The sequence below is a fragment of the Crinia signifera genome, chromosome 4, assembly GCF_055691185.1.
Source record: "Crinia signifera chromosome 4, ASM5569118v1, whole genome shotgun sequence".
NCBI classification, from domain to species: domain Eukaryota; kingdom Metazoa; phylum Chordata; class Amphibia; order Anura; family Myobatrachidae; genus Crinia; species Crinia signifera.
The window spans coordinates 115,115,224-115,177,631 of NC_139220.1; the positions used below are offsets into that span (position 1 = coordinate 115,115,224).

At 43.9% G+C, this 62,408-nt stretch overlaps 1 protein-coding gene across 1 annotated transcript; it reads left to right on the forward strand.

Moving 5' to 3' along the window:
* The first annotated feature begins 6,913 nt into the window (after positions 1-6,913).
* C4H12orf75 (chromosome 4 C12orf75 homolog) lies at positions 6,914-52,731 on the forward strand. The gene is made up of 5 exons (XM_083179657.1): positions 6,914-7,206; positions 45,200-45,224; positions 46,681-46,716; positions 50,202-50,278; positions 51,949-52,731. The coding sequence occupies exons 1-5, from the start codon at positions 7,176-7,178 to the stop codon at positions 52,011-52,013; spliced, it is 234 nt and encodes a 77-aa protein (XP_083035783.1). The 5' UTR covers positions 6,914-7,175; the 3' UTR covers positions 52,014-52,731.
* Positions 52,732-62,408: the final 9,677 nt, after the last annotated feature.

Sequence of the window (62,408 nt, forward strand, 5' to 3'; positions counted from 1 at the left end):
CATCAGAGTCTGAATAACTGTAAAGAGCGCCTGGTGTTAAAGTCACTCGTTGTTGTACAGGCTCCGCCATGGTTGTACGGGAAAAATAACCCGCCAGGGATAACTCGCCTTCTTCTGTTATTTAGGACGCCTCACAGACAAAGTACTATGTGCTGTGCAAAAAACTGGTATATTCAATAAGGTGCTTCCAAGCAGTATAATCCTGGTAATGCAGTTAGCTCTGCAGCATGAGCTGCTGCAGGGAATGTAAAGTGCTGGTGCCGGGTTCAGAAAGTGTCTTGTGCTAGGGTATGTAATTAACCCAATAGTGCAAAGAGTGTCCAGAAGGAAAAGTGCTCTGTGCTTCCGTGCAATAAGAAATGATGCTGCTGTAAAATAACGTGAGACAGCGTCTCACAGACAGGTGCCTTGCCACGGGGTGGGAGGAATCACACTCACTGCTTGATGTGTCTGCGATACAACTCCAACTCCAAATATATAGTGGGATCGGCTGGCACTCCAATCGGGAACAAACTCTTAGGGCCTGGTGCCTTCAGCAGGGATGGCGCCGGAGCGGGGACCCATAAACAAACAGACAATGGCAGCGGCACTCAGGACTTATTCCAATGAACAAACGACTCGTAGCCAAGGACAAGTGACGTTTCAGCCCTTCAGGGCTTTTATCAAAAACAGCTTACACAAATAAACAAGGTGAGCTTACCTCTATTTATGGTGCAGCACCAGTGCTGAAGGCAGGGACCGCGGTCACACGTGTACGCCGAGGGCGCCGTGATGGTGACGTCACTGTCGTTTGCGTCGTTGCCGGAGCAACGCGTGTGTTCATGAAGAAAAGAACATTAAAGTTTTGTTGACACTAAGGAAAAAAAATGGAAATGTGTGCTTTTAAATGAATGTGAATGTAAACCGCTGTCACTGCCTGCAACCAGGGTGAAACCACACTGTAACAAAACAGCAAATAAATGTGAAAAGACAACAATCAAATAAGTAACAGCGGAAAGAATTTCATAAAGTGATAATAATATATGGAAAAAATTTTTTTTTAAAAAAAAGGACAAAAGACAATGTATACCAGAGCTGAAAAATATATAAAAAAGAAAAAAGGAAGACATTATTTGAGAGCCTCATGCATAGCAAAAAATATGATCACTGTTGTAAGCATGGATCTTTACTCAATTCTATGAATACAAAACTGCAATTTAATTAATGCTTATTAATGCTATTGTTATCTCAGAGCCCAGGATATATTGCTTATTCTAAATTGTCATAAATGATTAATAATAAAGGCCACTCGTAGGGCCGATGTTGGGTGGCTTAGCCTTGTAGACGTTCAAATTACCATTGTCAACAATTTCATCAAGACAGGCCTTTACAGAAAACCCACTGACCGGAACAATTTTGTTCTGGCCAGTAGCGCACACCCCACTCACAGTAAGGCTGCATTACCATATAGCCAATATCTCAGAATTCTTAGGATCGTGAGTGAGAGAGAAGAGGCGCTACAGGAACTGTCCATTTTGACAAACAAATTCATGGACCGAGGATACAACTTTAATGATCTTATGCAACAGCAGCGGAAGGCTCCGCTGTTACTTATTTGATTGTTGTCTTTTCACATTTATTTGCTGTTTTGTTACAGTGTGGTTTCACCCTGGTTGCAGGCAGTGACAGCGGTTTACATTCACATTCATTTAAAAGCACACATTTCCATTTTTTTCCTTAGTGTCAACAAAACTTTAATGTTCTTTTCTTCATGAACACACGCGTTGCTCCGGCAACGACGCAAACGACAGTGACGTCACCATCACGGCGCCCTCGGCGTACACGTGTGACCGCGGTCCCTGCCTTCAGCACTGGTGCTGCACCATAAATAGAGGTAAGCTCACCTTGTTTATTTGTGTAAGCTGTTTTTGATAAAAGCCCTGAAGGGCTGAAACGTCACTTGTCCTTGGCTACGAGTCGTTTGTTCATTGGAATAAGTCCTGAGTGCCGCTGCCATTGTCTGTTTATATATATATATATATATATATATATATATGTATTATTTTGTGGCCACGCCCCTTCCCCATGAAGCCACTCCCCTATATTTTTGGCTTTAGCACCCACCAGCAAAAACATAAATCGGCACAGATGGACATTGGTGTTGTTAAGCATCATCGTCCGCTCACCACACTTCGGGCTCAGTGGCTCGCTCCGCTCGCCACAACTTTACTAAAGGTAATAGATGGTGGTGTGGACACAGGAGGGTGGTTTGAACGTACCTTTAGTTGTTGGAGACAGGTGGCCGGACCTCAGCAATTGCTTTCAGAATAGCTGTGAAAGCATCCTCCGCTCCAAAGCATTTGCGAATGTTCCCTCGCCAAAAAACCTTGGTACTTGTGTATTATCTGGGCGCCCGATGTTGAAATTGTATGCCACTACCGAAGGCATGCGATGCGACGTGATGTGACCCGATTTCACCCCATTTTCACCCCATTTTCCCTTGAAATTATCTGGAGGTGCTAGTGAAGACAAAATCTCGTCGCATCGCATGCTATTGTATGGTATGCAATGCGACGCGATGCAATTTTAACCCATCCCGCCCAATTGTAATCCGGCCCTCTGGCACATCTGGCAGAATTTCACTCTGAGGGAGTTTTATGAGGAGATAACAAGTGGTTTGCTGTGGTGGTGTGCACTAGAGGTTTTCTGAGGTGATTTTTTTGGAATTTTGATCGGATTTCTTTGGATATTGGTCCATTTTGTCCCTTTCATCTTATTTTACGATACCTTGAAGTATGACTTCGTCGGGCAGTATATTCAGCTTCCCCAAGACGGAAGAGGATGCTGTACAGTTCCTGCAGGACCAGCGGTGTAGCTAGGTGCCATGGTGCCCGGAGCAAGGGCATATTTCGCGCCCCCCCCCGCTCGGAGACTGACTGACATGTTGGTAAAATAGTGTTGTTTTAATTCAACATGGTTATAGCAGTCTCCAGGAGGAGTCACCATGCTGAATTAAAACAACACTATTTTTACCATGTACTTGATGTCATCACACACCCATTACATATTATACCGCATGCCATAATGCCCATTACACATTATGCCACGCACCATAATACCTATTACACCACATGTCGTAATGCCCATTACACGCTATACCAAACACCATAATGCCCATTACATGTTATACCAAACACCGTAATGCCCAATACACGCTATACCAAACCCCGTACTGCCCAATACACGCTATACCAAACCCCGTAATGCCCAATACACGCTATACCAAACCCCGTAATACCCAATACACATTATACCAAACCCCGTAAAATGCCCAATACACATTATACCAAACCCCGTAAAATGCCCAATACACATTATACCAAACCCCGTAATGCCCATTACACATTATACCAAACCCCGTAATGCCCATTACACATTATACCAAACCCCGTAATGCCCATTACACATTATACCAAACCCCGTAATGCCCATTACACAGTATACCAAACACCATAATGCCCATTACATGTTATACCAAACACTGTAATGCCCATTACACGCTATACCAAACACAGTAATGCCCATTACACCAAACACCGTAATGCCCATTATATAATAGCACACAACGTACTGCCTATTACATATTATGCCACATAAGTGCCACTTACCTGCATGCTCGTTGCTAAGGGTTTCATGCTCGATGCCAGGGGTTTCATGCTTTGTCTGGGGTCTCTGTGACAGGCAGCCAGTGACACCTGTGTGGTGTCAGTGTCACTCAGCCTTCCCGGTGGACAACAGGCCAAATAGGAGGGCCCAGCTAGGGCAGCAGGGGCCATGGGGGCAATTTAGGGCTTCTCAGAGACAGCCACATAGTGGCTGCCACAGGACTCAAGAGGGTGGGCCCACAATCAATGGGCTGGAGCCTGGCCGGGCTTTGCTAGGGCAGCCTGAGCCCTTGGCAGCAGCAGAGGCCAGGGAGGAAAAAACTCCTCAAAGCCTACCAGTGCCACACGGTGGCTTTCAATAGTAAGGGAACATCGGGCAGTCACACTCACACTGACTGGCAGCCCCATCACCCGATTATCCGGCAGCGGCGCAGCCCCAGCGTCCGTGTTGTCCTTCTGCGCATGCGCCGCGGCCAGCCTGTGCTTTACGCTGCTGCTGAGACACATCAGACTCGGCAGAGCGCTGTGTGCGTGCGCACCCTAGAGCTGTAAATCAGCCTGTGCTTTTAAGCACAGGCTGGCCGCGGCGCATGCGCAGAAGGACATCACGGACGCTGGGGCTGCACACAGCGCTGTGCCGCTGCCAGAGAATCGGGTGATGGGGCTGCGGGCTGACAGTCAGTGTGAGTGTGACTGCCCGATGTTCCCTATTAAACGCCACCCGTCGGAACATGCTGCCCGCCGTTAGTACTATTTAGTATAGTACATTTGCGGAGGGGGGGCGGGCCGGCGGCTATTGTCCAATCGGCGCCCGGAGCGTGAGCTCCGGTGGCTCCGCCCTCCCTACGCCTCTGTGCAGGACCATGGGCTTCTTCCAACAACAGCCACCTGTCCAAACGGACACCCGATGCGCCTGTCCATCAAGGAGCATAAATGGCGCTGCTATGTAAAAAGCTGTGGCAAAAAGCAAAGTCTGCGGGCCTCACTGTTTTACCCTGGATGCAGACTTCCATTCATGAAAATTGTCAGGTTAATTTCTGCTGGAGTGAGGAACTAACATCAATAGAGCTCTGCGACAAGCATCTTAATATTTCTAACAAGAAGGCTGTGTTCTACAACGCCTGGATGTGGGAGGTGTGTCATTGCGACCTCTTGTCCTAGCCACAACGCCGCATTGGGGGAACAGGCAGAATTGTGGAGATTGATGAGTCGTTGTTTGTGAGGAGACAAGCAAATGTCTGCAGAGTTCTTCCACAGCAGTGGGTCTTTGGAGGAGTGTGCCGCGAAACAGGGGAATGCTTCATGCTGCCTGTTGAAAAAAAGAGATGCGACAACCCTGATGGCCGCGATTACACAGCATATTGAGGCTGGCACGACAATTGTGAGTGATTGCTGGCGTGCCTACAATATTACGGGTGAATCACAAATATAACTTTGTTGACCCTGAGAATGGAGCACATACCCAAATTATCGAAAGACTATGGGGATGTGCAAAATGGTGGTACAAATGCCAGCGGGGCACAGCCCGCCATCACCTTGATTCTTATATGCAGGAATTTGTGTGGTGAAAGTGCCTGGCGGGTGACAGCCCATTTACACGCATTTTACACGCACTAAGTTTGTTGATGGAGTAATTATGGGTATTTATGATTATTATATTTATTCTTCTTGTTCTTTAATTATTGTTATATTTAATCATTATGTTTGTTTGTAATTTATTTATTGCTGATATATCTTTGCATTAATACAGTTATTCCTTAACTCCTGTTGTCCTTAATGTGTCAGATATGAATGATAGTGGATGTTGTGAATGTGTCCACAAGGCCCACAATCAGGCCACTATCAACGTCAACCCGAGGCGTGGCGAGCGTAGCGAGCCCGCGAGGGGCGGCGGTACGCGTCCTCCGACCTTTTTATACACCCACTATCCACGGCGGCGTGGAGTTGATTTTATATAGTGTGGCGAGCGCAGTGAGCCACCGAGCCCGAAGCGTGGCGAGGGGACGCGTATTACTCCACATACCGTGTTTCCCCGATAATAAGACACTGTCTTATTTTATTTTTTTGCTCAAAAAAGACCATAGGTCTTATTTTCGGGGGAGGGCTTATTTTAATAGACCTTGACAGCTCCACTGCTCCTTTAAAAATATGCCCCACTGCTCCTTTAAAAAAACGCCCCAGTCCACAATTACCATCCCAGTCAACCAATCTTCCACATGCCCCCACCTGCCCCACCTGTTTGTGTACCGGATCTCAGCCCCGCCGGGGCTGTGTGCACTGATCAGCAGCCGTGTGATTTGCGCGGCGTGACGTCACGCCGCGCCTACCGCAATGCATCCCTGGGAACGGGAGCCGCGGTATTACTGAACAGGCGAGGTGAGCGGAGGTGAGCGGAGGTGAGCGGGGGTGAGCGGGGGTGAGCAGGGCTACACTTTGACAAATGCAAAAAAATACATGGGAAATTTCATAGGTCTTAATTTCGGGGGAGGGCTTATTTTGGACAAATGGTCCAAATCTGGGGTAGGGCTTATTATCGGGGTAGGTCTAATTATCAGGGAAACACGGTATATTCCGCGTCCGCTCGCCACGCTTCAGGCTCGGTGGCTCGCCACACTATATAAAATCAACTCCACACCGACATGGATAGTGGGGGTATGAAAAGGTCGGAGGACACGTACCGCCGCCGCTCGCCACGCTTCGGGTTAATGTTGATAGTGGGGTGGCGTTAACAATGGGGGGCATTTACCCATCAGGGAGGGTATACAATTAAAAATCGGGTCTTGGGGGTCATTTCACATAGGAAACAGGCATCTGGGTGCCTGTACAATTAAAAATCTGGTCCAATCGCGTCGCATCGCATTCAATATGATTGTATGCGATGCAACACGATTTTTTAAGGTGCGATGAAAAAACCGGGCGCCCAGATAATACACAAGTACCAAATCCTTACGTATCGGTTAAGTAGCAGCTAACGTAACTGGCGTAGCGGTGGCAGCAAAGATGAGTAAGTACCCAGGTAATTAATTACTGATAATATCTTCCTAGGGTTAGATGTATGAAGAAGTGATGAGTGGAGAAGTGTGCTAGCTTTACATTTATCATGTGCATTCAATAGCTATAGGCAGCAGCTGATTGGTTGCATGGCACGCCACACTCCTCCACTAATAACTGCTTTATCCATCTACCCTACCCTACTGCTCGTGCCGTGCTGTAAGTTATGATGTGACTCTTGCATGTGCCAGTCCCCGGCTCGCTGCTGCCTGTTTGTAAACACCCGCCTGTGCCCGCGAACCAATAGTAAATATGTAGGTATGTGAGATCGTGCCGTGATTGGACGCTGGCTGCCCTCTCCCTGTATTTTGTGCGTTCTGCCCCCTCTTACTTCTCCCCGCCCCGCTCGTCCCTCCAACCCCCTCCGGCTGTCCAAGCACCAGGTCTGGCAGCGGCTCCGGGCAGAAGGGCTCAGCTAGTGTCAGGAGCGCTGATGGTGGTGGCACCGCGCTGCTGCTTCTTCCTCCTCCTCCGGTCAGCATGGGCTGCAGCCAGTCGTCCTTAGCGGGAGGTAAGGCAGTCGTCATGTTACCGCTGTATATGTGTGTCTGTCCCTGTGGCGTGCCCTGTGCCGGGTGTATGCAGGCGGACAGTTAGTTACTCAGTACTAGTAACACAGCCCTTCTCATGGGACAGCGGGGTGTGCGGGGGATGGGAGCAGTACACCAGCCCGGGGAAGGGTAGATGCGGGAAGTTCCCCTGCAGTAACTAGTGTTAGTGCGGCGCTGTCCCGCTCCGACTGTGTCACCGGCTACTGCCCCTCATCCTCCTGTCCCTGCAGCCTCCGCTGTGTGACATGCCCACTGTAGTGTCACTAGTCACCTGAGGGAATATCTCAGGCATGTATGTATCTGTAGTAGGTGCCATGTGCCATCAGTATGCCTTCCCTCTGCTCTGTGTTATGGTAACGGTGCTGACAATCTGTTGTATGCTGTGAGTGACTTGTAGTGCTGGCACCCGCGAGTCTCTGGCTGCTCCCAATGGAGGCTTCCTACAGCAAATTACACCCAGCTTTAAGTTGTTGTTGTATATCGTCATCATCGCTGAGAAATGAATGAAATTTCCTTTTTACAGTTGTGAACAATCATTTAACATAGATTCTTGGAAATTATTTACAATCAGTATTAATACAGAGGCATATATGTGTGTGCGTGTTTTCTTCTTGTCATTCACCTTCTCTAAGCTACCAATTAAGGTGTCTGCTCCCTGGCAATAAATCGTATGCATACAATGTTTCGAAAGAGTTCACTACCCTGGGTCCATTAAATCTTTGCTGCAGCACTGGCAATCTCTGTATTCAATCCAATGCGCACAGTACCGCACATTTTATAGGAATTGTCAGTAAATGACATATGAATGGACATTTTTCACGCGATTTATCGCCCGATGAATGAAAATCATGTAGAAAAGGTCTAAATTGTACTAGTGTATGGCTATTTTGGGTGCGATTTGGACTGGCTCGCTGGGCTGTGAGTATTTGGAGCCCAGCAATTGGGTAAACGCCACCCCCGCCAATGTGCACGGCTGTGAATGCATTGGAAACTGTGCACAAAAAAACCCCAATCACCATCAAATGAATTTCCCCCGCTCGCAGCACTGAGTAAGTGAAGAGCGACCATATTGCCAGCTATTGGAGTGTGTACCAGCGATAAATCGCCGGGTGCACGCTCCCGTTTTCAGCCACTGAATGGTCGCTGGTCACCAGCGACTTCCACTGCCTCTTCTTCTGGCAGTGTGACATTTTCATCTGCTACCATGTCTGGTAGCAGATGAAAACGGGACACTGAGCAATATGATTGCTGAGCAATATATTGCCAGTGATCATATTGCCCCGTGTGTATGCACCTTTACTCAGCACTGCGCAGGCCATGGGGACAAGGAGGCCGCTGGCGATGTCAGCGTCCCTCCCAATGGATGGGGAACATCTGTATTATCTGGTGCAAACGCTGGTGTTACGTCCCCAAACACTGGGAGCCTGTTAATTTCCTTGCAAAGGCTAGCCTTCACATGGTCCATTTGCAAGGTGACCCAGCGCATGCAAACAACATACCATGCATATGTACGGTCTTTCGGTAATCGTCAGGGCAGCAAATTCACAGCACTGTGTACAGATATCAGTCTGGCCCTTTAAACCCTTGAGTGGTGATTGCAGCGAGCCCGCAAGGGGGGACGATCCACGTCCCTGTCCACCCCCCCACCTTGTCGGGATTTCGGCGGTCGGGATTCCATACCAATCCCCTACTGTTAGGCAGCTTTAGTTCTATGGGGTTGCCACAGGGTATGCCTAACACAGAAGAAAGGATGTCTATGAGGAAGACATCCTTGTTGTACTTATTGCAGGTGTTAGACGTGGCACTTCTAAAGTCCACCTCCACACTTTCACTTTAGGGGCAGGAAAGTGGATATTGGTGGGGGAGGGAGTAGGAAAAAGTTTTGCCTAGGGTGCCAAAAAGCTTTACACCAGCCCTGGTAATACCAGGACACTTGCAGTAAGTACGGAACGGTTTACTTATAAAACCACTTGCTTTCGCCGAGTTCCTCCATGTCCTTATTTCTTCATCTATTAACCTAAAGAGATATTAGCAAATGGTATTCATTAGCTTGTGTGACAAAGGCAGCCCTTAATTGAAAAAAATGTCAGCCCCTACTCCAGGCAATAAAAAAAGGACCCATGGAAACGTCTAGTCAGGCTCAACAGCCCTAGCGCTAGTCGCTCATCCAATAATGAGCCACTTTAAGATAAGAACATTAACGTTGTTCAAAATTCAATGTAGACCATTTATGAATAATAATAATTAAACAACTTACAATTCATTTACACCAGACTGTTTGAATTGCATAACAAAATTTGGACTGCAAAGGGTTAAAGCTTTTTTTTTTAAATATAGAGAATCCTTCTTTAAGATGGTAAACAATAATATCCCAAGTGGAAGGGATCTTCTTATACCGACCTACATATTGTAGTTAAGCTACTCTACTTTCTTAGAGATATCTCAAAAGAAACAGAATACTATGAAAATAGCGTAATTCTGATTCAAAATACACAATGATGGTGTCAAATAGGATTCCTAGGAAACAGTCAGTCATACACGTAGGATGAGGACACTGCACACCAGTCTGTAGTCGTTCACCCAACAGTAGTATGGATTTCCCTCAGAATAGAAGGAAAAACTTTCCAAGAGGAAATATTAAATCTCAGTAAATAATACAAATGTCAAAATATTTCAAATATTTAAGGGTCATCAATATTCTTAAAGCTGTGTACACACAGCAGCGATATCGCTGGGAATAATTCACCGCGCTCCAGTTTTCAGCCCCATTCTAATCTCTCCTGCGACCAGTTGATTACCTCTGCAGCACCGCCGGCAGAGGTATATATCGCTCATTGCCCCCTTTTCATCGGCGACCAGAGATGGACGCTGATGAAAAGGATGCATTGAGCGATATATCGCTCGGTGATATATCGCCCCATCTGTACGCACCCTAAGTGCTGGTTTATCAGAAACCTTACATACAGATAGTGGTAGATGCTCAATTAGTTCAGTAATATTACTCAGGTGCATGACGGAGGGGTTAATACTGAGTAAGTAAACAAGACATTGTTTCCCCCAGCTCACTGTATTAGTAACCAATCTTGAACACTACATGATAAAAGAATTCAGAGATATTGGTTACATATACCTGCGCAGGTGTATGACATGCCCCCAAGCCGCGTCAAGGCTTCTCTGTATATTGGGGGTCCCTAGCGCTATATCTAGGTGCAGGGTGCGGCACCCCAAAAACTATCATAAGCTAGGAAGCCCAGTGCGGCATGCCAGTGAGATACTAAGGGCAGTATTCAATAAGAAAGTTCTCCGTGTTTTATGGAGAATTTTTGCTTTTTCGCCTTGGAAGGAGCATTTTGCTCTCCAAAAGCGAGCAACCCTATTCAATGTGAAATATTCTCCGTCTTTCTAAGTGATTTTCTCCGTGTCTCTCCGTGTAGCAATTCTCCATCTTTTGATGGGGAGCTGGAATGTGAACTTTTAAACTAAAAGGTTTTTTTTTTTAATTTTGGGGTAAAAAAATCAGGGTTTTTTTTCTGTGAAGGGGCATGTTATTTTTATTCATGTGCTTATAGCACATGAATATATATTTAATTTAAAAATATATATTTTTGTAATTTTTTTTGAATAGTGGGTAAAGTGCCGTGACGGAGAATCTCCAAACATGGAGAATCTCCGCAAAAACACGGAGAGTGCATGGAGAGCAAAATAAAACGCTCTCCATGCACGGAGAACTTTCTCATTGAATACTGCCCTAAGTGTTAATAATTAGTGATAGGAAGCCGAAGCTCTATCTCTCTCTCTCTCTCTATATCAAATTTTCATAAACAATAGGTGCTAATACATAAATATATATTTACTTATTTATTTAAATATATATATTCTATATCTCAGATAACTGATGCACTCGTTAGACTCAGACGAATAAATAATAGGATACCAACACTGTAAGTGTGTGCCAACATTTCAGGCTGTGAATATAGCATGGGGGATAGGGCCATCACTCAGGACTGATGTGAGCTGCGTTGCCAGATTACTTGCCCTGGTGCCAACCAACTGAGACCGGCAGCGATGCATCGATCCTCTATAAAGAAAGCCATGATTTCGATTGATACTAGCACGCCGCCTGTTGCCAAACATTTCCATAAATGCAAACACCTTATAAATGACTTTATGTCCTGATGAAGAAGCACACACAATAAAGCTTTGAAACGTCGATTAATGAATTGATGACCCTCTGAGCATTATTTGGAAGTGAGTGCCGCCAACACGAGGAATTGTTTTATATATATATATATATATATATATATATATATATATATATATATATATATATATACACAGCCTTATACCACCAGCATTAGTAATGATAGGACCAGCACATCCAAAAATAGATGAAAGTTCAGCAAATTTATTCAAATAATGTGAAACAGGTCAATACTTATCCACGGGCAGCAGCGGATCAACATGGGATGTCACATGGATCAAAGCAGCACAATTGTAAGCTGTGGCGCAATCTGGTGCCCTGACGGGCCGTTTCGGCGCTTCTGCGCCTTTCTCAAAGGGAGTCACACAGAATGAGCCCCAAATGACCTTATTTAAAGTAGTGGAGTGTGCCATACTTACCCAAGACTAGGGGTGATCAGGACGCCGTCCGCACATTGCCGCCGCCATTCCATCGCCTCCCCTCGTCCGGCGCCACAGATACTGCATCCGGAATCAAAAAACTGGAAGCGGAACTATGTACACCAGCCGTGGAGTGCGGGGGAACGGTCAGGCTGCCGCACAGTCCGGATGTTGTCACTGTTACACATCCGTTGTCATGGGAACCCGGCAACACACGTCTCCAACGTAAATAGAATACAAATCATATATACATAAACATAATATAACGGATCCACAATGCTCAGTGCGTGCAGCCATATATAGGAACCCCTGTACAGGTGTCAATATCCCTCCTATAATGAATCATGTTTAACGGGACCTGTACATACTGGATCAACGGCTAGCACACACTGCGCATGTGTGATCAGAAAAAACAAACCTTACACCAAAGCATATAAATTAAAGGAAACCTATGAAAGCACACAACTATATACCAAGAAGATACAATCAAAGCAGCAGAGTATATATACATTATGAGTGGGCCAGTTGGGTCACAAAGACCCAGTAGGCTCCATCAGATTCACAATACACGTATCTAAATGAAGATAGACATATTTAGTTCCTCGTTGAGGCCTTTAGGAGCAAGAGATTGTAAATCATAAATCCATTGGCTCTCACGTTGGAGTAGCCTTTTATGTCGATTTCCCCCCCCACCTCTCCTCATCGGGGGAATATGATCGATGGGCATGAATTTAAAGTCTCTCATTCGATGACCACAGTTCGCAAAGTGCCTTGCTACTGGAGGGGTTAATTTGTCTATCTTGATCAATGCTTTTTTCACGAGGAGCGGTGGGCCGCAATTCTTCTCTTATGCCCATGCCACAAGATATATGTGGGCAAAACTGTCCGAACTCTAAATGAGAGAATTGCGGCCCACCGCTCCTCGGTGAAAAAAGCATTGATCAAGATAGACAAATTTGGACATTGGAGAGTTCACATGCTCTGGCTGCACTAAGGAATTCTTTTAAATACTAGAAAAGTGATTACATCCTTTTTCTCTGAAGGCTGGATTTTCTAAAAAAATTGCCACTGACAATTGCACCCCTAAAAAAATCTGAAACTTAAAAATCAAATAAGTGACCATCCATAGGAGGTCAGAAATAAAGGATTTCTTTGCCATTACTGGCCACTCCTATCCTATTGAGCTTGTGCCATCTGCTCTAGGAACCACTAAAAGTATGAATGCTCCCTAATAAGCGAGACCACTTATATTGCTCACTAACGGTACAACTTTATAAAATTAAAATAAGACCTTAAAAATCTTCAACTAAAGATTAATAACAGTCATTATACTTTTTAGAACATCCAGTGGGACTAAATCATTCTTTTCAAATTTAACATCTTTAATCCTTTGAAGATCCTTTATATAGGTCAAACCCCTGATGAAGTCTCTCATTGAGACGAAACGCGTCGGGTACTTGTGATTCTAATTTCAAGAGAACACTTCTTTTCCAAAGAGCATCTAATTTTTATATGTTTTTTTTATAATAAATGTGTTATTTTTAAGAAATTTTGGTTGACAATATTTTATTATAAGCGGAGAGACTGAAATTATTGTATCAATTAAATTGTCTATGGGCGCTGTATAACACTATTGGGGTGTGTGTATGTATATATATATATATATATATATATATATATATATATATATATATATATCAGGCAGCGGCACTCCACAGGTTAATTAATGCAAAGTATATGAACATAAACTACGTTTCGGGATATGGAAACCCCTTTTTTAAGGTGTACAGAACACACTATCAAGTACACCTTTGAAAAAAGGGGTTTGCATACCCCGAAATGTCGGTTATGTTAATATACTTTGCATTGTTTGCATTGCATTCCTGCATACCCAGGAAGTGTTTGGTATTTCAAAACTGTGTAACTTGAAGTGCTTGAACAAAAGTCCCATTTTGTGCTTGGAGATATAGGGGCCCATTTATTATGATGTATTATTCAATATTTGTGGCTAATTCCAGTAAACACCCATTTTAATTATAAGCACCCCCTGCATAAATCAGAGGGACCGCAGCAGGAATCTCAGACATCTGCTGTGAACCGTTCTGCCTTATTGGGCAGAATATTCAGGTCGCTTCAGGTCCCAGGGCTACGGCCATTCTAAAATGACGGGAAACCATAGTAGCCTATGGGCTGCAGACTGCACTGCTGGTGAGTTAGTAGGGTCAGTTGGGTGCACAGGCATCTGGCGAAGTAGATCACAGGGAAGGGGTTCTTATGGCATCGGCAGGGACTAGGGTGGCTAATCCCGGGATCAGGATCCAGGGATTTGGCCCCTAAAATGTCGGGATTTCAATCCCGGGATTGGAGTATCCAATTTCGGGATTAGACCGCACGCATGCGCAGTCTAATGCTGGGCAGTGTCTGAACGGGTGCTCAGATGCTGCCCGGCTTTTTTCTCCCATCCCCAGCAGCAGTGTGGCTCTGTGCAGCATTACGGGGTCAGAGGTCACGCGGCGCAGGCCGCACAGCATGCCTTATTTACAGCCCTCCACCGGCTGAACCACCCGTTCATCACCCGTATTCATCCGCCCGCCCATCAACCGGTCCAGGTTACTGCCTTCACCATCCGGCTCCTGCCATGCCCTTCATCGCCCACCCTTCATGCTCCTGGCCGCACATGTCAGTAAATATGCGGAGTGGCCGGGGCAGGTTTTTCATTAGGGAAGCCAATCCCGGGATTAGGCATTTTTTCAATCCCAAATTCCGGGATTGGCATCCCTAGCAGGGACATACGTTTGGCCAATAGGATTGCATATCGCAATGCGATCCTGGGTGGTAGATCCGGCCCAGATTGCATTGCATATGTGATCCTGCAGTAAATAGTCCCCATAAACTCTAAAAAATACTTGTCTTATCTCTGAAAAAGTATTCTTTATCATATACAGTATATTTCCTACTAAAACTAATCATAATCTCCTAGCGAGGGAAAAGTATACATTACAGATACTCCTGTATCATTGACGTTTCATGGCCCATTCGGCCATTTCTTTAGGATCAGGGCATATAGGGTGAAGGTGCAAGTTCTGCTGACCAGATCACGTTTGATGGTTTGTGCATGTGTGGGTATAATAAAGTTTGCAAACTTCTCAATAACGGTAAATGCCCCTTTCCCAGGGCCATTGAGTTTTAGAAAGTGTTTCCATGAAGTTACATTGCCAAAGTTCTAGTTACTGTTTTCATATGTTCTGGGCTTGCCCTATACTAGCAGAGTGAAGAACAGTACATCTATTATTCATACACGATCAATGGGAACAAAAAAGAAAGTTGGTTATGCTTTTATAAATAGTCTGTGTCTTACTGTTTTGCTTTCCTATCTTGTTTGATCCATCAATATATTTATTTCATGGTCTATTAGCAAATACAAACGAAGTTGCATTGTAATATTACCAAAATAACATTTATAACTTAATACATGTCTGAATAAACAGTTTTTTTCCAAAATACCCTGAGGCCCAATTAGTTTGGATGAGCGTTTTTTTCCATCTCCACTCCTCAGGGAACCATAATGCTGGCTACATACTAGAAAAATGATATATCTGTTGTGGATGTGTACACCCGATACTGTGAGTCTGTGAACCGTGTCGTTCAGACATATCTGATTGGCTTTGTATCACAGCTGATGCAATAAATCAGTGCATGTGTGTGTATGCTCGCCTTGTGGTTTTTTTTTTTTTTACACTGCATTGATCGGGACCTAAAAAATCGCGTCCATCGCATGCGACGCGATTTTTACATTGGAATCAATGTAAAATGGTCCCTCAGACGCATTTTTACATTGGGACCAATGTAAAATACACCATACACCCCAATTTTTATTGCATACCCCCCCCTATGGGTCGAATACCCCCCCATTGTTAACGCCACTCCAGTATTGACGCCAACCCGAAGCGTGGCAAGCCCGCGAGGAGTGGCGGTACGCGTCCTCCGACCTTTTCATACCCCCACTATCCACGTCGGCGTGGAGTTGATTTTATAAAGTGTAGCGAGCCACCGAGCCCGAAACGTGGCGAGCGGATGCGCATTACTTCACAGGTATTACGCGTCCCCTCGCGGGGCTTGCTGCGCTCGCCACGCTTCAGGCTCGGTGGCTCACTGCGCTCGCCACACTTTATACAATCAACTCCACGCCGACGTGGATAGTGGTGGTATGAAAAGGTCGGAGGACGCGTACCGCCGCCCCTCGCGGGCTCGCTGCGCTCGCCAGGCTTCGGGTTGGCATCAATAGTGGGGTGGCGTTAACAATGGGGGGCCATTTCCCATACAAATTACCCATAAGGGTGAGTATACAATAAAAAAACGGGTCCATTGGGGCATTTAACATTGTTCCCTATGTGATATCACGTTGATCGCGTCAATCTCATCGCATGCCATTATAATGGCATGCGATGGACGCGATCAACGTGATTTTAACATTGACCGCTAATTTAACATTGATTCCTATGTAAAACCACGTTGATCGCGTCGGTCGCATCGCATGCCATTTTAATGGCATGCAATGGACGCGATCAATGCGATTTCATCCTTGCCGGCAATAAAGGCTCTAATTGACAGAAAATCGCATCCATCGCATACCTTAAGTTACCTTAACTTAAGGTATGCGATTAACCACGACGGGCGCCCTGCTAGGAAACAAGTACCCAAAATTCTCCTGCCAACTATAATCTCCCTAAAATTAGTTTTCAAAAGTAGGCAAGTATGGAATAGATCCAATCTATTCATGTCAAAAATTGCTGTCTTTTCGGCAAGATGGCAGTTTCGACATGCATTGAATATACCCTCATCTGTCTAATCTTTCTGGTGGACAAAAATCTGGTAATGTATAGGAGAAAATGACAATCAACCTTTTGCTCTTTGAAAACAGATTGGTCCTTCAGACAAATGGGTTAACAAAATTATTCAAACAATTGTTTTTGTCTCTTTTCCAGCATTTAAAAACAAATATGGTTGTCATATGGTTTAGGATTCCTAAAGGTGACCACGCAGTTGAAAGATTTTTTTTTTTGCTGATTTTTTGAGCGATCAGCAGACCAGACCAGGAAATCCGCCGATCACGATCAGATGTGCGCTTCTGTGGATCTTTTGCTAAATCTTGCTGCATGAAAGATCAGAAGATTTAACAAAAGATCCATAGGAATGTACATCAGATCTTGAGATTAATCTTTGGTGAAACTGTCCAGGACGGACAAAAGATTTCAAGGCTAATGGGCCCCATACATCAGCAATTAATTGTGACAATCCTCCGTCCTGGAGATGATTGCCACAATTAATCTTTAATGTGTGGGCTCCCCCTTTTGGCAATCCCAATCAAAAATTAATAGGGATCGCCAATCGATTGCTGAAACAGATTTTTAAACCTGTTTAAAAATCTGGTTTTATTGGAGTTTCATTTTTGTATGTGTGGGCATTCTTACAGGAAAAATCTGGCGATCACTAAAAAAACAAATCTGTAATGTGTGGGCAAGTCAAATAGATTGAAGAAACCATTTATCTGGGCAAAAAAAATCACTGGATCTGAGAAACCATTAATTGTGATTTGCTGATGTATGGGGGCCATAATATATGCGCACATCTTAAGATCACAACTCTTTGAAGTGTGTGGGCACCTTTAAGATGTATCGGTCTTTGGCTGTGTTGCACAGCTGACTCGATATATCCGTGAACAATGCTGTTCCGACATATTGCTGGTACGCACTGACCAATGGTCCGCCAATATATCTGCCAGTGTGTACTCTGCATTAGATTTGTCTGTCTGGAACAAAAATCTAGTATTATATGAGAGCAAATGGCGATTTATCACTTTTTCCCAAATGCCTGAAAACATACAAAACCGATTTTATATATATTTTTTTTGGGGGGGGGAGCCCCCTGACAAGATATTGTTTGTAAAAATTGGAAAAAAAAAAAACGGGTACACCGTAACCTGGTGATTATTGGCAATGGGAAGGACCCAGCAGGGTGCCAGCATCGGTAAGTGCATACACACTTGCCGATGCTAGTGTGGAGGGAGTGACAGGGCAAATGCAGGCCATGCAGCAGCAGAAGCATGACCCTCGTTAATGAGGACCTCTTGTTCAGACGTGGAAGGTGTCATTAACGATGCTCAGGATTGCGCATTCATTAACATTGAGTGAATGCATTGGTCGACATAGTAAATTATATTGCTCATATCTTTTACTTTCTTGCATACTGTGTATTGGGGCTAAAGATTTCACAAAAGATGTATACAGTGGCCACATTAAGGATTATGCTGTTTTTGAATATAGACAGATGGGCCACATACGTCTAGAATCTTTTTGTTTTAAATAGCCCTTCTAGTGGTGCCGGCTCCGTTGCACCAGCACTTTTTTTTTTTTTTTTTTGACTTTTCCATTAAATAGCGTCTTATTTACAAAACAGAATGGTTTCAAACACCTATTTTATTCTCATTGGTAGAACAAAATTCAATTTGTTTATTAGAGGTTTATACAACTTAGTATTATGTGAATTAATCTTGGACAAAATATGTGGCTAATTGGGAGAGAGAACTTTTTTAGTCCATTTTTTTTTTTTATATTCAATTATTTAATTAAAGTGTGAGTTGAGATTGAATTTTAGAAAAGGAAACTAAAGAGGAGTTGTTAAATGAGTGGTTAATAGTGTTGAATTGGCTAATAAAAATAAAGCTCAACTTTAGAAAAATAGATAGGATTTACATATATTTTTAAATCCATATCAACATGCTTCTAATGTACATAGACCAGGGAACCTCAAACTATTTTGCTCTGGGACCCCATCACAGGGCCGAAACTAGGGTTTCCGGCGCCCGGGGCAAGGCAGTCTTTTGGTGCCCCCCCCCCCTAGTGATGCTGCTGCGCGCCGAAATTTGGGGGCGTGGCCTATAATCGCTGCTCTCCCGCGAGGCCACACCCCCATTTTGCCGCTATACAATGACAATGCTGGCAATACGGGCACAATGCTGGCAATACGGGCACAATGCTGGCAATGCAATGACAATGCTGGCAATACGGGCACAATGCTGCCAATACAGGGACAATGCTGCCAATACAGGGACAATGCTGCCAATACAAGGACAATGCTGCCAATACGGGGACAATGCTGCCAATACGGGCACAATGCTGCCAATACGGGCACAATGCTGGCAATGCAATGACAATGCTGGCAATACGGGCACAATGCTGCCAATACGGGCACAATGCTGGCAATGCAATGACAATGCTGGCAATACGGGCACAATGCTGGCAATACAGGGACAATGCTGGCAATACAGGGACAATGCTGGCAATACGGGGACAATGCTGCCAATACGGGGACAATGCTGGCAATACGGGCACAATGCTGGCAATACGGGCACAATGCTGGCAATACGGGGACAATGCTGCCAATTCAGGGACAATGCTGCCAATACAGGGACAATGAAGACACATTCTGCTCACCTGGACTCTCTCCAGGGACAGCCCTTGCTCGACAGCCCCTGCTCAGGTGTGGGGTGCGGCGTCAGGCAGCTCCTTCAGTCACTTAGCGGGTGGGAGGGCAGGCAGGCAGCTCCTTCAGTCACTTAGCGGGTGGGAGGGCAGGCAGGCAGCTCCTTCAGTCACTTAGCGGGTGGGAGGGCAGGCAGGCAGCTCCTTCACTTAGCGGGTGGGAGGGCGGGCAGCTCCTTCACTTAGCGGGTGGGAGGCCGGTTAGCTCCTTCACTTAGCGGGTGGGAGGACGGGCAGGAGGGTGGCCGGGAAGCTCCCTCACTCGGCGGGCGGGCGGACGGGCTTGGCGCGCGCGGCGTCTCCACATGATCACGCTGGCCGCGTCGTCAGCCCCCGCCCCCGTGAGGCGCCGCGATAGGGCGCTCGCTCGTCAGGGGAAGGAGACGTCATGTCTCACTTCCCCTGGCATATTTACACAAATACTGTGAGGTCCGGAGCGGTCCGCCAGTTGCCGGTCCCTGCGCTACAGCGTCCCCGGACCTCACAGCGCCCCTCACCTCCAGCGCCCGGTGCGCGTGACCCCCCAGCCCCCCCCTAGTTACGGCCCTGCCCATCAGACAATAAAAATAATTTAAGGACCCCAGCAAGTTACTGCAGAAGTTCATCACATCGCATGTGTAGTCAGCAGACAGGACATACATGGCGCAGCAGCATTGTGGAGGCTCAAAATGATTGGAGGAGTCTAAAATAACAGACAATTCAACAGATTTTCCAGAAAAGTGGTCAGCAACATGGAGTCGTGACCCCATGTTGAGCAAGTCGGGACCCACTTTAGGGTCAGGACCCACAGTTTGAGAACCTCTGACATAGACTATCCAGGTTAGTGGGCATCTTCTTGCTAATTATAGCTCACTCCGTGGGTAGCTCTACTAACCCGGATAGTAACTTTAGCCCTACAAGGTTTGGGCAGGGTACTGATAACTGCGCAGGGCTCCCTTATTTTGAAAGAATACATTTTTGGATTTCTAAAGTGGAAATGTTATTACCAGAATCATGCATTTGAATATGTTCATAGTGACTGCACAAAAGCACACCTGTAAAAAAAACATTGCTAATGTCACCTTTTGTAATTGCTATGAGAGTTTGAAAAAGGAGGTTCTGTGATGTTAAGTTATTTCAAAATACTGGGTGTTCTTGCAGTCAACAATACAGATCCACTGTAAATGCATAATACTATGTGTATTGGGAAGTAGTTTTTCTTAGATTGTAGTCATTAATAATGTTTGACTCTAAAGAAGATTATACTATATTAAAATTAAAATTACATTCACATTTAGAACTGTAAAAACCTATGACTGGGTTTATAACACTCTGACATTGGAAATTAATGGAAATAAATATACTTTTTTTTTTTTTCTTATTTGTGATCTTTTATTTCCTCTATTAGTAGGAAAAGAAACTTTTCAGGATTGCGTATATCTCAACCCCTTACAGAATGATCTATAGTAAAGGAAAAGCAAAGAATTGATTCTTGTGTAACACCGTTTACTTAAAATAAATTAAAATGTAATCAGTTGGTGTGGAGCTAACCATTCTAAAATTCTTCAGTGAACACTCAAGCAGCTCCAGTAAGAAAAAAAACTTACTATTGCAAGGTTTTCACCTGTTTGCACAAAAACATACCAAACAAGTAAAAAAAAAAAAAAAAAATCCTCAGTAGTGGTGCGGTGCTTCCTAGCAACCGCTGGAGGGATATAGAAGTTATACCCACAAGGCTGGAGCTGGGCGTCCTCTCACACATGTGGCCACGATGGAATTAAGCCGCCGGAGGAATCTGGACTGCGGGGTCCACAAATGAAGATGGAGGAGACTGGTAGAAAATATACTGTTTCCACAGAAATAATTAGTGACAACCTTCCAGCCCTAGGGGTGAAAAGTACGGCTCTAACGCGTTTCACTGCTTGCTGCAGCTTTATCAAAGGTGTCTGATAGGGATCCAAGTTAAATACCCTTCCTAATCAGCAATTAGTCAGCATGTGTGTTGATGAAAACACTTGCGTAATAATCATTTTCTATTAAAAATAATCGGTATGTGAAGGCAGACGTACATATAATATTCAACATACATTACTATAGAAATAAGAGATTCAGAAAACTATATGAATAAATCCAAACAATAAAGATAAGACCGGACATACCTTTTTACTTCCGGTCACATGAACTTCATTATTATTAAATTTTAGATGATGTGTTAAGCATGATTTCAAATGGACTTAGCGAGACATAGAGTAAGTTTATGTCTAAAGAATACTTGCGCTAACAAAGGCGCCTATTATTGATGAGAATAAATGTGGAGATCGTAAATGCATAAAAATAAGTTGCTGGAACGGATATGCGTTCCACTCGTCGGTCCCCAAATTACTTCCGCCGTCTAACCGGAAGTGAAAAGACAGCAGAAGTGAGTGTCTGTAGCTGGTGGAACGCATAGTGCATCTCTGCTTGCACAGCCGCCGTAATGATTGTGTAGAACGGGCGGCGATTTGTCATCGGAGCCATACCACATCCGGTATGGTAATTTCTGGTCTAAATAACAAATCCAATGGGGAGCATCTTGCGTTCCAATTCATGACTCACTCTTAAAGGGCTAACATAAGAATTAGACCAAAGTAAGGCAAGTCAGATGCTTGGTTGCATAGGGAGAGGTATCAGCAGTAGAAAGAAAGAAGTAATAATGCCACTGTATAGGTCATTGGTACGACCTCACCTAGAGTATTGTGTTCAGTTCTGGGGGCCATATCTCCAGAAGGATATTAATACATTAGAGACTGTACAAAGAAGAGCAACTTAAATGGTGCATGACCTACATCACAAAACGTACCAGGAAAGACTAAAATATCTTAATATGTATACTTTAGAGCAGAGAAGGGAAAGGGGGGACATGATAGAAACTTTCAAATATATCAAGGGCTTTAACAAGGTACAGGTGGGAGACATTTTTCACAGGAAGAGGAGCAACAGAACACGAGGACATGCGCTGAAACTAGAGGGAGGAAGATTCAGGGGAAATGTGAGGAAGCATTTTTTTCACAGAAAGAGTACTAGATAAGTGGAATAGCCTCCCAACAGAGGTGGTAGACGCAAATACAGTAGTACAATTTAAACATGCTTGGGATAAGCATATTGATATCCTTACAAAAAAATAAGGATCAAATATGGTTTGAGGTAACATGTTTAAAAAAAGGGGCAGACTAGATGGGCCAAGTGGTTCTTATCTGCCGTCAAATTCTATAAAAGATTTATATATTCTCTATATTGTACAATTATTCTGTGTGGATAAAGTTAGTCCGGTGTTTTATAAGTAACAATCAGCTGGATGAATAAGCAATAATAATGAATTTACAAAAATAAATAGATAAAATAGACAAATGAGCACATAAATGGATTGGATAGATGATGATGATTGATAATAATAAGAATTTATAATTAGAATGGTCAAATAAGCAGAAGGTATATTTTCTACACAAAACAAGATCTATAGTACAGTATTAAGCTCCATAGCTTCATTAAGGACTTTGGGGAATAGACAGTCCATCTTAAATGTCCAAAAGATTTCTTGTTTACATAATATGTGGAATCTGACGCCACCTTGTTTGGTAGGGGGTTCATGTTCAAGGCCCGTGAGATGGAGACATTTGAGGTCACTTTTATGGTATTCGGCATAGTGCCATGAGACACTATGCAGAAGATACCCTTTCTGAATGTTTCTCCGGTGTTCGAGAACTTTACTTTTAGCAGCTGCTGTTATGAAATTCAGCCCATATCAAGGCCCCTATTTTTATTCCTCATTGAATTTTTCTGGTCTTTTCACCTGTTTGGACAACTAAATGGCCCATTAGGTAAGCGATGCACACTTTCAAATCAGTCACTTAATATATATGGCCAGACATCTGAGTGCTTACATCTCCACCCCCAGTTGTGATGATGATCTCAGCGGTTCCTGCGGTCAGCAGCGGGTTGGCTGGCCAGATAACTATACACTCAGGTTGATGTACCGATATGTACAATTCTATAAGGTAGAGCTACTACAGTATGCACTGAAGAGCATCCTTTTTTTTTTTTCTCACATCCTGAAGCAGGTCGGACTGACAAAGCCTGTGAATACCTATTGTGTCCTGCTGTTGACTGTACAACTGATCATCATGAGTACAAAAACTGAGGCCACAAAGCCTATTCAGAGTTTCTACGTTGCCTGCTTCGCATACCAGTTGGCTTAAAAAGGAAAATAATGGTCTCCATTCCCTTACCCTGTAACTTGGTCCTGTCCCCTCCTCCGTTGTTAGCCTCTTTTTTTTTTTTTTTTTTTATTTAGTAGTTTTATTAAAGATTTTTGTACATATAACAATAACACCCCATAACATTAGTATATGCAGCCAGAGCATTTACAGCAATAACATGTATAGCAGGAGCTTAAGTAACTACAACATGCACACATATAGGGACATTTTCTTGTTTTCAGTAGTAATACAGACCGTAGTATTGCATTGTATCAATAGGTGTGCAGGAGGAACAAGCAACATTCAGAGTATTATATAGAGACCAAGGCATATATATCATACATACGTAGTCCCATACACAAAAAGCAGGATATTTTTAGGACGCATCACTCCAGGAGAAAGAGAAATATATAGCAAACGGATACCCGGAGGCGCCACCCAGGTCTGTGGGAGTGGATGGATAAAAAGGGCATATGTATATAAATATGTATTATATAGGGTTCATTGCACTCCCCTATCCTGCAACACCAAATAGAGAATCACCACTGTCCAAATGTAAATAGATATAGATATCCCAAAATAAACCATATTAATGCAATAAAAGAAAAACCCACCCAGAACCCAAAGCAAACCCCCCACCCTGTATGTCCCACCCCCAACCTGGGAATACCTGGAGCCCTAAACCTAACAACCTACCCTCTAAACCCCACTAAACTACACTAACTAACCTAAAGAAACCCTCCCTCCCCCGAATCCCAGCATGTAGGGGATATTCGATAGGGATGGTTTGAACAGGATAAGTCGAGGGCTATTCAGAATGGAAGGAGCAAATAACTGATAGCCTAGACTGGTTAAATCCTATCTTTTCCACATCAAACAAATGTATAAAACCTACTGGCTATATTATCCAACAAATATTTAGGATGCAGTAAAATATATAGCAGTGCGTGGGCGACATTTCCTACATCAGTTTTGAGATAAATCTTGAAACATTAGTCCGGCCAGGCCTCAGCGTCCAGGAACAATAGCAAGGGGCAGACAGTCCTAGCCAATAACATTTGGATGTAGCAAGAGCGTCCAGAACATTTGTTCCAGCAATGTGCAAAACACATAAGCTTCATCTGGGGTATACCAAAGGTGTACGGATAAACCACAGCATTAAGGAGAAAGTCAGTTGCAAAAGGATAAGGGATCACTGGTTTAGGCAGGACCTTATAAAAGTCCAGGGCATTAGCAGATTTCGGAGGCACAGGTACCTCATGGACAACAAGCATAGGCCCATCCCCTTCATCTCCACTGCCCCGCTGCAACACAGGTGTATTCGAAAAAAGATAGGGTATTCCTTTTGAGATCAGCAGTGTCCAGCAACGGAGTCGCTATTGGGGATAGTAGTAGGTCAGACCCAGAGTGTATGGAGTTAGTAGTCACTTCAGGAAAAGCATCAAGGATCCTCCACATAGAAGCATTAATGGCTTCAAGGATTTGATATAGGGGGCCAGACATCGTTGCAATAGTGTAGCCAGAGTGCGCTCCAAAGAAGTAGTGGAGGCAGAGTATCGGTGGCCAGCACACCCCACGCCGCCTCAATATAGGATGTAGTGGGAGTTGTCAATAAATGGAGCAGTGTATTGTATTTCAGGGCCACTAACAGAAATCTTCCAGGTCACCACTAACACCAGCGAGGCAGTTTACGTCCACAAGCATACAGTCCAGCAAGTACCTGATATCTGGGGAAGGAGGCAACACCACACCACAGTAATAACCTCACTCTGCGAGCTCCAATTATATTCGGGACGCCAACGGGCCTCAGTGTGTACAGGAATAATGTGGCACAGACACCCTATTCCATGGGCCAGGCGAGCAAGACTGTGCCGGCGTCCCCGGCCAACTAAGCAGCGCGCCCCGACAGAGACGACTCCCGCTCACCGTCGACAATCCACCGGGTCGTCACCAGTCGCCTCCCCCCCCCCCCCGTCACACTGGACAGGGTACCAGCGCCTCCAAGTCGTGGGGCCGCACTCCAGGAGCACCAGAGCCGCCGGAGGATCCAAGATGGCGCCCGCACACGGAGGAGAGGACACAGAGACCTCAGCAAGGTCAGACAGCCGTCCAGCACTCCACTCACCACCCAGGAGAAACAGATGGCACGGGGGGCACAGGAGCAGTGCCGGAGCCAGTGGGGGTAAGATTATGTTGCCCAGGGGTCTCGGGGAAGGATTTTTTCGGAGCTCGCAGTCCCCGCACCTGCTCAGGTTGCCAGCCAGGCCACGCCCCCCCTCCGTTGTTAGCCTTGCAACATCATTATGGTGTCCCAAGAAGCAGAGCATTCCTCTCCTCAGCAGGAAAACCTACTCCTGCCGGGCTCACATTATACATACCTTACCTTAGACTGTACAGCACTATGGTGTATTTTCTAGAGTGCTTTTATGAGTTGGTACATTATCATGCATGCACTAGCAGTATTTACTATATATAGTTATCAAGGGGCCCAGCAATTTGACCACACCCCTAAAATTTCACTGGGTGGCCCTTTGAGCCCCAGTCTGGCATGGACTACTAGAATACAGTATATAGTGTATGTATTTTGACATTCTGCCATCCAGGGCAGCACCCCCAGGTTACCCATACCTATTAACACATCTTAGCTAAAGGAGCTCAGAGAGCTCAGTGCACCCCATCACCCCTGGCTGGCTGTCCACACTGAGCTTTGTGTATAATTGAAACGGTACTTGTTTAGTTTCACGGCGGCAGCGTGGCCATGCGTCCGAGTCCACTTGCGGGGCTCGCTTTGCTCGCCCACACTACAGGCTCAGTGGCTCGTTACGCTCTCCACGCTATCTAAAATCAACTCCATGGCAATGTGGATAGTGGGGGTATGAACTATCCACGTTGGCATGGAGTTTATTTTAGAAAGTTTGACGAGCGCGGAACCCGGAAGTAGCTGCCGCCGTGAAATTAAACAAGTACTATTTAAACTCCTTTTATTTTTCTCTGGTTTGCTTTAAGTGTTGCTGCAAATAGTTCACACTGTGGGATACACTTTTCTCCATTCTGAACTCCCAACTAGTGCTTATTTGTAATTCTCTTCTGCTTCACTCCAACAACATATAGAATTACAGCCTGGAGAGGAGTTCAAATTATTGAATAAACTTATTTTAAGGCTGTGTATAACATGTATGTGAGTAGAAAGGAATTCGAATATGTATATTCATTTTATTTCATGCACAATATTATTAAACTTGGTGTATACAATTACCTCCTGGCTATGTGTATCAGATGTATATGAGATTAAACGCATTCTGTGGTTGGACTTGGGTCCCTTCCCCAAGAAATCTCGGTACTTGTTTCCTGGCACGGCGCCCACGATTTTAATCTTATGCCATTATTTTGATCGCATCGCATGCGACCAGATCGCATGCGATGCGATCAAAACGAATTTTTTTTTTGTATAGGCACCCTGATGGGTGATTACTATTACCCCCATTGTTAAGGCCACCCTACTATGAACGCGCCAACCTCCGGTACGCGTCCTCCGACCTTTTTCATACCCCCACTATCCTCGTCGGCGTGGAGTTGATTTTATATAGTGTGGCGAGCACAGCGAGGGGCTGCGGATTACTTCACATGTATTCCGCGTCCCCTCGCTGCGCTTGCCATGCTTTGGGTTCACTATATAAAATCAACTCCACGCCGACGTGGATAGTGGGGGTATGAAAAGGTCGGAGGTTGCGTACCGCCTCCCCTCGCGGGCTCGCTGCGTTCACCACGCTTCGGGTTGGCGTTGATAGTGGGGGTGGCGTTAACAATGGGGGTGCATTTAACATAGTTATCACCCATCAGGGTGCCTGTACAATTACAAATCACATTGCTTTGCATGCCATTGTAATGGCTTGCGATGCGACGCGATATTAAAATTGTACAGTGCGGCTCTTAGGACCCGAAAATCGGGTCCCATCGCATACCTTAATTAGTGATATGCAATAGCATAATATGGGCACCGTGCTAGGAAACAAGTACTGAAATCTCAATCTAAAATGTAAATGTCTGATTTCAAAAACACTTTAGGCCCATATGATATATGCTAAGAAGGTGTATATTCTGTGCAAAGTAGTCCCTATACTGTGGATTTATATGCTATTACCAGTACTTTTTGACAGTGGAATGTAAGTTTTGCAATGCTTACATAAATGTACTTCTGGTCCAGCACATGACAGAACCAGCGTGACTGTGTCTGCTGAGTGGAATATACGTTGGCACTTCTATGATACGTTATTTCAATGTTATTGCAGATGTTGAATAATATAGATAGTGTCGCACTTGGAAGTGAGAGTCATGGTGGTTAACGCATTATGGGGCAAATTTATGAACTAGCATTAAGTGCATATGCTGCACTTAATTTTAGTTATCTGGAGGGATAATGTTTTTTTTTAATTTATTACCAGCATACCTAATTGACGCTCGGCACGGCTGTCCCCTTCAATCCCCCAGTAATTAGAGGCATGGGTGATGTATGAACAACCTCCCAGAGCTAGCAATGTCCTATTTTCACTGCAGGGACAACACTATCCCTGCTGCTGGCTCTGGGCTGTGCTCAAGATCTTGCGATAATAGCGAGATGTCGTGCATGCCCAGTGAGCCAGCCGATTTGGTGGACTAGATGTTAATACATCTTGTCAGTGTCCCTATACTACATCTACCTTTTATCTGTCCTTTTATTTCACTATATCACTTCTATTAATAAATTGGTTCTTGTTTAGTTTCACGGCAGCAGCATGGCCGCCCGCTACTTCCTGGTTCGGCGCTCGGAAAACTGTCTAAAATAAAGTTCATGCCAGTGTGAATTGGTTCATACCCCCACTAGAGTTGATTTTAGATAGCGTAGCGAGCCACCATGCCGCAAGGGAACACAGACGCTGCTGCGACTGAGACGCTGCCGCCGTGAAACGAAACTAGTAACAATAAATTAATTGAACCTATAATCTAATCTGTGGTGGTATATAGGGATGCTCCTGAGTTGAGGTCCATTTGCTACCTGCTTTCAAGCTAAACAGATATCTATCTAACTGTGATTTGTCTGACATGCATATGATATTGTTAATTCATTAAAACCAGCTTTCTTTTTAATGGTGCTTTTTTTTTTTTTTGTGCTATGTTATGGGATCTTCAAATAGATTCTCTTAGTGGTGCACCCCGAATTAGCAGCTCTTCCTTCAGATCCATGAGGTGGCTGCCAATTGCATTTTGTTTTTGGGCTGTCACCAGTAGTCCTAATTCCTAGCTGTCCTTTCTTTTCAGCTGCACCTGATAAATGCAGGACCATGTTATAGGTTGAGTATCCGAAATGCTCGGGACCACGAGCATTGCCCCAATGATTCCAAGGTGTCCCCTGGCGTCCACGGAAGGCCTTCAGCATAGTCTCCGGTGTCTCCATTGGTCCCAGGAATGCATTTTCCGGATACAGGATACTCAAACTGTACCACCATTTGTTAATTCAATACTGTACACCGCATTTTCTTTCCGTTTCTGGAAATTGTGTAAATTTTCCAGTTTCTCTGCTGCAGTTAATAGGTGGATGAAGGTTCCTTTGTTTCTTACTTCCATCCTTAACTCTCCATATTATCGCAATTTTTTTAAAAAGTGAGATTTCTCCTTCCTCCTGGCACTGTATTAAATTTAGGCTCATTATTGGACAACCGTGGTTGTAAATGGGCACCTCTCCAGTGAATAGGAGTTCCACAGCATTTGCAGTCCTGTCCCTGATTGTTCACATCCAGAAGGTTGAGGTTTTGCAGGGTGTCCTTTGGAAAAACCACCCCGTAGAGGTCATGCAATTGTCTGCTGGCAGATGGGGTAAGCCCCCATTCATCAATTTACAAGGTGATGAAACCCCCAAATCCCAGGTAATTCTAGCAATGTTTATACAATACTATACAATTGTGCCTTGCAAACCGTCTATATTAAATTGTTTGCGCAGTATATGCAGAGCAGCATCAACAACAATGTAGTTCTCACGTTGATCTTTGTGCCAGCCCAAAATGAGGTAACCACATTTTCAATAAATGTGCAAAAAAACTTGAATTAGAAAAAATGAAATAAAATATGACTTTCCCTTTTCTTTTTTTTTTTTTTTTAAATTGGCAATGTTTCTACTTACTAAAATGAATGTAATGCACAGATGTACAGCCGAAAAATCTGGTCAGGCTGCAACCTGGTATGCGGTACTGATGTAGGCAGAGCCAGGAGTAGACTCCAGATTAAACCGATTGAGCAGGAGAGCAAATTAAAATAGTCCTGAAGTTTATGAAATACATCCTAATTGGCGTATTTATATTATTAGTATAGCAATCACAATTGCAAAAGAAAACTTGATTGGCAACTAAATAATTAGCAATAAGTAAACAATGAAATGGGAAATAATAGCCCACTCCTCCAGCAAAATATCTTTTAGCAGCAACAGGCTGCTTACAGCTAATGAGGACCCCCAAGTATACTGCAACCAACTTCAGGAATCAGATGGTCCTGCTAGAACAGTACCATGAAAAAGAAAAAGGATGGGGGAGCGCTTTAACTATATAATAACACACATTAATCAATTGGGTATCACATTAAAATCAATCCAGATGTATTAATTCGTAGTGTTCCCTCTAGAAATGAGGGCGGGCAGGGCGCCGCTGCACGCGGGAAGCGCAAGGGAGGCGGTCCGGGCCTGCCAACGTCACAGTTGTGGGCAGTCCCGGGCAGCCGACGTCATGAAAAGGGGTGGGCCCAGCCGCCGCCGTCACTAAAGGGGGCATGCCCGGCCCCGCCGAAGTTACCATGCTGTCGGGGAAGTGCTGGGAATCGCCGTCTAAGGTGGCGCTGCGCTTTCCCGTGCACACAGCCAGGGCAGGCACCAGGCTGTTTTAGCGGGGCGCTGCTAGCAGGGCAGGGTGCATTTTGCCCTGTAAAAATCGGGCAGGGCGCAGCGCCCCGCTAAAACAGCCTAGCAGGAACACTAAATTAGTATATACTCATAACAATTAAAATATGCACAGAAGAAAATTATGGTACTTATTATGGTACTTATCTGGGCGCCCGATGTTGAAATTGTATGCCAGTACCCTAAGCATGCGATTTGACGCGATTTCCCTTAAAGAGAAAATCGCGTTGCATTGTATGCTATTGTATTGCATGCGATGCAATTTGATGCGATTTTAATATGTACAGGCACCCAGATGCCTGTTTCATATGTGAAATGGCCCCCCAGACCCCATTTTTAATTGTATACCCACCCTGATGGCTAAATGACCCCCATTGTTAAAGCCACCCCACTATCAACGCCAACCTGAAGCGTGGCGAGCGCAGCGAGTCCGCGAGGGGCAGCGGTACGCGTCTTCCGACCTTTTCATACCCCCACTATCCATGTCGGCGTGGAGTTGATTTTATATAGTGTGGCGAGCGCAGCGAGGGGACGTGGATACCTTCACAGCTATACGCGTCCCCTCGCGGGCTTCACAGGTATCCGAGTCGCCTCGCGGGACTCGCCACGCTTCAGGCTCGGTGGCTCACTGCGCTCGCCACACTATATACAATCAACTTCACGCCGACGTGGATAGTGGGGGTATGAAAAGGTCGGATCAGATACTACTACAGTACTACAACACACAAGTCTTTAATTAGCTCATAATTGTCTAACCACAAATCATTCCTTCACATTGCAAGTCCAAATGTGCTCAAAATAAAGCTTATCACAATGGGAACTCAATAAGACCCACCGCAGCACCGCCATATTGTTTTCGCCCACACATTCTACAGACGGTTCCCAGAATGAACTAAGTAATGTACTCTACCTTAGCCGCTATTCAAAGGGCTGGGTAGGCACTTGGACACAGCAACCGGTTCTTTATGCAACGGATATCCCCGCCGGATAGATTGTCCGCGTGGCATACATCTCCATGCATAGCTATTATCTGCGTTCCGGGTGACCGGAAATAGTATTGTGCCATCGAGGCGTGACGCACGCCTCGATGATGCGGCAGCATGTATGCCGCACGGACGATCTATCCGGCGGGGATGTCCGTTGAATATGTCCCTCTGGAGTACCATCTTCTGTCCATACAAGTGTGTGTGTGTGTGTGTGTGCAGGGCCGGTGCAAGCCTCCCCCCGCCCCAGGCAAATCCTCTGGCCGCCGCCCAATGCACCCCCCCCCCCGCTGGGGGGGGGGGGGCAAACGAGCGATACTGCGGCGGGCGGCCACGCTCCTGGAGGAGAGGTGGTCCAGGCGATACTGCAGCCGGCACTTCGGGGGGGGGGGGGGGGGGGATTGATTCACGGGCGGGATGGGGGGAGGGAGAGGGAAGCATACTGTCTTACCTGTCCTGCTCCCAGCTTTCTATGGTACCTCTCCTAGGCGGCTCATCACCGCCCTCCAGTGGACGGCGCCCTAGGCAAATGCCTAGTGGTGGCGCTGGCCCTGTATGTATGTGTGTGTGTGTGGACAGCTGTGGGATGTCCCACTGTCCCTGTGTCCACCAACCGGCATGAAGGAAATAAGGGGATTTTTGTCCTTACCTGGAAAATCCTTATTTCTGAATCTGTTGGTGGACCCTGGGCACCCGCCCGTACGCCCCTGATCGACTGGAGGGTTGGTGTTAAAGAAAGCTCTTGTCTCACGATACTACAAGGTTGCTCCTTTTTTCTCTCCCTCTCCTCTCCACTGACCTAAGGCGGAGTGTGGGGATGGAGGGGCCTGGGCTGCATCACTAAAGTATTTTACTACTTTGTGCCCGTCGCCATGGCTCCGTCCCTTCACCAACTGATTCAGAAATAAGGATTTTCCAGGTAAGGACAAAAATCCCCTTATTCCAATACCACTGTAGCTGAGTCACCTTCTGATTGACATATACAGGTGAGTCTCATAGGACTCCTTACTTAGTGAACCTTCATATAGTTTCAATTGCTTTGAGAATTGGCTGGTCTGGGAGGATAGTAATTAGTTGGCCTTCCACAGATAAGCCTCTGTAAAGTTTTAGCAGGTGAAACTGTCTCCAACTGCAAGAGCTCTTGCAGTTGGAGACTGTTTCACCTGTTAAAACTTTACAGAGGCTTATCTGTAACTCACCCAAATCTAATTCTCTCTGCACATTTTACATCTGCCCCCCTGCAGTGCACATGGTTTTGCCCATCTAAGAAGGAATTTGCCAGAAGGAGTGAACCAAAATAACCCCCATAGTGTAGTATATCCACAGAACATTAACACCCTTACGTGTAGGAAATCCAAGAAAGGTGTTGGTATAGATGTACCCATCCACTCCACGATATGTAGCATAGGAAATAAGCATACACAACTCACAAATAAGTGAAGTAAATGAAGCCTATCAACGTGTTTTTTTTTTCATTATTATTGCATTATTTATGCAAACGGGCTGCAAACTGGAACACCACCATCGCTAGCCAATATCACCGATAAATTGTCGTACCGTGTCTTTGTGATTGTTGCAGGTATCTTCCCCTTCTGGGTGGTAATATTGCTCTCTCCCAAAAGGGTTTATAGCATGAAAACAAAGAGTGACCGCTTCAGTGATAAACACTTTCTTTATTAAAGCATAAAATACCTAATAGTTGCAAACCAAAATACATATGGAAAATAATAAATAAAAGTCTATATCCTGAGCAGCATTTGATTGTGTGTCATTTTATAGTATTCATCCCCCAGATAGCAGATTGTAGTGCAAAAAAACAATATTGGGGTGACGGAAGGGGTTGGTGAGCCTTTGTTCTTAGGCCCCCCATACACTAGCCATACTTGTGCCTCTGAAAAGTCTGACCCGATTTCCCTTCAGTTTCCCCGGCAGCTCCCCGGGAGGGCTAATCTCTGACAGGGCACTTGATACGCCATTTTATTACGTGAAAATCTCATGTCAACCTCCCCATTGTGGACCTTCTGACCCTGTCAACCATAGCCACCTTGACCCATTTCAGGTGTAGACCCAATGCATGCCCACCTAAGTTTGGTAGATCCAATGGGGCAGATGTATTAATCCTTAACAAGAGATAAATGCAAGGGTGATAAGGAGAGATAAACGTCCAGCCAATCAGCTCCTTACTGACTTTTTTCAAACACAGCCTGTAACATGGAAGTTAGCAGGTGATTGGCCGGACGTTTATCTCTCCTTATCATCTCTTGTTAAGGCTTAATACATCTGCCCCAATGACCCATACCCTTAAGTGCCTCAGCTGGCATAGGAAAGGGTGCATAAATATTTTTTTTTGTGCATTTAAACAAAATTTGCATGGAATAAAGCAACACTGTATATACTGCCAGCTCCTACATGAGCTGCTATGTGCACAGTATTGGTTATAGTAATCACACACTTAATATATTGTGTAAAGGCCTCATGTAAGATTACAATTCAATATGAACAAAAAAAGGCTGTTTTCACTCTGTGCTTACTGTTCGGTTAAACTTTCTCTACAATTCATTGATTTTAGATTCCATGTCTTAACTAAAAGTACATTAAACACTTCGTGGCCCTTTTTTAAATTGAAACTGCAGCGTTCTATCCATTCTGAATGAAACTAAATATTCTACAGGTCTATTCAGTTCTGTTTAAAAGGGTATTGGTTTTTTTTCATTGTTTGCTCTGTATTCCCCTTGAGAGCAATTAGTGGTTATTGTCTGTAGCGGCAGAAAGATAAGACTACATAAGTCACCAGATGTGAGCACATGAAAAATACAAGCTATTGTTTCTATTAAACATGTATCAATTTTATGTGCGTAGACTTTGCCAGATCTGCGTCTATAATAGTCTGCATATTAGAGGTTATTAGCACTTTTGTATTTTGTCATTATTATTAGCACTTTTGCCTTTTTTTACATTTATTTTTTAGCAGTGTTAAAGTGCCCTTTTGCTGAATATAGTTCATGGTTCTAAATCTTATAAAAACACCAGACTGCAAACAATGTCCACGGTACAAAGCTTGAACAGCCACTCGTCACTTTTTGTACTGGATTGAGTGACAAAGGTAATGTTTGTTTAGAAATCCATACAGCTTGATTGGGTGGAACTATCGTTATTGTGACCTCTGACAAAAGCATGTACGAAATACATCAGAATTACCTATTTTGTTTCTTGCATGTTGTGATTTTCTTACCAAGCTGTTCCCTTTGCCCGTCTAGTCAATCATTGACATTGTTACATAATGGAAAATGTTGCCAGTTAAAGAACTATAACTATGTGGCCAGAAGTGAGCAACTGGATTTATGGGAAAAGAGGTCTCATGTACCTGTTTGTGACCACCCAAAAAGAACGCATTGCTGACATTGATCCTATACATTCCAGCGTTCAGGTTTGAGAATTTATGCAGGTTTATAGGTCAATAGCTGGCATTTTTCCCACTATGGTAATGAAGTGAAGGGAAGCTAGAAGCTCTGCCTAAAGCTGGCCATACATTAGTGCTAATTGGGCACTTTTTAACCTGATTCCGGGGGATTGGGATGAGGGATGTCAAATCGCCTGATTGACATCCAATCCGATGCACGGTCCTGTGCACATAGAGTTGGAGGTTGGACCTGCTGCATGTCTGACCTCGGACTCAGGCAGCCTCCCGGCAGCGGGGAATGGGATCCATACGATATATCATATGCAAAAGGCCTGCATACAATATATTGTATGTGATCCTGCCGCCTAGGGAGCTCCCGGGCTGCTCAAGGGGCATTGCATGCAACTTCTACCTCCAGAAGTCACATAGTATATGGGGGCGTAGCACAACAAAATAAACTTCCTTGTCCCAGGTGAGGAAAATCCTAGTTGCAGCCCTGCCGAAACTGCCTGTATGTCATCAACTCTGTAGGCTCACCGTTCCATTAGTCAATGCCTGCATGCTGCCCCTCTGAGGTTGCATTACCCAATTTGTAGTGAGATTGATTAGAATTATAGGATTGTCTTTGTTCAAAAAGATGAAAATAGCCATTTGTGCTCTTGTGATGTGTTTGAACTGTTTGTTCTAAAATGTGGTAGTAAATGGCTGTATAATAAGGCTTCTATTTTTCTAAGACCATTTCTTCGTAACAGATAGTGGGTCTAATTCAGCACTGATCAGAGATTAACAAAAATCCCAATTAGGTCATTTCCGTTATGCAGGAGATCTAGAATTGCAGTCACATTCTTAAAAATGCAACCGCATTCTAAAGACACAGCATTGCGGGGAGTGGTCTTGACAATGCAAGCGCGTCCAAATCGTTTTCTGGGGGGTAGCAGCAGCTGTGCAATGTCACAAGCATCCGCTGCAACCCTAAACATGGTGACCCGCACGCAAGCGCTTCACTTTATAGCAAAGTGTCTGCATTAAAGTGATTTTAAAAAGTTGCATTCGCACCTTGGGGAGGGACCTGATGTGTGGGTTTATTCATAAAACTACATCTCTTACTGAATTAGGCCCAGTGATGCTTTTATGATACTTCTCATTGGCTAAGACTATCCAGGTCGTCACTAAGATGCTGTTATCTTCTGGAAGGTGCTAGATAAATGATATGTAGAATCTTGTTGTTGTTGGTAACATTTCCACTAGTGCAGGGGTTCTCAATCTCTGTCCTCAGGACCCCACACAGTTAACGTTTTCCAGGTCACCCAGCAGATGCACAGGTACATTCATTACTCATTGACATATTTTAAAAGATCCACAGGTGGAGCTAATTACTTCACTTGTGATTCTGTGAGGAGACCTGCAAAACATGCACTGTGTGGGGTCCCCAGGACCGAATTTAAGAACCTGTGCACTAGTGAAAATACTCAAAGGGACCTTCCATTCTGAGCATGCTCTTATCATTCTGCTGTAGGTAAGAGGCATTGCTGCCTTCTAGCCATGCTGCCTCAGTGCAATGCTTCCAGTACTATATTTAACTTCAAAGTAAACTATTTAGCGACAATACTGATCCATCGGATCATCTGTATTAGTCATGTGGTGGAAGGATTCCAGACCCTATACAGCAGGGGTAGCCAACTCCAGTCCTCGAGAGCTACGAACAGTGGAAGTTTTCCAGGTGCACTCATTACTGACTAACACATTTTAAACCACGGATGGAGATAAATACTTCACTTGTGATTCTGTGAGGAGACATGAGAAACGTTAACTGTTGTAGCTCTCGAGGACTGGAGTTGGCGACCCCTGCTATACAGTTTATGTGCACTATTTCTTTTCTCTGTCATCCATCCTGGTGAAACAGCTAACCATGGGATGTAGGAGGGTCCGCAGGAGCAAGGCAGCTATAATAACTTCTTTGAGAGGCAGGCTCCTCCCTTCTGTATCCCAGCACTCCTCAGTTCATTTTAGGTGCCCACTGGAGTGGGTCCTGTGCTGACTGGCTGCGGACTGCAGCCGTTTGTAGAGTAGCTAGGGGTTTGTTTTTTATTAATATTCTCTTAGTTAGTGACAGGCTACAGTGTGAAACTTCCAGAGGAAGTTTCTTAACACTGAAAGCGCAGCAGAGGCTGACCGAAGCGTGTCCTGTCAGCACTCTGTGTGCAGAGAGACGCTGTCTACCCTCTCTGCACAGCGCTTAAACCTCCATAAAGGGAGGTTTCCTGGGCCCTGGGGTGAGTCCTGAACCGGCTCCCTGCTTAGGGGGGGATCTTGGGGGCGGGACACAGCAGAGGACAAATAGGCAGGGGAAAGTTTGCCTCTGGAAAAGGAAGGGCGCCCAGATCCTGTTTCGGGGCCTTTACAAAAGATACACCCTTCCAAAAGTGAGGATAAATCCTCAGCATGACGGGGCGGAGACTCCCCGTTCTGGGATCAGAGTGGGGGGTCGCCTCCTGCAGTTTCGGGATGTATGGAATCTCTACACCCAGACCCTTGGGTCCTCTCATTTCTCAGGGTTACAGGATCAATCTCAGGGATGCCCCTCCAAAGAGACTTCTTCCAACACCCCTACAGTGAGACGCTCACTTACGAAAAACACTCTTGGGGGCTGCAATGTAGCTTCTCGAGAACGAAGTGGTGATCCTGGTGCCTCAGGAGGAAAGAAAGAAGGGATTTTATTCCATTCTTTTCTTAGTCCCCAAACCGGACGATTCCTTCAGACCCATTCTAAACCCTAAGTCTTTAAATACATCTATGGATGGACCACTTCAAGATGGAATCTCTTCGGTCAGTGCTTTTAAGTATAGAACCTGGAAAATATCTAGCATCAGTGGACATCCAGGATGCTTATCTCTCCTATATGCAGAGAGCATCAAGCTTTACTGCGTTTCGCAATAGGAGAAACTCATCTGCAGTTTCAGGCTCTGCCTTTCGGGCTGGCCACAGCCCCGAGAGTTTTCACAAAAGTGATGGTTGTCATGGCAGCAGCTCTCAGGTTAAAGGGCATTGTGATTATTCCGTACTTGGATGACCTCAGCAGAGAAGTTACAGGAACATCTGACAATTGCGATGCAGTTTCTCCGAGACCACGGGTGGATGTCGAATCTTCCGAAATCATTTAACGCCCACTCAAACTTCAGTTTCTTGGATACACATTTACATTATGTATTCCTCAGAGTCCAAAGCGGCGGACATTCGCCGGTTGGTGCTGTCAATTTTTCTACAGTCGACGAGTCCATCGATATGGCAGAGTTTGAAGCTGTTGGGCAAAATGGTGGCAACTTTCGTGACCCTGCGGTATGCAAGGTTTCACTCAAGGCCCTTTCAATGTAACATTCTGTCCTGTTGGTCCGGGAACCCGAAATGCATGAAAGAAACGCTGTTACGGTCTCAGAAGCCGTGATTTTCGTGGCTGGAACGCAACCGGAAGTGCCGGGTGGAATGTACGGCACTTCCGGTCCACGGAAATCGCGGCTTTTCCATTGGCCTGCCGCCCATGGGAAGGGGGGATAAAAAGGAGACTATGGATCACTTGAATTTACACCCAGCTTGAGGAAGGAGATAGTAAGATCTCCGAAACGCATTGCTGCTAATCCATGCCTTCTGCACTTTGAAAACAGAGCACCTTGGCACTTTATTTGGATGCACTGACACTTTTGGACACATTTGCACTTTGACTGGGGAAATCCATCATCCAAGCCTACTGCGGTGGTGCCGCAGTCTTGACCCCATGTATAGCCCACCGCAGTCCACACATATGGTGAGATACCTTTATGCTTATCCATGCTTGCACCCAGAACGAAGTGTACCCCAAAGTAATGTACCAGTCCAATTTGTAAATGTTATTGTATGTTGCTTTTTTAAATGAAATTATCTATTTTGCTTTATATAAAAATAAAAACATTTTTGCCATTCATGCAAAATTGTATTGAACATTGTTTGGAAGAGTTGCGCCACGCCACACATATTTGTATTTTAGGTACTATATGTTTATTTTGGTACTACATGACATGCATAACAGAGGGTGGCCTGCTTCTAAGCAGACCATTGCTAGATGCTTAAGGTCGGTGATTGCCTTTGCTTACACTAAGGTAGGCAGACCGATTCCCTCCAGGATTAATGCCCATACCACCAGGTCAGTTGCTTCCTCTTGGGCTGTGCATCATGGGGCTACAGCGGAGCAGTTATGCACGGCTGCAACCTGGTCCTCTGTTCATACCTTTACCAAATTGTACAGGTTCCATGAGTTCGCGTCGGAGGACGCTTCATTTGGGCGAGCAGTGATGAGAACTGCAAGTCTGAGCGTACCCTCCCAAAGGACTGACTCTTGAAAGTTTCATGGTTAGCTGTGTCACCAGGATGGATGACCGAGAAAAGGGTATTTTTGTAAGAACTTACCATTCGAATCCCTTTCTCTGAGTCCATCCTGGTGACACAGCGATCCCTCCTTTATGCTCTGTAAGTTTATACCGTTCCTGTATTGTCATGTTATTTGGTTATATTTGAGTGTTCATATTAATATGTTCAGGCGTTGTGCTGAGTAAGGTATCCTAGTGTGTTCTGGAAGTTGAACTGAGGAATGCTGAGATGCAGAAGGGAAGGAGCCTGCCTCTCAAGTTAGCATAGGTGCCTTGCTCCTGCGGACCCTCCTACATCCCATGGTTAGCTGTGTCACCAGGATAGACTCAGATAAAGGGATTCTAATGGGAATTTCTTACAAAAATCCCCTTTTTGCAACTACTGGTACCCTTGTGGAAGCAGCTCACAATCTCCCAACTTTCCCTGGTAAGATGGCCTCATCCTAGACCTACAGGTAAGAAGCCATTTTCTCCTTAACTGTCTTCTGGTCACCAATGGCATGTGTATGCTGACAGGCATTAATAAATTGACATGATTGTTTAATTCCCAAAGACTTGGAGATGGTACCAGAGCGCTAAAGGATTTACAAACCTATTTTGCCTGAATTGGGTTTGGTTGCTTCCCTTTCTATAAGGAAAGGATATGTAATGCGGTCAGTGCTGGAGCAAGGCACCTCAGTGCCCCTGACAGGGGGGGGACGGACCGCCACCCCATCTGGCTGCTCCGGCCAACAGTGAGTCACTCTACAGGGATAGGGTGGTGCCGGCGCCGCAGCAAGTCAGCGGTAGTGCAGGTTACTTGCTCCGGCGCACGGACTGCATCATGTCAGCGGTGGTGCGTGTGACTTGCTCAGGAGATGCACGGTCCATGGATGGGATGGGAGGGGTGTGCGGGCACCGCAGCAAGTCAGCGGTAGTGTAGGTGACTTGCTCTGGCGCAAAGTCCACGGGTGGCCAGGGGTGGGTGGGCAGCAAGTCGGCATTGGTGCAGGTGAGCTGTGCTGGTGGGGCCTTAAATGGCTTTACGGGGGAGACTAGGTGCGACCTCCACGCCGCTGACCTGCTCCCAAGTGCCGCCCTCCAGTGGCCGTTGCCTCAGGCAAATGCCTATGGCTGCCTAGTGGTGGTGCCGACCCTGAATGCAGTAGTACTGTAGTCATTGCAGAGATTTAAATTCTGCAGAGGGAGCTGTTACTGATTCATATGGTTAAATTACCCAGAGTATTTCCTACATTGTAGGTTGATTTTCTATGTACATTAGACTCTGACCCATAAAGATCAATAACTGTTTTTTTTTTTTGTTTGTTTTGTTTTTTTGTACACACAAGATCTGCAAAATATTGGAATAAACTATCCAGGTACTAAAGATATCCGTGCTGTAATATGACCACTAATCAAAAGTCTCTAATTATATATTTGTTAATTGTAAATATCTAGAGATGGAGTTTCTTTTTATTTTATTTAAAGGAATTTTCCTAGTTCCTTTTTTGTACATCCAGTGTTGAGGCCCCCAGACTTGTTCTAAGTTGTCCTTAGGCTCCCCGGGAAGCTCACTTATGATTAACACTTGGTGCCATTTTTTCCATGCAATAAATTGCATGTTATTTGTATTGTGTGCGTGTTTTTTTTTTTTTTTTTTTTTAAATATCTTAACCATCAGGGATGCAGAGCAGGGGGAGAGCACCTCTCCTGCCTGGCACTTCCCCGTTCTGCAGATAGATGTCGGACGAATCAGATGCAATACATCGTGGGTGCTCCTACTGCGCATGGGATGTCTGATCGGATGTCATACACATGTAATTTTGTCCAATTTCACCTGGAATCAGGTGATCGGGCCCAAAGCGCATATCACCTCTATACAACTGAGACTTCAGCCATTGTTTGTTTGTCTTCTCCTCATTACAATAGTTTGGGGGCGTGGTCCTTTGGCAAAGGATACATATAACCAGAGCTTTATCTAGTGGTTGGCTAGAATGGCACTCTCCAGAAGCGCTGGTATAGGAAGGGGGTGTACAAAACACGATTTAGCCTGCCAAACCTAAGGGGTCATCTTTTTACTAGAGATGGACAATGAACAGCAAGATCTACACCTTATCACCACAGTGGGGATGAGATTCCTTACTGACCTTATACCTCTGGTATAAGTATAGAAAAAGCTCACAACATTTTGACTATACCCTGCAGCACATCATTCAGAGGCAGTATAAAATGGCATAATATTTGTTTATCTAGGTGTAGGTAGCATGACCATATCATGGTGAGATGTGACCTAGTGTTTTAGAAGATCCCACTTCCCTCCAAAAGCAGTGCTTGGTGTGGCACTGCTTTTGTCTGGAGCTGATGGATTCTGCAAGGTCATGCCCTCCTCTCTTTGCTCTATCTCAGGTCATGCCCACCTTCGGTACTTGTGTACTAGCACGGCGCCCATCGCATTGCACACCATATCGTATGCGATGGTATGCGATGCGTCGCGATATCGGCCGATGTTGTACAATGGCATACAATTTTTTTAAATTGTATATGGCATACAATGCCATGCAATGCGATTATAAATTGTATAGGCACCCTATTGGGTGCTTACAATAGTTAAATGCACCCCCATGCCACCCCCAAGTATAAACGTGAACCCGAAGCGTGGCGAGCACAGCAGTACGTATCCAACGACCTTTTCATTCCCCCACTATCCACGTCGGCGTGGAGTTGAGAATAGAAAGTGTGGCGAGCCCCGCGGATACTTTCACAGGTATCCGCATCCCCTCGCGGCCTTCACCGGTATCTGCGTCCCCTCCCGGGGCTTGCCACACTTCCGGCTCGGTGGCTCGCTGTGTTCGCCACACTTTCTATTCTCAACTCCACGCCGACGTGGATAGTGGGGGTATGAAAAGGTCGTAGGACGCGTATTTATCGGGGCGCCGTGCTAGTACACAAGTACCCCACCTTCTTTTCTGTATAATTTGCCCTACAGTATGTTGGCATATATCTCCCAAAGCCTCATATTTTACAATCTCCTGGCGTTGAGTACAAAATCCCGACTGTCACATTGCAATTGTTGCATGTTGCTCCATTGTAGACCTTTTTAAATTAAAAATTTTGGCTAGCCTCTGGAAATGACAGTGTCTGCGATACTTTATACATGTGGCCACTATTCCCATAGTGCTTCTGGTTTTTTATTTAATTTTTTTTTTTTTTTATTGAGCGAAATTGTTCTAGTTTCTGGCTACGGCATTCTACTAGCTACCGAAGAGGGCAGAGGTTTTCAGAAAAAAATTAGTCCATTAAAAAATTGCACTTTAGTGATATGGTCCCATCAGTTTTGAAGGTAAATCACAATTTGCAAGTCCACACAACTAAAACAGTTGTGGTTGGGCAGAATAACTTGTTGGAGCACTTTCAGCTATTGATCTATGAATTTGAAAATGTCACTGCTGAGATTTCCGGTCTAATAATCTGGGCAATGCCAGCACTTGGTGTATGCTACAGTACTTATTCCACAACATTGCTGACCTCTTCCCCAGTTCAGAAGTAGCTCTGGTCTTCTACCAGTAAATGTATATTGGTACTTTATTTTATTTATTGATGTACTTATCTTTTAAACTAGATTTGTTTGATGGCAGTTTTTTTTTCTCTGTGTTTTTCTATGTTATTTTATATACTGTAATTCTGTGTTTTATCACTGAATTTTCTGGTTTACTTTTCAGTATTTGTCTGATCTTTACACATGAGTTCTGTAGTACTACAGCGTAACTTACCTCTCCCAAATGTGGGGCATTTGGATATACGCTGCATTGCCACATTAGTGTTGAAATTCCTTATGCAGTGCCACCATCTTATTTCATTATCAGTCAGCTTCCAAACTGAAGTGTATGTTTAAATCCTCTCCTGCCCCCAAAGCATACTTTGCCAGCGTTTCTGAATGGTGCATTGTTGACGTGTCTAATGAAAAATATGCTGTGTTGCTTCCTGCCGTGTGTCTATGAAACAAAGAATTGTTGCTAACTGTATTAATCCACAGTATGGTTTCAACACAAATCTTTTCTACTTCTGTGTGAAACAGGAGGCCCAAGCTTTGAAATTCGCCATGAACAAGCAACTCCTCACCCTTGTTAAATATTTGAGAACCGTGAATGAGTGCTAAAACATGGATGAAAAAATAACTGCTCTTCTGTCTCTATTGTAATGCATAGAATTCAGAAAGTCTGTATATTGAATTTAACGTTAGTCTCTCGTATCTATGAACCCCTCCCTCTCTCAATATCCCATTTTCATTGTTCACCTTATTTGTTTTCTGTACACGAATTGAGAATCTTATGAAAAACTAAATTCCTCTTTAGTGTGCATGAGGCAAGTCTGCATATGCCAATAAACGAGTCCCTGACGATATTGGCGGCGGGGTGCCTGTATCAGTGCCGATGCTGGGGTGGAGGCAATGGGCATGCTGTAGCATAGCATAACTTCCTTATCTGAACACGTTTAGACGAAGGAGGGGGTCATTAAAGACATGCAGGAGCATGCATCCTTCACGATATTGAGTGCACACACTAGGCAATATTGTGAACAATATTGCTCAGAAAGCCCTTACTGAGCGATATTGTGAACCAATATCGTCTAGTGTGTATGAAGCTTTAAAGTGCAGATGTTGGTCTTAAAATGCACTATGGGAATTCGTTTTACAGTCTGTTGCTGTTGTTTATTCCACCTGCACTACTAAAAGTCTGTGTAAAGCAGTATGTGTTTGTTTCTAGATTAGTGACACACATTAGCAAAACTTGTGGTTGATACAACCTTACTTTCTCTGTAGTGATCATTTATTCCTCAAGGAAAGCTGAGCACACTATCTTATTCTCCCACCGCACCCTAGTAGGGCATGAAATACCGTCTGTCGGGTCAAAAAACTGTGCTAAAAACCCATGTTGACCTGTCGACCGAAAGTCATGTTGACTTTTTCACCTGTCTACATTCTATGGGCAGTATTTAACGAGAATAATTCTCCGTGGATGGCGAGAGATTTTTTCTCTCCCCATGCACTCGCCCTGTTCCGGAGGGCTCGCTGCCACTCCTGCTCCCACTATTCAATGTGGTTAAGACTCGCCGCCACTCGCGGTGAGTCTTAACCCCTGCAGTGGACGAGCGTCCGCGGCAGGGAGCTGGCAGGGAGCCGGGGGACGGTGGCAGCCAGGGAGATTAAAGTCTCCCTGGCTGCCCCAGAACATATGTGGGGGGGAGGTGCACTCCCCGGGACCCAGGCAGCACAAGCTGCCCCCCCCCCTATAGCCAGCGGGGGACCCAGTATTCACTGCACCCGATCGTGCATATGTAATGATCGGATGCAGTGAATATATGAATATCTAATGAGCGGCTCGAGAGCTCCGGCCCCTGCTGGCTGCTCTGTGTAAAAAAAAAAAAAAAAAATTTACAAAATATATATTTTTAAATTAAATATATATTCATGTGCTATAAGCACATGAATAAAAATAACATGCCCCTTCACAAAAAAAAACCTGATTTTTTAACACCAAAATTTAAAAAAAAAAAACTTTTAGTTTAAAAGTTTACATTCCAGTTCTCCATGAAAAGATGGAGAATTGCTACACGGAGAGACACGGCGAAAATCACTTAAAAAGACGGCGAAAATATCACATTGAATAGGGTGGTTCACTTTTGGAGAGCAAAATGCTCCTTCCAACGCGAAAATAGCACAAACTCGCCATAAAACAAGGCAAATTTTTCTCATTGAATACTGGCCTATATGTCGGGATTTTAACTGTCGATATTTTTGAACTTGCCGGTATTTTGCCCGCACCCCTTTTGTAATACTGGATGAGCTTAACTATTTCTTTACCTCAGCATACACCAATCTTGTCCTCTGCTTTCTTTTCTAGGTTGCAGGGGATCAGCTGCAGAGAAGTGAGTAAACCATTTGTTTTAATGGATTAGAAATGACTAGTCTAGTGATTGCTTTGCTATTAGGCCCACATTTATTATGTACACTCCCTAGTCAAAAATCCCACAACTTTTATTAACGTTTATCTTAATAGGAGTTATCGCAGAATGGTCTTGGCAGCCAATAGGACAAAATCTTTATCCTTAGGGTAAAAATATTGGGACTAATTGGATATGCCCCAAAGTTTCATATTAGATGGGATTCCACAATGTGATGCACAGAAAAACACTGGATTTATTATGCTGCATGTAAGCTCTCAAGAGCAGGGCCCTCTCTCCTCCTGTGCTTTTCTTGGAATCTATCAATCTGCCACCCTAATAATTGCTTCAGTGTCCTGTCCTGATGGTACAGTCTTTATTTACCATGCACTTGTACCATGCTTATTTAAGTGTGGTAAGGCACTGCAGAAACCTTGTGGCCCCACATAAAAAATATGTCCATATATGCTTTCTCTCACTCCATTTTATGGTTCATTTAACACATACAATTGAGAAGCAAACCAGTGTCCACTAGAAAAATCTTACAAACATGAACAAATTTTTAATGTCCTACTAAAATTAGTTTCTTCCTAAAGTAAAGGGCTTTCAGATGCAGTGTAAATAATGCATAGGATATAGGTCACTTATTGCCATACTCTATGGGGTTGATCCTATTGGGTGTGGATGTTTCGCACTCGTGAATCATCACGGGAACAATTTACGGCGGACTGAATTAGCTTAAAAGTGCTCACACCTCCATAGGGGTGCGAGCAATTATAAGCGAATTCGGCCCTGCAAAAGGTGCGACAGAGGCTTAATTCAGGTGCTGCTTTCAGCATTTAAATGGCACCCGAACAGCATCTTGCACCCTTCGGGACTGGTAGGATCGACCCCCATGTATTGGATCCCATCACTGTTTTCTGTGAAAATAGCCATCCACCACATTTAGGGTTTTGCCTTCAATAAAAGAGCTGTTTTAAAACATACCAGGAACAGAGCTGAAAGACTAGGGAGACTTGGGAAATTTTCTACTTGCTAAATGTCTTTGTCTTCTCTCTTGATTTCATCTACAGTACATATATGTTTTGTGACAGAGAGGTTTGAGAACCACTGATATAGGAGAAGATAAGCCCTCACATAAGGGGCTAATGGAGTTTGGTACTCCACTACAGATAGTGGGCCAGATGCACTAAGCTTCAAAAGTGATAAAGAGGAGAGTGATAAACAACCAGCCAATCCGCTCCTACCTGCCATGCCACATTCTGTGTTTGAAGCTTAGTGCATCTGGCACAGTGAGTTTTAGTACATTTGATATTTGGGTTAGATCTAAGAATGTATAATAATACTTGGTGATATATCTTCCCATCCGAGATGATTATTTTTTTTAATTTTTTTTACCTTCCAAAAACCGAATAAAATCTCTCGCATCTCTGAAATACAGGACACATGATGACACACCTCAAGATGACAAACACAGGTAAGGGTTCTATGCCTACATTTTTGTTATACTTTTTTTAATGATCATTTTAATGCATGCCAACAAATCTGGTACATAGAGTAATAGACTCTTGGCATGTTGGACTTTGTTCTGGTAGTTTTAACCCTTAGTCTTGTTTGAGGACAATGGAAATGTACGCCTACGATAAGTCAATATGTTTTATGAACTTCATTGCCTTAAGCTGCTTTTGTGTGTATTATGTTCTTTTTACAGGTATCCATTGCCTGAGACCCTGCATAGATCAGCTACAGTATAATAGCACTAATTGCCTCTGCCCTGGGTTGTGGTTTATCTATGCTTTACATTTGCAGCGCACAACAAAAATGTCTGCAGCGAGATTCCAGGGTTAAAGTAATTGCCAGCCCTGCATTTGTAATCCATGTACTGACTAGCAGCAACGCTGCCTGCCTGATGGGTTTTTACAGTAGCATGTAAGCTTTCTTGACAAAAATGATATATTTCCAGGTTCCCATAAAGTGCTGCATTACCAAATTGGCACGAACAGGAAACTAGTTTATTTTATTTTTTTTAATTAGTTTATTTTTTTATGTCCAGTTCGAGAGAGAGATACAAATGCAACTGACACATCGCATAAACGGCATTGACCCGGTAATTTGAAATGTTTTTAAAAAATGGGTCAGACAGCCTTAACCTTTCACACCGCATAGCTTAAACGGTATATTACCCGTTTTAAGTGCGGTCTGAAAGGGGTATTACCGTTTCAATGGCGTTTTTTTCCCATCACTTTTTTTTAAACGTGTAGGTTCCTGCTTTTAACACATTTCAAAATACCGGTATTCTGTAACCGGTAAATTGACAATGTAGCTTTCACATTGCAGCTGTCCCGGTTTTAAAACTGTAAAGAAAACGGCAATATACCGTGTTAAAGCTGCAATGTGAAAGGGGTAAAAGAAAAATCTGTATTTTCAAAGCAATGCCTCTACAGTTCTAAAAAAGGATCAATTAATTGACCCTAACTACAAAGCAAAAGAAACCTAACCGTAGAAACAATCATAAGTACTAATAGATTATTATTATAATTTTTTATTTTTATTTTTTTATTGTATACAATACATTCATTGTAATACTGGAATAGAAACATAGAAATTGAAGGCAGATAAGAACCATTTGGCCCATCTAGTCTGCCCCTTTTTTTACCCTTAATCTCAACCCTTTTTAATCCTTATTTCTTTCTAAGGATATTCATATGCCTATCCCAACAATGTTTAAATCGTTCTACTGTCTTAGCCTCTACCACCTCTGATGGGAGGCTATTCCACTTATCCACTACCCTTTCTGTGAAGTAATTCTAACATTTCCCCTGAACCTACCTCCCTCCAGTTTCAGTGCGTGTCCTTGTGTTCTATTTCTTATTTTCCTTTGAAGAAAATTTCCCTCCTGTACTATGTTAAAACCCTTGATATAGTTGAAGATATTTATCTACCATATTGAAGTTGCTCCGTTGATAATCACTTTAAATAAGTGATGTGGTCTCCATGAAACAAACAAAGAAAATTGAAGAACAATGTGTAGTAAAGTCATAAAGTAATGTGAAGACTATCCATCTAAGATGGTGCTTGTATAAAATATTGAATGGGAAAAGCATACCCCACTCACATTGAGTGACATGAATACAAATATTTAAAGGTTTCTTTAGCTTCTCTGATTCTTAGTGTCCTTCACCCAGGGGAGAAATAAGAGCGGAGTCGTACCCTGACTCACATAAATGTAATCTGTGATAGATGTATAGAGGCATCTTTGTTTTCTTTAGAAGTCAAATTAGGACTCCGGAATTGCATACCATACTTACAGTAAGTATAGTGTGTACATTCACATAACTTTCTTTTTATGCAGGTTGTCCCCCTTTACTGGACTTAAAGTTCTCCTTTATATACATAAGACGTTCACCCGTGAAATTCAAAATGTATATAATGTGTAGTAATTTCGTGATGTAGTAATTTTTTTTTTTTATCATCACGAATTCTTGTATCCCAACTGAGATTAGGTGTCTTAAAAACACATACATCAAGGTATCCTTGTTTTCTTGGCGAAATACCGTACCACACTCATGGACTTTTAAAGATATATTCACTTAAAGGAATCTCTTACTCTTAGTTGGTATCAGGGCCACCGACAGGGGGATGCTAGGGGTACAACTGTCTCGGGCCCAGCGGCTCTGACAGACCCCAGGGCCCGGGCAGCAGCCCGCCAGCACCCCCATTGAATTCAGCCACCCACCCTCCCCACTACACAGCGGCGGGCCGTACGTCCTCCACAGCCCGCCGCACATAGACAGTACCCTGCTGCACATGCAGTGCAGCGGGTAGCAGGAATGCTGGGCGTCCGCACTGTAAGCCGCGCATGGTGTGACGTCATTGTGCAGCTTACAGTGCGGGCACCCAAGCATGCCGCAGCCAGATCACAGATCCTTGCTGCCTGAGGACTCAGATGGACCGCAGCAGCAGGTAAGCTTTTAATTCTTGGCGGACGGGAGTGTTTGTAGGGGAAGGGAAGGGGGGGCAGGATTTTGTCAGTCCCAGGCCCCAAAATTTCTGACGGCAGCCCTGGTTGTATCAAAGGAGGTTCCCTTCATTATATATCAGTGTGTAATGCACCCAAATAAAAGAAATTGGGTCTCAGTCCATATAATATTTGAATTAAAAATATTTTTTTTACTGCATGTAAAAAAAGGCAAATATGGCTACTGGCGAAAACTCACAAAACCTAAAATGTAATTAATTTTTTTTTTTCTGAGGCAAGCAACCATCTCAAACACAATAATATTGTTTTGGGCTATTTGCTGGCTTCTAGAAGGAGGTAACCTAGCTTTTAAAACATTCAGAGTCTTCGGTGTATATACGGAGAACTTCACGTATAGGAAAGGAGGACAACCTGCATACAAAGAAACAGTTATATGAATATTCACACTATACTTGCCCTTGCCACGGAGTATACCCTGAGTATGGTACGCAATTCCTGAGTCTTCCTTTTGACTTCCAAAGAAAACAAAGATACCTTTTATACATCTGTCACATATTAAATTTATGTGAGTCAAGGTTTGACCCCTTTCTTATTTTTCCACTGGTTGAAGGTCACTCTACGATTCAGAGAAGCGAACAAAACCTTTACACACTTGTATTCCCATCACTCAATGTGAGTGGTGTATGCTTTTCCCATTCAATATTTCTCACCAGCACTAAATTAAATGAATAAATTTATATTCTTCACATTATTTTAGGATGTTATTATTGTTTTTCAGTTCTCAGTATTCGCACCTGGTAAATGTCACTCAAGCATATGTGTGAGACATTGTGTATCTTGGGCTCTGTGATGGGGGGGCACTTACAGAGGACATCAAGGCTGTTGTTTGTCATGGTTGTGTTGCCGTTGGAGTGGAACATTTGTATGTATGTTATTTTTTTTTTTTTTTTTTAAACATGTGTTTATTTTTCCTACCCTTTCAGGAATTATGGAGGAGTGTATGTAGGGTTACCAATAGACACCAATAAAGCAACATCTAACAGTTGTAAAGAATCACAAGGTAACCGCTGGTTTCCTCATGCCTGTTAAAGATCTTTTTGAAATGCTGGGTTTTCATAAGTAATTAAAACATAGGCTGTCATGTTAAAGACTAGGTCTAGAACTACATATACAGTAGGCAAGCAGTCCTCTTAAGTGATAGACAGAATATGCTGCACTATATAAGAAACTGTTAATAAATAAATAAACATTGTCATATACACCATCTACATGTGATTGTGGTACTGCTTCTACCAGTTGCAGGGCAGTACTACCAGCAATACCTCCAGTTTTTGACACAAATAACACATTTAAAATGATGTAGATTAATTTAGTAATTACATATCCGTTTGTGGGAGTTCCTTTATTTAAAATCTTTTGGGAAGTAAAGGTATAGGTGTCTCTTGTCAGTCCTCATAAAGCCAAGCTAGACTTACCAACATTCCACTGTTAAGAGCTATATAAGATACAGGCATGTACCTTCTCCTGACCAGAATATTACCCCTTTTTACATCCTGGCAATAACCCAGGTTATTGCATCCTGGCAATAACCCAGGTCGAGGTGCGATGTGAAAGCACCAAACCTAATAATCCGGGTCGACTAACCCAGCAATCCAATGGGATAAAATACCACTTTTACACCAGAATGCCGGGTAGGACCTGGGAAATTGTACACTGGAAATTGCCAGGGCATGCCCTGCCTCAGACCCCATTTACACTGCACTTCAATCCAGGTTATTCCTGTGTAATGCCCTTTTACAATGAAAAGGGATCAGCCCTGTCTTTCCTTGCTGGTGTCATTAAAAATGGACCTTTTAGGCTGTTTGAGATGAGGTCACAAGAAAGGGAAAAGGGAGGGGATGGGGTCTGCTCCCAGCATTGCAGCAAAGATGGCAAATAGTCAGGCTGAGGGTGATGCTGTGGGACACACTGTGTGACAGCCAGCCTGTGTTGCTGCAGATGAGGCTGTAGACACACTGGGGAGATTGCCTCCAGCACAGACTGTTGCTGTAGTGTAGGGTACAGGCTGCAAACAGCGTGGTAATGCTGCTGCTGTGCTGCTCCATTTGACCTGTGCGGGTCTCCGGCAGATGACATCATCTGCCAGAGCCGCAGAAGCACCAATCAGCTCTTCGCAGCCTTCTCCCCGCCAAATAACCAGGGTAAGGACCATTTACACCACCCTGAGCCCTGGATAAGCCCCGTGTCCGACCCTGAACATTTGCCGGGTCAGATTCCCGGGAAACAGGAACCGTGTTATTTTTTTTTCAGCCCATTTACACCACGCCCCGCCCCGGACTGGAGCGCCAATATCCCGGGTCCAACCTCTGGTGTAATAGGGGTATAAGTATGGTTTAGTGTGAAAGTGTCAGACTAGGGATTGCAATGTGAAAGCGGTATATTTTGCATGAAGGTTGAAGGGAAATTTAGTTTACATTCACTTGCTTCAAAACGTTCTTTACATTTCATCAGAGAAATGTAAGAAGGCATGTAGCACAGATGCACTGCCAAATCTGTGGTATTAAACCCTAATAAATAGAATTTTTAGAATCCCTATGTTCTGTTTATTTCCATCTGTAAAAAGTATGAACACCCCAATGAAGCAGCTGCAGTATTATGAGCATTGTGGTCTCTTATTTATAAATACTATAAAAATAATGTAACTAAGTTGTTCTATTGAAATCATTCCAGACTCCAGCGACTCTGGGAAACAGATACCGAAGCATGGATCCCCTTTGCCAAATAATGTCTGCTAGCACAGTGTTCTGCTGGAAACTCCTTATGATCAAAGTACGGGTAAAGGTGCATCGGATTCTCATGTGAGATCTACTGGATATTTCATTTTGCAGAGAACACTGTTGGTCTCTCTCCAAAGCTGCTACCCCCTGTTTATTTCTTGAGCCTACAGGTTGTGATTTTTGTATTCTTACTGCGATCCAGGAATCATGTACAAGACAGTGCTAGCATAATAAAGTAGGAGTGGGATTTTATATAAACATTTATTCCATTAAGTTGGTTTCTGAACAGGTAAAAAGGTCTTGTAAGAACTGAGCGCCTTCCTTTATCCTTCACTTTTAAACTGAACTATGTATCAGCAAGTAACCTGGATGGCCTTCGTCAGTTGCAGCTAACAGTACTGTCTGTGCTTCTGCACTAAATCTCCCAGAAACTGTGGCTGCTTTTTGAAATTGGCTATTGGTCAATGGTTTATATACATCTGAGTTTAATGTATTGTTGCCATTCTGGTGAATTAAAGGGTTATACAAAAAAGTAATTTTAAACTTTCTGATGATATCAGTTTCTGTAATTAACTTGTTTATCTGCTCATTTGAGCCTATAAAGGTCATTCTGGTTAATCAATTTTATTTATTTTTAATTTGTAATGGCTTCTTGTTTGAATGTCCATACCACAAAGCTAACTTATTTATATTCTGAATTGGTTAATAAAATGTCTTTGTTCGTTTTCTCTGTTAATAGGCTTTTGGTGACCAATTTACTACGCCTTTAGAACTTCAGTTTGTGGGTTTGTTTTCTTCTTCCAACCAATTCATTTAGATTTGGCAATAAGTAAAGGAAAACCAGTGTGTGCATGTATTTATCTTCCTTGAACTTCGGGTATTTGGAAGGGTTTTGTTAGTGTACACTCTTCCTGTGCAGACGGACAATACATTGCTCTGACAAATCTTGAAAACGATCCAATCCCAGCCCCATCTTTTAAGAATGGTGATACTGGGAGAGAGGAACATTTAAATATTAACTACTCTGAAGTTAAACCACACTTTCGATCCTGGCTAGCTATAAATGAAACAAGAATGATGACACTTAAAGCCCGATTTTTGTAAAATAAGCCTGTGATTAATAAAGCTTTTATGGTTCAGGTGTAACGCAAAACAAAAACACCATAGAAGTGCTTCATTGGACCCTATATCATTCATTTACAGACCAGGTTTTGTCTTTGGTAATTACGCCATCTTGTAACACCTAGATGTATACTTCTACACAATTCTCTGTAGACTCCTGCACAAGTGAGTCTGACTACTTTGCAACTTCAACAATATAAATACACCTGATAAAGTGGGCAACAATGCATTACTATTTACAGCAGGCTGCTGGAGTCACTTCAGTGGTTAAACTGGACCAGTATACACATCCTGAGTTTAATCCACTAGAAGGAGTTTCACATTAATTTGCATAAGGAGTTTGATATAAGCATGGAACAGCCAGTTATCTACAATTTAGCCACAATAACTGGTCAAATATTTTTGCCTACCTGTTATGCGGTAACATCAGTCAGTATGATCCCTTATTCAGTAGCCGTAATCTTGGGCTACTCATATTAAGAAACCATTTTTTTCCCTATAAACTCTTAACCATAGAACCAATTTATATTCGTATCTGAAACTTTGTTTTCTTGGAAAACCTCCATGGAAGCCAATAAATGTGGGTAAAATTCTCTTCCACTTGAGATGTTAGGTAGAAAAACAACTTCCACCCTTGAGAGGAACATCCCTGGACATCTCCCTACCTTCCTGCTCTCCCCAATCTGTCTCAAAAAATCTAAAATGCATACAAGGTAAGAACATATTGTGCTGCCACAGAGTTCTTCCTTATCAGGTAAGAACATCATTTGCTTCTGTTTTCAGACGCCATGGCAGCTCTTTAATACAATGCACCCAAGCATCTATTATGAAAACAGTGTTCAAAACATTTATTGTTCTGCAACATAAAGTATATTCGTTCCGAATTGTGTATCTTCAGAATTCTAGAGATGGAAGAGATAATGTTTGGTGACTGTGTGTAAAGAAGACCAATCTGTAGCCTTGCATAAGTCCCCTGTAGATGCCTGTGCTCTGAGCCTAGAAGTTGCAACTGAGACTTCAAAGTCTGTCTTCTTACAGGCTTCAGTAACAGGTGTGGATCTTTAGCTTGACCAAACTAACGTCGACATGCATTAAGTAGACTACTGAAGGTCGACATGCCTTAGGATGACTGGGTCATTAGGTCAACATGTTTTTTTTTTTTTTCGTGTCGACACAGTTAACATGGACAGCAAAAAGTGCACTGCGTCCCACACATACAGTAGCTTGCTACACTTGCCATGCTAGGGGCTTGGGGCCTCGCTACGCTCTGCACAATACTCTATTCTCCCTCCATGCCATAGTGGCTGGTAGGGCATAAAATGCCTCCTGTGTCTTTAAAAATATATAAAAAAAAAAGTGAAAAACCCATGTGGACCTTTTGACTGTCGACCTAGTGACCTTATACCGTAGTAACTACATCTCTTATCCACCTTTTTATTATTATTATTACATTTAATTTATAAGGCGCCTAAAGTTGTTTGCAGCGCTTTACATAGGGTGCATAATTAGAACAATACTGGTTATACAGGACTAAACCTAACAGTAACCCAAGAACACAGCACAGGTAACCTTTAGATCAGGCATGTCCAGTCAGGCCCGGGGGCCAATTGCGGCTTGTGCTGTAATTTCAAGTGGTCCGCAGCCTCCAGCTGGAAGCGGGCAAAGCATCAGATGTGGGAAACACAGCACAGGACAATAAAGGTGGGGCCTTGGCGAGCGTGCCTTTACCTTGCTGTCTGCTGCAGTGAGGAGGTGCCGGCCGCCACAGTCAGATGTATTTGGCGTGCTACCCCTCCTGCTGCAATCTTATATCACTCTATTCCACAATCACAGTGACAGCAGTGTTTAGGGAGGGGGGTAACATGCAGAGCAGCATTGGGAGCCCAAGCATCTCCTGTCCTTGCTGTGCCTGCTTTGCCTCACCTTCCTCTGGCTCACACAAGGGGCTGGGAAACATACAGAGAAGGGAGGGGGCAGAGTGGGGGACATACAGTGAAGGAGGGTCAGGCTGGGGGACATACAGTACAGTGAATGAAGGCAGTGATGGCCATTCAGAGAAGGGGGAGCAGGGGCAGGCTAAGGGAAATATAGTGAATGGGGCAGAGTGGGGTACATAGTGAATGGGGTCATACAGTGAATGGGAGTCATACAGTGAAGGGGGGTCAGGCTTGGGGACATACAATGAATGGAGGGACTGATGGACATTAAGAGAAGGGGGCAGTCTGGGGGACAGAGTGAATGGGTGCAGAGTGGGGAATATACAGTGAATGGGGGACATACAGTGAAGGAGGGGCAGGCTGGGGGAAATAAAGTGAAGAGGCAGGCTGGGGGGCAAAGTGAATGGGGCAGAGTGGGGGACCATTCTGATGTGATTAATGATTCAAAGAATGTCAGGCTGAATGGTCGGCCCCCACACATTTACACTTCACCAAATCTGGCCCTCGTCGCAAAAAGTTTGGACACCCCTGCTTTAGATGCACAATTCTTAGTACAAAACACAGCTGAGATGTAGGGAAGCAGAGTAGTAGTCTGCATGTTACCAGAGGCAAGTTGTCAGTGGTAGAATTGAATGAACACAAGTGAGAAGAGATGCGGGTATAGATGGTAGATTTGGAAGACAGCTGTAATTAGGGTTGCCACCTCAGGCATCTTCGATTCCTGGAGATTCCCCCCACCTCCACCATCATGTGTGTGCACGCTCCTGGAAAAGTGGGTGTGGCTTTGTAAAACGGGCATGACCGCTTCAGAAAAGTGGCCGTGGCCTCTAATACAGACATGTATTGAAGTCCCTATTTGTTACTTTAATAGGGTTGGGATCATTTGGTCTATTGCATTATGGTCGAAAGTCATTAGGTCGAATCCATTAGGTCGACATGCTAAAAGGTCGACATGATTCTAGGTCGACATGGGAAAAGGTCGACATGATTCTAGGTCGAAAGGTCATTAGTTCGACAGGTCATTAGTTCGACAAGGTCATTAGTTCGACATTGTCTATGTCGACATTCACAAGGTCGACATGGGGTTTGTCACTGTTTTTTTACCTGAATGTCAACACAGTCGACATGGACACAGTTTAAAGTGCACTGCATCCCCTCGCATCGCTCGCTGCGCTCGCTATGCGTCGGGCACGGTGCCTCGCTACGCTCGGCACACTATTTTATTCTCCCACCACGCCCTAGTGGATGGTAGGGCATGAAATACCGCCTGTCGGCACATGTTGGCTCAAAAAACAGTGAAAAACTCCATGTCGACCTTGTGAATGTCGACATAGACAATGTCGAACTAATGACCTTGTCGAACTAATGACCTTTCGAACTAGAATCATGTCGACCTTTTCCCATGTCGACCTAGAGTCATGTCGACCTTTTAGCATGTCGACCTAATGGATTCGACCTAATGACTGTCGACCATAATGCAGTAGACCAAATGACCGCATCCCCTTTAATAATACATTTCCCCTACTGACAACTCCTACACAGATACCTCATACATCCTTCCCTCACACTGACAACAACTTCAAAGTAACCTCCCCCACCCCTAACATGCATATCTGCCCCAAACACTGACCGTCCACACACATAAATCCCCCCTCCACACTGGCCTCACCATTACCTCAGCTGACAGCACAGATGGCTCCTCCCTAGGACTGATACACACTAACAGCCAGCTTATCTTTTCTCTGAGGCTCAGTTTGGGAGGAAGCACTGCTGCAGCATCCTAAGCTGTTGGCTGCACAGTGCTCCTCCGTCCTCTCCTCTCCTGCGGCTCAGTTTCAATATTCCTGGAGGTAGAGGAAGCTGTGCGGCGGACAGCAACTCACAAGTGCTGGAGACACACTGTGCATGCCCTGTGGCTTTTCTGGAGCTCACGCTCCGCTAAAACCACCCTCCCTATGCCCCTGACAGTGTGCACACACAGTTGGGAGGCTGTGGAGGCTTTCAAAGTCACCCGGATTCCGGGAGAATACCAGAATCCAGAAGACTGCAAAAACTTCCTGGAGGGTTGCCACCAATACAGGGAGAATCCAGTAAATCCAGGAGAGGTGGCAACCCTAGTTGTAATTGATATGTGAGGGAAGAGGGCCCTGCTCCAAGGAGCTTACAGTCTATGTACTTAAGTAGGGGCATATGTGCTTCATGGACCATCTGGAAGAATTAATTAGCCTGTTCCCCCAGAAATGATAAAGAATCTTAGGATAACAGTACAGAAATGATGGGGAACAATGAAAAGATACTGGGGGCCAGATGCACTAAGCTTCAAAAAGTGATGAAATGGAGAATGATAAACAGCCAGCCAATCAGCTCCTACCTGCTATGTCAGACTGTGTTTAAAAAAATGTCAGGTAGGAGCTGATTGGCTGACTGTTTATCATTCTCCATTTCATCACATTTGAAGCCTAGTGCATCTAGCCCTGGGTACTTAAAAATGTTATTAAATGGCTACATACAATATGCATTTTTTTTTAAATACAAAGATAAAAGGCTTGTTGTGTAAAACAAATGCTCTCATAAAATTTGGTGTACAATAAATTTGGTATCAGCATATATTTGGGTCAATTAAAGGCAAGTTCAAAAACCTTGAAAAAAAACAGCCACTTGCAAGCCTAAAAAACACTTGTGTAAAGCACCTGAATATACCTCTCCTGTCCCATACCTTGCATTCCCATTTTCATTACTTTGCACTTTCACCCCAAAATGGACATCTCATTATTAGCTAATTAAAAATAATTAAACTTCAATTGAAGAACTTCAAAGTGCCCAACAAGTCATTAAGGGGAGTGACCAGGGGGGTCTGCTCCAATCACTCCTAACATATTTACCCTTTTATTTGCTTGGTTCCCCTCTCCGGAATGAACTGTAGTTTCTGCTCGGCTGTTGCCACATGCAAGATTGTTAAAAATATTAAGGTACTCTACTGATTTTACTCATCTTTTTGCCTCTTTGCTTACTCAGGAAAACCACAACTGTTAGACTGGGAGGAATAAAATGTTTACAGATCTGCTGTCAGTGGTGCTTTAGATTCAAGATTCATTCTCCGTGTGTGGCCACAGCCTCTGAGCTATGTGGTTTTGCATATGTGGTCACAACAACTACTCTTTGTAATTCTGGACAGTGCCACAACATCAAGGACTTGTGGTACTCTTGTATAAACAGATCAAGGATACTTGGTTTGTAATCCCAAAAATGTTTAAATTATTTCTTGCTAGAATTTCCTAAAATGCCAGGGCACCAAATATATAAAGCGTCTAAGCATACCCTCCGAGAAAATATGAATGAAAACTGTATTTTCCAGGCCCGGCCTTCATATTTTATTTTAGAAAAGCATTCAACTATTAATGACTTGGGTGAAGATCCTCCACATCAGGCAAGGCGGCTATATTTTGTTGTCTGTATTTCCATAACGACTATAAACCTCATTTTAAATGCTGCTGATGCTGTGGACAGTCCAAAGTGAAGGGAAGAAATGTCTGCTCAGGTAACAGAACACCAACAACCACTTTATATTATGCAGCAATCGATATATGCAGATATTCGTGTTTAAGACAGGCTGACATCACAAAATCTCCCTGCTGTATTCAAGATTGAGATCTTAATTCCATGTTGTGATGCTAAAGCTTTACAAATTTTGTTTAGGATTGTGATTGCTCTGTACTTCCGAGATTGTTCCAAAAAGATCTTTAATATTTTTTTTCTTTAGTCTGGCACCAGCAATATTTTGTGCTTAACTAACTTCATTAGAATTCTTGGTGTGCTTCACAAGGTGGTCAACACCTGAAAAAGGTTAATACAATGTGGAAATGGTCGAGATGAGTTTTTGGTGTCAAATTGTAGGTGTAAGCACATAATATCCCAATTAGTATACTGCTTCACTTGCCATGCTTCAGGTAAAATGCCTTAAACTGCTACTGCTGCACTTGGCACAGATTGCTGTTAGTCCATGTGAATGGTAAAGCATGAACATATTCCCCCAAAACTGGTGTCGGAAATCGTTACATCGACCATTTGAACCTGTTTTGACCATATGCATGCCAACCTATTGACCCGGATCAAACCTGGCCGGGATTTTGTCGGTTCTCCACACTGGGGTCCTTGTTTCTACCCGAATACTTATTTTAGTATTGTCTGCTGATTGTTTTGTTTACGTACCCTGTACTTGTCCTATACTGTCTGAATTGTAAGTTGCGGGCTTCTTGTTTTGCTTAAAGGTCTATGAACTCTGTAAATGGGTGGTGGGTCCCTTTTTTTGGTGCTATATAAATAAAGAATAATTATAATCTAGTGTGTATTAAGGAAATCTGTTGTATCTGGGATCATTTCAGTTGTGGGGATTGCAGAATGTTCTTGTCTGTTTGTGTGTTTTCCCCATTCATACTCTGAAATAATAGGGCTTACCTTGACCTGGGGGCCCATGGACTTCTTATAGGCAGGCTCTGAATCCAAGTGTGTCAAATTTCCTTTAATGGCAGTTCAGTTTTCAATGCAGATCTCTGTTGCCTGCATGCTATCTTTATGTGATGTCTGGGGCCTGACCCTGGCATTAGTCCCATTCAATGTACACTTCAAAAGCAGTGACATTGGGAGCCACCTAGACAACTCACGCACCATGCTCCATGGCTCACAAACAACTGCAAAGACTAGGATGGTAGGTTGGAGTCTAGTGATATACCTTCCGGGAATAGATTAATATCACAGATATATTGAACTTCTTTCCATCTCAAGTGGAAAAGGATTTAACCCATTTATATGGCTGCTGTGGAGTCCGAAAAAGTTATATAGTTGTATAGTGTTATACACTAAAATCTTTTCGCTGGTACCCATTAATACAGTATATCTTTGAATGCCTAACCTATTGCTAACTCACACTAGTGCAGTGCCTGCCTGGTTTTAGCAAGCTTACATTATCTTGTGCAGATAACTAAACTGTTGGTATGCATTACTCACTTCTTTCAGCCAGTGTCTGATTAGCCTATAGGGAGGGGGGGCATTGCATTCAGGCTACAGTCAGCTTAGAACACAGGTTCTCAAAGTTGGTCCTCAGGCCCCCACACAGTGCATGTTTTGCAGGTCTCCTCTCAGAATAAAGTGAAATAATTAGCTTCACTTGTGGAACTTTTACAATGTGTCTCAGTGAGTAATGAGTGCACCTGTCGGGTGACCTTGAAAACGTGTACAGTGTGGGGTCCCTAGGACAGAGTTTGAGAGCCTCTGGCTTATAAGCATTTGTGGTCAACCCTAGCTAAAGCTTTATCATTTAGGCCACCATTACCATATATAGCTAAATCATTGTCCATTGTCAAACTGGCTTAGCTGGCTTCACAAACACACAAGCAACAGTCATAAGCAAGGAGTCACAAGCTCTTCTAGGAAACTACTCACATTTTTAATAAGTGAACCATTACATTGATGATAATGGGCTTTTTGTGTAATTTGATAGAAAATAACAGTTGGCGGGGGGGGGGGGGGGGGCTGATCTAGTGAATCCCCTTTTTAGTCACGTATAAATCTACAAACCTTATATACAATGCTTAAAGGAAAAACAATCTGTAAACCCCAATCAATGTAATAAATACAAAACAATTAAAAGTAATATACGGTGTTACGCATCAAGCAGTGTTGCTCTAGCATCATTAGTTTGCAAATGTCATCATGCCAACATAAATATAAAACACTGAAGTGTTAGCAAAAATCGCAATGTGTTTTACACATGCAGATGTCATGCAAATGAATGAAGAATAAAAGGTCACAACTTAATGGAAGTTTGCAACAGACAATATAATGGAATATTGAAAAAACAAAAAGCCAGAGTAACGAAAGACTTTAACAAATAAATACTTGTGTGATTATGTAGCTTCGTACACTATTTATTTACAGTTTCTTATATAGCGCAGCAGATTCCGTTGCGCTTTACAATAGTAGACCGTGATAAAACAAACTGGGTAACAACAGACTTGGAGGTAGGAGAGCCCTGCTGCTGTTATGTCAATTATTCAGAGTGCTAGAAGATGAGGAACTGCAATGAAACATTCCGGTGTCACACGTTGCAGCGATTTACAGAAATAGGTATAAATGTAAACCAGTGTTCGCTCGCAGCAGCGATTCAGGTGGCTCGACCACTGCCAGCGAGCTTTGATTTGCTGATGGCTCAGACACAGGGAAGTAGAGACGCGCAATGTGCTGTGCTGCTCTCCTGTCCTCAGAAGAAGGGTAGCAGCAGCAGCCACAGCGGATGGGGACATCAGATTCTCCTACCACTGGCAGGACTCCGAGCAACAACGGTGAGTGCTGGCACTATTGGGGGCATACTTGTCACTGTATATCTGGCACTGCACTATTGGGGGCATATGTATATTACACCCCCACATGCCCCCCAAAAATGGGGAATGTGGCCTCGTAGGAGTTCCACGATAGGTCATGCCCCCTAATTTTGGATGTGTGCCTTCGGCACGTGCAGATGGCCCTTCTCCTCTGCCTCCAGTGTTGGGAGGTATGTATGTGGAATATTGGACATTGAAGTGTGTGGCATATTGTGTCTGGGGCATTGTGGTATGTGGCATAATGTGTCAGGCATTTATTTGGTTATTAGGCAGATTGATTTATCATTAGTAAATAAGGATTGTTTTGAACCCCATATTGTATTGATTTAGATTTATTTGTATCTAAAAAATTGGGGTGCTGCCTTTTAAAAAACTAGAGTCAGGGCCGCCAAGAGAAATCCTGGGCCCCTGTACAACAACTTCCCAGTGCCCCCCTGGAGGGGGCGTGACCTCAGCATTTTGGGGGCACGCTCTGTTGCCTCATGCCCGGAGGCACCAGGCACCCCCACACAACTGCTGTCTGGCCTGATCCTGGCCACCCTACAATGTAAGTAAATGTGCAGGGCGGCCGGTGTGGGGGGCAGGTGTGTTTTTATTAGGGCTGCAAATCCCAGTAATCCCAGGATTGAGCATTTTTCAATCCCAGGCCTCGGAATTGAAAAAATGTCCTAGGATCGGCATCTCTACCTGTACCCACTGCCCTACACTACATCAATTCAACCCTACACATCATTCTCCACAACTACTGATACCTTTACACGCCATCGCTACCCTGCACCTCCCCTTACTGCCACGGTACTTGTGTATTATCAGGGCGCCCATTACGTAGTGGTGTATTGAGAATACCAATGCAGCACTATACTGGCTACGTATACTACATAAGTGGCTCTGGAGCCTTAAAAATACACAATGCTTAATATCCCCACTATCCACGTCATACCCCCAGTATCCACATCGGCGTGGAGTTGATTTTATAA

Coding starts and splice junctions, on each gene's coding strand:
- C4H12orf75 (XM_083179657.1), top strand. CDS start 7,176: ATGGGCTGCAGCCAGTCGTCCTTAGCGGGAG. Junction 45,225..46,680: donor AGGGGATCAGCTGCAGAGAA/GTGAGTAAACCA, acceptor TCTGAAATACAG/GACACATGATGACACACCTC. Junction 50,279..51,948: donor CAGTTGTAAAGAATCACAAG/GTAACCGCTGGT, acceptor AAATCATTCCAG/ACTCCAGCGACTCTGGGAAA.